This window comes from Quercus robur, chromosome 6 (genome assembly GCF_932294415.1).
Source record: "Quercus robur chromosome 6, dhQueRobu3.1, whole genome shotgun sequence".
Classification (NCBI taxonomy): domain Eukaryota; kingdom Viridiplantae; phylum Streptophyta; class Magnoliopsida; order Fagales; family Fagaceae; genus Quercus; species Quercus robur.
The window spans coordinates 21,810,904-21,871,768 of NC_065539.1; the positions used below are offsets into that span (position 1 = coordinate 21,810,904).

A 60,865-nucleotide genomic window follows, 5' to 3' on the forward strand; every position below is an offset into this window, starting at 1 on the left:
TCAGTCAAAATCCGAAGTAGGGACTGGTTGCATCAGATTCTTGGTGCAATAGCAGTAAGGTTTTCCGTCATCAGCGCCATCTGCTCTATCGCGAGTATGGCCAACATGGAGGCTCATCAACTTCCTACTCCCTGCACCTTTTCTTCAAAGGTGCTAGCCCCATGTTAGGTTCTTTTGCTGCCCGAGTTATGGGCATGTAAAAGTATTGAGGAATGATTTCCTTAGACAACACTTTGGAACTGCTGTATCCCTCTTCTTCTGCTTTTTCTTCACTCCCTTGTATCTTTTCTTTTTGCTTATGTAGTTAGTTTTTAGTATAAGCTTATTCAAGCTCTTTCATTGTACGTTGTATTATTTCTTTGTCTTAATAAAAGATGAATTTGTTCATTCTAAATACTTTTCTTTTCTGCAGCAATTACTTTGTGAATGGGTGTGCTACATGTGTATTTTCCTTTAATGATACTTAGGACAGGAAACCTTGTAACAAAAAGCTATTAATTTGAACCTATCGAAACTATCAAATATAATAATATCAATCAATAGTAGATTAAACTTATGAGACTAACTGAGATAACAGCTGAGTGTACCGTAACGCGAGTGAGGTAGTTTCCCGAGAATGAGAAACCCAAAATAAACCATCCGAGAGGGTTGCCGAGTAGTGTGGAATTTTGGCCGTGTTTTTGATAACACCTGGCCTCTGATCCGAGGACCAAGGTATGATTGTACCGGGTTGTGTCCAAAACTTGTAATTTTCTTTGCAGTAGTTGGTTTCCCCATAGGTTTGAGTCCGTCCAAAACTGGTATTTTTTCTTTTAAGTAGTTGGTTTCCCCATAAGCTTGAGTCCGAGGACCATACAAGGCCTTGGTTCTGTCCAAAACTTGTATCTTTTCTTTTAAGTAGTTGGTTTCCCCATAGGTTTGAGTCCGAGGACCATACAAGGCCTTGGTTCTGTCCAAAACTTATATCTTTTCTTTTAAGTAGTTGGTCTCCCCATAGGCTTGAGTCCGAGGACCATACAAGGCCTTGGTTCTGTCCAAAACTTGTATCTTTTCTTTTAAGTAGTTGGTCTCCTCATAGGCTTGAGTCCGAGGACCATACAAGGCCTTGGTTCTGTCCAAAACTTGTATCTTTTCTTTTAAGTAGTTGGTTTCCCTATAGGCTTGAGTCCGAGGACCATACAAGGCCTTGGTTCTGTCCAAAACTTGTATCTTTTCTTTTAAGTAGTTGGTTTCCCCATAGGCTTGAGTCTGAGGACCATACAAGGCCTTGGTTCTGTCCAAAACTTGTATCTTTTCTTTTAAGTAGTTGGTTTCCCCATAGGCTTGAGTCCGAGGACCATACAAGGCCTTGGTTCTGTCTAAAACTTGTATATTTTCTTTTAAGTAGTTGGTTTCCCCCTAGGCTTGAGTCCGAGGACCATACAAGGCCTTGGTTCTGTCCAAAACTTGTATCTTTTCTTTTATTGGCCCCTCGACCAAGGTAGGGAGAGTTAGCTTGATGTTGGAAGCCCCTAGGGCTGCCCATGCCATTGGCACTGCGAGGCGTAGCCCCTAGCGGGAATTTATGTCGGAACAACAACAGCGTGTTGCTGGAAATGAAGGAACCTTCGCAGACCCTTGCTTGACAGAGGCTTAACCCCACCGCCACCAGTGCCAACGCGCAAGCCTTCCCACAGACGGCGCCAATTGTAGGGACACGATTATTAACGACCCAAGAGTGACATTGGGCTCGTATGTAAAGGGCCCGAACAATATAATTTGTAGAGTGCAGGCTTGAAAGGCTGGACCTTGGTCACCGGACAGCGGTCTGGTCAAGATTTTTATGGAAGCTCATACGAAGGTAGGTTTGGCTTGAATAACTAAGCCTTACATCGATGTAGCTTGGAGGGTTTAAGTCCTCGGACTTCGTCTGAGGAGCATCATATCCTTCCCATTCTCCCTTTTTGTAGGATTTTTATCCTCCTTTTTCGGGATCCCCTCCCCCTTGGTTTTCTTTCCCTTTTATACTAGTGTTTACTTCCCATTTAGTGTCCACGTGTAGGTTTTTCTTTTTGGAGTATAGACTCGTCCTATCAATCCATACATCCGAGTGGCTGGGGGTGGTTGGGAAAGGTTAAATAGCATGGCCTGGAGTATGGGCCTGTCAGATGCAGGGCTCCATATTGCGGTGTTGGCAGCTTTCTCCCTTGTCCTGCCCCTGTACTGAGTTTGTCCTTTTCTTCAGGCGTTTTGTGAGGTGTTGAGCGTGAGATCGTCCTCGGCCACATCCTTGGGCCTTTTTGGGGCTTTCATCATACGTCCTCGGCAATAGGGCTCCTCGGCCTGGGCTTTAGGCCCTGAATGTAAAGTGGGCTGGGACCTCAAATTTCCCGGCCCCACATTATTAATAAAGAAACAGATTTTATCAATGCAGAAAAATATATTTGATTATTATGAAATTCAAACATGAAAAGAAAACACAATTTCACTAGGTGTTTTATGAGAAAACAGTGAATAATTTTTTAAATAGTGAACATAAAATAATTTATGCAAAAAAGAGAGCGAACAATTTCTTAAATAATGCAATAATTTTATGCAAAATCGTAGAAATTGTTTATACAGAAAACAGTGAACAATTTTTATAAGAAAACAATGAACAATTTTAATTAATGTAGAAATTAAATTCATATTTCAAAATTAAAATCTCTATATTTTACAATGCTTCTATTTAAATAAATAAAAATATAAAAAAAGCTACTTGTTTTTATCTTTATGTTTATTTGTTGATTATCCCCAAACATAAAAAAACAAAACAAAAAAAAAAACAAAAAATTTACACGGTACTCGAGTTTGGTAAACTCGAGTATTGTAGAATTTTTTTTTTTTTTTTTTTTTTTTTTTTTTTTGCATTTTATTTATAAAAGGTACTCGAGCTTGGTATACTCGAGTATTGTGTTGCATGGTACTCGAGTTTACCAAGCTCGAGTACCACATAATTTTTTTTAATCGTACAAATCCAACTCAGCAGTGCCACGATGGTAGAACTGATGAGGAACTCGAGTTTCTGAAACTCGAGTTTTGGAAAAAGTGGTAGTTTGCCATTTATTTCCGAAACAGTGTTTTTTTGCTAAAAATTTCCAAAAAATGTGGTATTTGGCCATTTTGGCCAAAATATTCCTTTGTTTTACTATTTTAGTGTCAGAGTGGCAAAGAACTACTAATAGAACAATATAAGTTTTTTTTACAAAAAAAGAAAAGAAAAAAAGAACTATATAAATGGTATTTTGGGTGGAATCAAGGGGGGCAGGTGCCCCCCTCGCCCCCCATTGGCTAAGCCCCTGACTTAGGGTAAGATCACTGGTAAAGGTCTCAACCAAAACTACACCTTAGTTGTAAAAATTTTTTGGAGTTGTTTTACAACGAGAGAGAGAGAGAGAGAGAGAGAGAGAGAGAGAGAGAGAGAGAGAGAGAGAGAGAGAGAGAGAGAGAGAGAGAGAGAGAGAGAGAGAGAGAGAGAGAGAGAGAGAATGTGTACATGCAGTCACTCTCACTTATGTCTTTTCTTTTGACTGCAAATTAAAGCACGTACTTGAGCTGAGGCACAATTTTGAGCACTTTGCTTTATAAACTCGCCAAAATGCATGTCCATAAATAATAATATTCAAGAAGGTAAATGTTAACAAGTACTGTACGGTGTTTCTTAAGGTTAAATAACGTGGATCTCACTTAACAAAAAATTAGATAAATGAAAGGAATTGTACAAAACTGAACCTAAAACCTATAAAATTAACAAAAGCTGACAAAATATTGACACAAAGTTTGGTGTTAACCCAACCCATTTAAGAATACTCACCACCATATACATATATGTGAAATGTCTTTGTCTAATAAGTAATGTGTTGTTCATTTTTGTCAAAGTATAGTATATTATGATTGGATCTTTTTATAGATTTATGAATTTTTATGTAAAGACACTTAATAAGAAATTAGAGTGTGATTGGAAGGCTACTATGAATGATGAACAAACTTGGAGTGCATTTAAAATATAAGACTATTGTATACTTATGACCCTTAAGGTTTAAAATATGGCGGTTATTGAGTAATCAAGATTCTCTTTTTTATAGATTCTTCAAAGCAAAAGTTTTCCCTCATGGGACAATTTTTGATGTTAAAGAGAATAGAGGGTCCTTTGCGTGGAAGAGTATACTCAAAGGAAGAGACATCTGTTGGGGAGACAAACACCTTGGGGAGTTTCCTTGAGTAATTAATATAACATAACCCAAAAGGCCTAAGCCCAATGGGTATGTGCTCAATTATGTTATATTGACTACTCATTCTTCTTATCTTTATTCAATGTGGGATTTCACTCACACATGTAACCCAACAATCTCCCCCTCATGTGTGAGTCTGCCTCTTTATGGGCTTCAAGACCTCTTTGTGGGCCATGAACAAGTCCTACTCACTCCCCCTTGCCTATTGGGCTTTTCACTTCATCAACGTGTCATCCATGGGTCTCTCGTACGCCATCCATGGGAACCACGTGTCAACCCCGCATGCACATCCATGGGAACCCCGTACGTCCATGTCCATGGGAATCTCACATCACACCATTATTTAGCACTACACACGTGTAACCCAACAATCTCCCCCTCACGTGTGAGTCTGCCTCTTTATGGGCTTCAAGACCTCTTTGTGGGCCATGAACAAGTCTTACTCATTCCCCCTTACCTAATGAGCTTCTCACTTCATCAGCACGTCATCCATGGGAACCACGTGTCAACCCCACACACACATCCATGGGAACTCCATACGTCCATGTCCATGGGAACCTCACACCACACCATTATTTAGCACCACACACGTGTAACCCAACAATCTCCCCCTCACGTGTGAGTTTGCCTCTTTATGGGCTTCAAGACCTCTTTGTGGGCCATGAACAAGTCCTAGTCACTCCTCCTTGCCTAATGGGCTTTTCACTTCATTAGCGCGTCATCCATGGGTCTCTCGTATGCCATCCATGGGAACCCCGTCCGTCCATGTCCATGGGAACCTCACACCACACCATTATTTAGCACCACACACATGTAACCCAACAATCTCCCCCTCACGTGTGAGTCTGTCTCTTTATGGGCTTCAAGACCTCTTTGTGGGCCATGAACAAGTCCTAGTCACTCCCCCTTGCCTAATGGGCTTTTCACTTCATTAGCGCATCATCCATGGGTCTCTCATACGCCATCCATGGGAACCCTGAATGTCCATGTCCATGGGAACCTCGCACCATACCATTATTTAGCACCATTAGCAATATTCTTTTGTTGGGTTTTTTTTTTTTTTTTTTCCTTCTCCAGGATCTTTGTGTGTAGACCATTTAGGCTTTCTCTGTCCCCGCTAGGTAGAGATCATGAATACCTCACCGTAGGGATCATGAACACTTCACCACCTTCGCCGCACACCACCAAGGGCTCTGATACCACTTGTTAGGGTGACAAACACCTTGGGGAGCTTCCTTGAGTAATTAATATAACATATAGAGATACACTTTAACCCAAAAGGCATAAGCCCAATGGGTATGTGCTTAATTATGTTGTATCAACCACTCATTCTTCTCATCTTTATTCAATGTGAGACTTCACTCACATGTGTAATCCAACAATCTCCCTCTCACATGTGAGTTTGCCTCTTTATGAGCTTCAAGACCTCTTTGTGGGCCATGAACAAGTCTTACGCACTCCCCCTTGCCTAATGAGCTTTTCACTTCATTAGCGCGTCATCCATGGGTCTCTCGTACGCCATCCATGGGAACCATGTGTCAACCCCGCACGCACATCCATGGGAACCCCGTACGTCCATGTCCATGGGAACCTCACACCACACCATTATTTAGCACCACACATGTGTAACCTAACAACATCATCAAGAAATGTTTGAGAAGGAGGATTGGGGATGGATCATGTGTTTAAATTGTCAAGACAACTGGCTACCAGAATCTCAATCAGGAAGAGTACTCTCCCTTGTTGGGGATATTCCTCCTTCCGCTACGGTTTCTACCCTCATTGACCATGACCTGCATGGTTGGGGAGCCAGTGAAATTGTTAGAAATTTTCTGCCCTCTGAATCGGCCATCATCAAAGCTATTCTACTGAATTTTTTCTATGAGCGTAGATTCTATTTCTTGGTCGGAGACACCTGATGAAATTTATTAAGTTAAATCTGGATTCAAACTTATTTTGGAGGAGGACGGCGAAGACGTAGCTGGTGTGGCTACTGCAGAAGTGATGAAGGGTGTTTGGAGCAGAATTTGGAAGCTCAAGGTGCCAAACCATGTTAGAAATTTTCTCTGGCGTGCAGGGAATGATTCTCTACCAACTAAAGCAAATCCATTGAAGAAAAAACTCTTGGATGATTTGTCCCCACTGCAAACTCAGCCCCTAGGATGGCCTTCATGCCCTATGGTCCTGCTCTGAGTTATTAGTTGTGTGGCAAGCTCATTTTGCAGACTTATGGGCTGCTACTTTAGGTTGCATTACCTTCCTGGACGTTATCCAATGTGCCCAACATGATTTGTCATGCTTTGATTTATTTGCTATGACAATTTTTATAATATGGTTGCGAAGGAATAAAATGAGAGTAGGTGAAGATTCCTACCCGTTGACTCGAGTTAGCTCCATGGCCTATGATTAACTTCAGGAATTTCAACAACTCCGTCCCACTCATAGCAGGATTCCTTGAACAGCTCGGACAGTATGTTGGCACCCTCCTCCACCTAGGTTAGTCAAGGTACATTTTGATGGTACCTTTTTCTCTAGAGAAAACATTGTTGGTCTCAGCATAATAATCTGGAATGATCAAGGATTAGTTATGACAGCTTTATCACAGAAAATTCCATTACTTGCTTCTATAGAGATAGTGGAAGTGTTAGTGGTACGTCGAGCTCTCCTTTTTGCTTAGGAGTTGGGTTTTGGGAGTTTGGTGATGGAAGGTGATTCTGAAATCATTATTAATGCTATCTTGGGCGACAATATGAACTTGTCTGACTATGATCATCTATTGTAGGACATTAAGGGCCTGTTTGGGTAACCTTTTTTCATCACTCAATTTCCGTCACTCAATTTCCATCACTCATCACTCATCACTCATAACTCATAACTCATCACTCGTCACTCATCACTCATTTTTTCACTCATTTGGCAACATCACTTTTATTTTCATCACTCAATTTTTTCACACTATTCATGGGTCCCACACCTGTCAGCCAGTACAGTAGTTTTTTTTTTTTTTATTAATACCCAACTCACCGAAGCTTAAAAAAAAAAAAAAAAAAAAAAAAAAAAAAACCGAACAGCCAACCCAGGAAAAGAAAAAGAAAAAGAAAAAGAAAAAAAAAGAAAAAGAACAACGCCAACCCAGAAAAAAAAAAAAAAAAAAAAAAAAAAAAAAAAAAAAACCTGAACGGCCAACCCAGGAAAAGAAAAAAAAAAAAAAAAAAACAGCCAACGGCAACCTAGAAAAAAAAAAAAAAAAAAGGTCAAAAGGTGGTCAAAAGTTGCGGCTGTGGGTCCCTCATATGTGTTTATTTACGGAAATGCCATTGAGTTATGAGTTATGGAAACTGAAAACAGCCTTTTGTTGTTTTCAGTTTCCATAACTCATAACTCAAAAATCAGAGAATTGAGTGATGGAAACAGAGTTATCGTTTGGCCAAACAACCTTTTTACTATGGGTCCCACCATTTTTGAGTTATGAGTTATGGAAACAGAGAATTGAGTTATCAAAAAACTCAATCCAAACAGCCCCTAAGCTTCTTAGCTCTTCTTTCAAAGATGTTTCTTTTTTCCATGTTAGAAGATAAGGTATCGTGTAGCTTATAGGTTAGCTAGAAGGGCTATTTGTAGTCATTTTCTTGTTTGGATGGAAGTTATTTCTCCAGATGATTTTGATGTTTACAACTATAATTTATGTTTGATTAATGAATAATGCCCCCACTTTCTAGGGGCTTCTTCTCAAAAAAGAAAAAAGAAAAAAAGAAATTGTATTCATTTTAACCTTTTATATTTCTTTTATCTTCATTTTCATATTGGTAATGTTGTCAATTTCTATTAATAATTTGGTGACGTGACATTATATAGGTGGTGTCTTAATCAGCGCCACTTTTTATGGCAGCACATAATAGTTTGAATACCCAACAAAAAATGGGCAGGAGAGTCAATATGATTTTCATTTGTACACCAAATTGGTACACAAATCTTCAATACTTCTATTTATATAAGTGATGATAGTTGGGTTAGTACAAATTTTAATAGATAAATATTTTTAAAATAAAATATGAAAATTTATATATATGTTAACAGTTAATTTAATACAAATGTTACTCATTAAAAAAATTCATATTCCATTAGCGTATCATATTATCAATACTTTTCATTACGTTGATCTGTTTTGTTTAGAGGTTGAAAGGAAAGTTGGGCCTATTGGGCTTTCGGCTTTCCCCTTAGTGGGCTATAGACCTCGAGGTCCAAGAGTTGTTGGGCCAGACCAGTTAGTACTCAAGGGCCACATATGCAATTTCTATCACCTCGCCAATTTCATCACGCACCAAGAAAAGAAAACTCTGCCTCCATTTTTTCTAGTACCTTCTTCTTCAGCCTCTCTCTCTCTCTGCGAAAAAGAACCACTTCATAGTTCATAACCGTCACAGCCCAATCTCTCTCTCTCTCTCTACGCTTCTCTGCTTCAACAATGTCGACGGTTATGCAGAAAATCAAAGACATCGAAGATGAGGTATTCATTTATTTCCTATAGCTCACGCACTTTCTAGTTTTTACATTTTGTGAAGTGAAACCCTAGCAGCGCCTTGTTTTGGTTCTGTTTGGTTACGGAGAAATCAGAGGAAATATAGGCAAAAAAGGAAAACGAAAAATTGAGTTCATTTATTTATTTGATGGCTGTTCGTAGTTTAGATTTCAACTTTACATTTAAGCAGTTTTGTTAAATTTTTATGTCAGTGGTTAGAATCCGTTTGGTTGCTGAGAAAACGGAGGAAAATGAAGGAAATCATAATTATGAGTCTCTGTTTTAACCTATGTTTTTCATATTATTCAAAAATATGGAAAAAGGGATTAGAAGAGAAAATTAAGTTCCATATTTTACTTGCTGATATGTCCAAAATAATTAGCAATAATAAGAATCAATCTTCTTCTTCTTTTTTGGTTGCTTGGGTCTAGTTTATAATTTTCCTGTACTTAATGTTCTCAGAAATGCAATTGGAGAGTCATGTTATGCCATTTTCTTTCCATAAGTATCGAATTATGTTGAATATATAAGTGAATGAAAAAATGGTGGCCCTAACCTATTTTATGGAAACTCAATGTCCTTCAAACTTCGCTAATGTCTCTCCCAAGTTCCATCAAATACACCAAAAATAAGCAAAGTGAAAGGACTCTAAATTATACCACATTAATCTCCATGTCTTGAGCTAACGACTAAACAACCAATTCATTGCTGAATTTGAAACAATGAAAAATACGGAGACTGTAAAATCCCTTGCAATGGATGAATAAACACAATAATTTCTCAGTTTTATTTTTGAGTGCATTTGGAACATGGAGATTAGGGGAGAGGAGAGGGGAAGGTGGCTGGAATGGACTAATTTGAGTATATTTTGGCCATCTTCCCTTTTTCTTGTACTCCTCCATCTAAACACAAGTCTGTAATAATAATTTAGCTCTTAGTAAGATTCTAGACTCTTGGGTGAATAGAGAGTTGATCTTTATGTTGTTTAGGGTATACTTGTGACATTTTTTTTATTGGTAATTAAACACGCACTTGATGAGTCTTGAACCCGCAACCTCACAAGATCCTTTGCTTTTACAATGAGTGAAGGTCGCATTTGAGCTTGAGCTCATCGGCATACATGTGTGATTTTTTTGATTAACTAATATATGAACATGGTTTTTGTGTTCATTGCAGATGGCAAAAACTCAAAAGAACAAGGCTACTGCTCATCACCTGGGATTGCTCAAGGTAGATATTTTTGGACCCCATAATAATTTTTCATCAGAAGACTCTGAAGATTCATGTTTTCATTATCACTTCTTTCTTATATTAAAATTTTATGTGTCATAAACGTGGAAAATGGAATGAACAATCATCTTTCCTCATTGTCCCATCACTGATACTATTTTTATTGTACACTAATTATGACATGCCACCTCAATAGTTGTGAAAATTCTTGTATTACTTGACTTATTGAAATTGAATAGGGTCAACATTTTATAAGCACTTTAAAATGTTTTGCACTGGATAAGCTCTATACTGGCTTGGAAATTGTGCTATGTGAAATTAGAAGTCTAGGCTAAATATTATCATGTGCCTAATGTATGTAGTCCGAAGGAAATTGTGTTTGCTTTGTTTGATTTGAAAACAGATTCTAATCCAGAACTATAGTGATTATTTTTATTATTTTTACTTAAAATCATTTGCTAATGGACATATTTTAATACATCATGTGAAATGATTTTGTGATAATTAGAATATAGATCTCCTTGGTATGTGTGTAAAAACTCATATTTGGTCTAAGACTTTCTCTTGAAGGTTGTTTGATTGGATAGGTTTGTTACTTTGTTTACATCATGTAGACAGTTCTGGTTAAAAAAAAAAGTTGAAGCAGATAGTGAAAACATTATCTCTACACTATTATCGTTTGAAATGTTTTCAAAATCTATTAGGTATGAACTGATCATTTGACGCATACACCTTTTTTGTTCCGCCTTTTAAATTGATCAACTCTGAGCTTTTGATGTTTTATTATCGTTTTGTTTCTTTCTATACATTTTTTTAAGCTTCAATTGAAGTTTTTATTCACTTTGGTTTGTATCACTTCTTTTTTGGTGGGTACACTTGGATAAGTGAATTATCTACTACAATGTAAAGCACTTCATAGTTGTTGTTACCTTGAGGAAAATAATAAAAAACAAAACTACCATGTTGAATATATTCATTTAAGGCAGTATGTTGCAACTGCATAGTGCACTTGTCATAATCTGATTTCTCCTTTGTCTTGCTTCTTGTTACACTAGCTCTGTAACCATGCTGATTTATCATTATGGCATCTCATTGCGTCAAATAAAGGGTTGGAATGTGCTTAAATTCCATTCATACATACACATAAAACTCAAATGGTGCGGTCCTTCCCCTACAGAATGGGGTGGAGGGCATTGTATTGGGTTCAAAACCCATAGGATGCACATGTAACTTACTAATCTCTATGCACGCATGTGTGTGTGTATGAAGTTGGGTCACCATGTATTAATTTAATAATTTTATCATGTAAAAGGCACTGATACGATAATGTCCCTTGTTCCTCTTACTTTCCATGTAGTGCTTTACATGCACATTTTTGGATATAAACACATGGGTCCTTTGCTACACGAGTAGACTAGACTACTCTCAAGCATTCATCTGTGACATGTCTCAATCAGAGTTAAATTTCATGCAGTTTTTACCAATATTTTAATTTTCTTGCATCCGAGATTCCCCAGTATTAGTTTAGCCAGAAATTATGGTCATCATTTGTTGTTAAAGTTTATCGTATGCGGATTTGCATGCTGATTCCATGGTTCTTTCACATTTTATAGTTAAGTTTCTAGAATCCTTTTTTTCGTTGTTATATTCTTTGACAGAACTGATCTATATGTTAGTGATTATGCATTACTAGGCTAAGCTTGCAAAACTACGGAGGGAACTCCTTGCGCCTCCCTCAAAGGGAGGTGGTGGTGGTGCTGGTGAAGGATTTGATGTTACTAAAAGTGGAGATGCAAGAGTTGGTCTAGTGGGTTTCCCTTCAGTAGGGAAATCTACACTGTTAAATAAATTGACAGGGACCTTTTCAGAGGTAAGTGGTTTTTTCCCCAACTCATAGTGTTTCATCCTTTTGGCCGTTCTGCAGTATGGAACAGATCGCTTTGTGTTATAATTTTTTTAGGTGTACATTATAATGGCTCCTAAACAATTATGTTCATACTTAAGCAATGGGATGGGAATTTTGGCTGGTCGCAAAATCTCTGGCTAACCTTATCCAAAAAAAGAAAAGAAGAATTCTCCAGTTAACTTCGCGTAAGGGTTCATATGATGGGTACTTGGTTTAAAAGCCAGAAATCTCGTTTATTTTGGAAGTTGACTACCACAGTACCACTGATACAAGGATTAAACTGTAGATTGAATATTTTACTTGACAGTTGATTACATAGGTGTTTTGAGTGTAACTCCTGCTGTTGTTCTTTGAATTATTTTTCAAATGAAAAAGATGAAAAAGCTGCTTTTGGTAATTGTTGGATACTTTTTTCTTGATATATAATTAACTTCATTGGAAAAAAAAAGAATACAAATCCAAGCACACCGACAGTGTGCAAAAGAAACAAAAAAACACATAAAAAACTAGGACTCAAGAAAAGAACATCTATCGATCAAATCCAAACAAATAATTAAAAGTGAAAACGCCCGTTGCATTGGTCCATTCAAATAAGGTCCGGAAAAAGTAGAGCTCAAGGTCCTGGATCGATCCTTCATGCCCTTCAAAGGTCTGAGCATTTCTCTCTCACCAAGTACCCCACATAAGGCAGTGGGGGATCATGTTCCAAATCACTACATTTCTCTGCCTGCTAAACTTGCCCGGCCAACTATCTAGCAGGCTAGCAGCTCCGCAAAACCTCTTGGTATAACCCAATAAACCCCAAAAAGTGAAAACACCATATTCCACACTGCTGTAGCAACCAAGCAATGTAAGAGTAAATGATTATTAGACTCCCCAGCCCTTTTGCACATGCAACACCAATCTAGGACTTCAATTTTTCGCCTTCATAGATTTTCAATGGTTATAATTTTTCCCCACGCCACTGTCCACAGAAAGAAACTAACTTTTGTTGCACATTTGGTTTTCACACAGTTTTCCATGGAAAGGAAATATGTGAGCTGGAGTGTAAAGCCTTGTAATAGGAGTGAACATCAAACATCTCTCGGGATGAAAGTCTCCAGTAAAACTTGTCCATTCTGTCACCTCCATCTCCTTGGACATCTTTTTTTTATGTATTTTTTAATGAACTTTATGCTACGACTTAATGAATGATATTCCAGTTCTGACGTAAAAAATAAAGATAAAAATTTTTCCCAACAAATGTATGTGAGCTTAGAATGAGGTTGAAGTTTTTAAAGAATGGACAATAGAGTGGATGCACAATCACCTCATGTAACAAGAAAAATGTGGCTGTTTGGAAATGCATAACTACAAATATCATTGTGTATGAAGTATTTACTTTGCAAGCAAGCAACTTATAGGCTCTAACAATCTGTCTAGGTGGATGTCTTAGCACATTTATTTTATTTTCCTTTCACTGTGGAATCTGTTATTGTTGTCATTGGTACCTTTGGCTTCTGTTTTGAAATGCAGCAAGCAAAATATGGCTGTTTGGAATTGTATAAATATGAATATCATTGTGTATGAAGTAAATCTTGTGCAAGCAAGCAGCTTGTTGACTCTAAACATCTGTCTTGGTGGATGTCCTAGCATGTTAATTATGTGTACATTCTTTTCACTGTGGAATATGTTTATTGTTATTTTTTGTTTCCTTCTGCTTCTGTTCGCAAAGGGGGAAGAGGGGTAATGATGAAAACTGTGTAATATGAAAGCTTCTTGTAGGTTATTTCCATAGTTCTTCTTAAGGTCATGTTTTTTTTTATGGTTTACAGGTTGCTTCCTATGAATTTACTACCTTAACTTGCATCCCAGGTGTGATTGTGTATAGAGGAGCTAAAATTCAGGTAAGCATGGATGTTTCTGTTTTTTCAGTGCAATCTTATCTGTTGGCTTTGTTTAATTATTGCTCTATGCTCTGAATGGTTTTATCTCATTTAAAAAGCAGCCACCTCTGTGTGTGCAGTGTTGCACATTATTGAGGGGAGATTGGGCTTCTTTCTTCCCCCACCCTTACACCTCCTTTTGTTTTTCTCTTAAATAGTTGTAAAAAATTTAATTCTTAAAGTTGTGATAGATTAGATTTCTCTCAAATTGTGATTCCAATTTGTCCTTCCTAGTTTATCGTGAGATCATTCAGAAGGTTTACAGAAATTTAATTTTTACTAGATACTACAAGATCCCTTTGATGAGTGAAGTCTTACTGGATTTTTTTTTTCCTTCACACACTTGCACTTCCAATGTTTATTTGTGAGACAGTCTCTCTCTCCTATTAATTATTAATTTATTTTTATTTTGATTGGCAGTTGTTGGATCTCCCTGGAATTATTGAGGGTGCTAAGGATGGAAAGGGTAGAGGAAGACAGGTAAGACATCTTCCCCTAACTTGGTTGTCTGTTTTGGGGCATATTGATCTATGAAAGATGTAGTTAGCATATGTCTTTCCTCAAAGGGAAGAAATGGGAAATCAAATGCCTTTAAAATTGGAAGTTTCTATTTCAGTTTTTGAGGCTAGAAGCCCTATGCGTGTTGTAATTTGATAAATGAAAAGTGTTATAGTTGTCCTGGACAGCAGGAAACTTGGGTATGGCTATAGGATATGTGTTGGACATGCTTGCTATTGGTCTTGACGTGAACTTGACCAATGTGTCCTACAATGTAAATAAGGAATGAGCTTGCACTGCATGAAAAGTCTGTCAGGATATTTTCCCTATCTGTTGTCATATATTTGCATGTTCCTGATCCCAGGGTCAGTCCGGAAACTGATATTGACAGTTATATGTCATGATGATATTTAAAGTTTGGTCTTTAATTTAAGTTAGTAGTATACCCGTCAGGGTGCAGCCTAGTGGTTGGAGGCTTGGATGAGTTGTAGACCTAGACATCTTGGGTTTGATCCCCACTAGGAGTTTCCCTAGATTACCTAATACATGGCTTTGGCGAGTGGGGTTGTGTATTCGTAGTTTACTTTCTAGGAGTGTGTCCAAAGGGCCCTGCCTTTGTGTTACAACCTTGATCAGAGAGGTTTGGGAGACACTTGGTGAGGTTCCACATCATAAAATAAAAAATAAAAATTCAAGTTATTAGTGCATTTAACACCAATTCTTGAAAGAACAGAAGTTGGAGCTGTTTGATGACTTAACTTCATCATTGCATCCCAAAATTTGCGGGTAACAGAAATCTGATAGATAGACACATGCCAATCTCCAGACCTTCCATGCACGGCAACTGCTATTAAGAAACACGGCTTAGTTTTTCTTCTTTCTTTTTGATTGTGGGTTGAAAGCCCTGTGGAATAGGGTAATACTTATATGGTTATACCTATATAGAGGAATGGGTTCAAGAATGCCCGTATCATCTATGAACTTGATGCCTAACTTTTTCTTTGAATTTTTGACATCTGGTACGAAATATTGCAGATATTGTTTCTACAAGGATACTGCGTGTTCTATTACTGATCAAACAAAAATAAGGATGCTAAGTCTTGGTTGTTTATATTCAACTTGAACGAATATTTCAGAGATAGCTAGTATATCTTTAGTATACTTGTGTTTCTGCAAAGTTTTTTTTTTTTTTTTTTTTTGCCCCCTATCTCTGTATTAGTATTGGGGCTTTGATGCTGTAAAATGGTGGTTTTATTATATAAGTCATATTATTTAAGGCTTAATTAGGTGCACAATTTATTTGGCATGGTGTTAAATGCTTCGAATGCATATATATTCTTCATATGCCCATGAAATTAGATCTTCTATTGAACTGTCATTGCAAATGCAGGTTATTAGCACTGCTAGAACATGCAATTGCATTTTAATTGTTCTCGATGCAATAAAGCCAATAACTCACAAACGTCTGATAGAGAAAGAGCTTGAGGGATTTGGCATAAGGTAATATGTGTGTGGTTATAATTTCTGTCTTTGTACAGTTACTCTATTTGTTATTCTAGCAAATGTGTGGTCTAGTTTCTACCTTCACGTGGTCTAACAAATGGATTATTATCACTCTATAACATGAACTTATGGAATAAGTTATTGAGACTGAGGTGTTATCATGCCTTAAAGTATTCTTCTGCCTTCAAAGCTTGTTACTCAGGCACAAAGTGACAGTGAACTTGATACATGCCTTTCAGTCCAGAAAACAATATTTCTGTGGGTGTATGATGTAGGAGAGGAGTCGATCTGAGAAATGCTGCCCTCAACTCTAATACATGGTGGGCTAGACATTACCACATATTGTTGTTTGTAATTTTGTAAAGGTGGAAGGGATACTTAGTGCTAGTTGATTGAAACAGGATATTATCATTATGATGATTTGGAGTGTATAGGTACACTACTTGATGAAATTTATTCAATTGTCTAGTGGCAATATACTTCAGTGTATTAATTTTTATCTGTGTATCATCTTGGATGCTGTTCTCTTTATTGATTTATGAACTCTGCTGCTTCCTACATTTCACTTTGTATGGCACAGTGCTTCTGAGTTGCATTTCCATTACTTATTTGCTTCATGGAAATTGCTTACATATTTTCTCTTCCTCATTCTTTTTTTTGGTTCTTTGGATATTTTTTTTAATATATTTTTAATACAGGTTAAACAAGGAACCACCTAACCTGACTTTCAGAAAGAAAGACAAGGGTGGAATTAACTTTACCTCAACAGTTGCCAACACACATCTGGACCTTGAAACTGTGAAGGCAATATGTAGCGAATACAGAATTCATAATGCTGATATTACTCTTAGGTTTGATGCAACTGCAGATGACCTTATAGATGTCATTGAAGGCAGTAGAATATATATGCCTTGCATCTATGTTGTTAACAAGATTGATCAGATTACTCTGGAAGAGCTGGAGATTTTGGATAAACTTCCTCACTACTGTCCAATCAGGTATGGTTTTCTCCGTGTTGAAAGTTTCTCATTATTTAAATCCTTCTCTTGCCTTTTACTTCCCCCTTCCTGATTTCATTTTGAGTGTTCCATAGATATTTAATTGAGGCTTTTTTTTTTTTTTTTTTTTTTTTTTGGTGGGTTTAGTGTCATAATTTTTCACTCATTCTAATTTGAGACTTGCACGTTTTCTTACAAAATTTGCGCATTTTAAAACTTCTAATACAGCTAGGAGTGTCCTAAGGCTAGCTCCAAAAAATAAACATCAAAATAATTGAAATCATATGTTCATGTGTGGATTTGTTCATTTTTTGTAGCTAGCCTTATGACACTTCTGATCGTCTTAGTAGAGTTTTAAATGCACAATATTTGTGGAAAAATGTGTAAACCTCAAATTAAAATGAGTGAAAAATTATGACACTAAATCAAAAAAAAAAAAAAAAAAAAAAAAAAGAAAAAAAAAGAGCCTCATAAATTTATGCAATTGCTAACCACCAAAATAGTTAAAAGTGTAATGAAACCTAGCACCAAAAAAAAAAAAAAAAAACTTTGATAGTATTGAAGTCATTGTGTGGGTACTTTTACTTACAGACCTAAGAAAGTAAATTGCATTTAACATAATTTTTTGCAAAGTTTATAAATAGAAATAAAAAAGAATACTATCAAAAAAAAAAAAAAAATTCAAAATAGATATAGGACTACTAATCTACTATTGTTCGTCTTTCACTCTATCTTCTGATATATTTGATTAAAGTTCATCTGTTCATAATAAGATAAGGAAGACATAGCATCCATACACACACCAAAAAAAAACCTTTCCCATTACAGATCAACCATGAATCTCTTGGCTTATGGATAAATGTATTTGATGATTGATGGTGCTAGACCATATGATCTAAAGATCTAACTATTTCGCAAGCCCATAAAGTCTTAAAGATTTTATGGCGCAAGACCTCCATAGTTTTTGAAGTCCAACCTATTGATTGAAGACCGTGAAGTGTAGATTCGAAGCCCCATCGAAGAACTATGGAGGGGACAAAGGTCATCATTAATAGGTATATGATGAACTTAACTGAGTAACCCACCTTCAGCAAAAACCAATAATAGTTAGCAACCTGTTGGTTTTTTTTTTTTTTTTTTTTTTTAAACAAATAATGTGTTCTGGACCTTTTGGTTTGTTCGGTGTAGAGACCAAGAGAGAAAAATTGATGCATTCTCTAGAATCTCTTTCACTACATGAGTGGAGGAAGTACTTCTCAAACAGACGTTGTCTCAGTAAAGAAGGATCTCAAACTCTCAACCTCACTGTCCAGCTTTCTCCAACAATTCATCTTTTCCTTCGCAATCCTTCTGGACTTCCTCAACTCGTGGTGTTTGTTTGAGGAGCCTTTATTTCACCCATCGTAAATGACAATTTATGCACACTTCTGTCTCTGCAAATCCAAAAAGAAATGATAATAAAATATTTTATTTACTATTTTATAAGAAAAATAAAAGAAAGCCAACGAACAAATTATAACTTTAAATCGCGACAGAGGCACATAACCTATAACACAGGAAAGGGGAAAAAGTTAATAAAAGGCATTGAATAGGTGAGGTAGTAACTGTTTGCAATTTTTGTAGTTTTCCGAACAAAATGGTAGTGGGTAGTTTCTGAAGTAGTAAAAGACGTGAAGAGTGGAGTTATTCAGTGCAGTTTTTGGGTATGAAATATTTTATATACCCTTGTCTCAAATTTTAGAAGTGAAATACGGTAAAATATATTGAAGGGTTATCTGTGTCATTTCATAAAAAAATTACTAACTTTAGGGGTATTTTAGGGAGTTCAAAAGGCAATAACTAACTTTCTGAATCCTCTTAATATATAGAGATGAGTTTGCTGAAATGTACTTTTTGATAGGTAGATACAAATCATTCACCCAAACGGGATTGAACCCATTTGACTTCAGATTCCACCCCTTGGACATGGTTTTGTTGAGAATTGGCTTCCTTATCTCTTATTTCAATTCTCTTTTTCTCTCCAAACAACTGGAAATTGCATCCATAATTCCATATAAAAAAAATATGAGCTGAGGAACTGTTTTTTGTACTAAGAGTGAAGACATTATACATCATATATCATTTCCCACTTTGTTTACTAGGTTTCGATTCATGCAAGATTTCTCCAAAATTTCCATATTTAACAGCAGAATATAAAAATTTATATTGGGAAAAATTAGTAGGTAGCAGACTTGCAGTGTACTCAATAAAGCATAGGCGGTATCCAAATTTACTGCCTTTTTCCTAGTAGAAAAATGTTTTGCAGTTCATGTTGTGTGAAAACATCAATAAATTGTATGTCTTGGGTTTGAACTACCTTATGGTTTTCAAGTAAACATGTAGTCATGAGTCCTTTTTGACTTGTCCTCAGATGTCATTCTCTGTTTCTGATTTTCCTCGGTGGCATCAGTCTGTTTTATACCCACTTAGTCCCCCCCCCCCCCCCCCCCCCCCCAACAGAAAAAAATTTGCCAATGCCTGCTTATCTTGGTTCATAAGTTACATTTATGAACTCATTTATTTAGTGGTCAGTTGTTATTATTACAGTTGATCCCAAAGCTTTGTTGTTGTTTTTATTATTGTTATTATTATCATTATTTGGGTTTTTTGCCATCACTATCTGCAGTGCGCACCTGGAATGGAATCTTGATGGCCTGCTGGAGAAGATATGGGAATATCTTAATTTGACTCGCATATACACAAAACCTAAAGGGATGAATCCTGACTATGAAGATCCTGTAATCCTGTCATCTAAACATAAAACAGTTGAGGACTTCTGTGAACGAATCCACAAGGATATGGTTAAACAATTTAAGTAGTAAGTACCCCTACAGATTTTCATGCTTTCACTGGTTTTCTTATCCTAAAAAAGGGTCTTAACTTCTTTTGAAATGTAAAATGTGAGAGCATAAGAAAGCCGATTTAGGAACTTCTCTGCACCCTTCATAATTAGGTGCTCTTCCTTTTCAAAAAATGGATATAGCTTTAGACTGAATAAGACAATATCCTACTGCTTGTATTTTAGTATTACTATTGCCATTGAAACAAGTGATACGGGTGGGATGGCGAGCCAACTTATTTTCTGCAGTCACTCCCAAGTTGCTACATAAAACTAATTAGAATTTCTTTAATTTTTGATCAGTCATTTTTGTAAAAAAATTCTGTTTTTCATTGTAATCATCTACCCGAAACTTTCTTCATTCTGTTTTTTTTTTCTTTTATTTTTCTTGAGTATCGTCTTTTTGTTTAATGTTTTTTTCTTCATCATCTTGACTGTGCAATGATAGCTTACTTTGGCTTTGTGTACAGTGCTTTGGTATGGGGGTCAAGCGCGAAACACAAGCCCCAAAGGGTTGGCAAGGTTTATTCAATAACCTTCTTTGTGCTCAGTTTCAGATGTTACATTTTTCTTTAATTGTGAAATTTTTTTCCCCTTGATCCATTTAATTTTCATGCGCTGACTGAATACATGTATGGTTCTTCCATGCCAGGAGCATGAGCTTGAGGATGAGGATGTTGTTCAGATAATCAAGAAGGTTTAACTGTAGAGACTAGAGACACTGTAGTCCTGGAACAGCTTCTCAATGTCTGTTAGGAAGCTACCTTTGAAAGAAATTTTCAGCAGTAAGGCTCTTGTTATGAGATTTATCTTCAATCGTGCCTAGTTTGCTAGACCTAAGGATTCTATGTCTTCTGCCTTTTCATTCAAATTAGGTAGAACAAGGGGGAGCTTGATTTGTAATTAAGCTTTTTTTGTGGTGGTCAAGCTTTGTTTGTAGGGGTTTTGCCTACTGCTTGGTTGTATGGGACCGAACATGGAATCTATTAAAGAAACGGACTACATAGAACAGATGGAAGTTATAACTTAAAATGACTTCACTAAATCTTGGTGCATTTGAGACTTTACATGTGCTTTTAATTTTGAGATTATTTGGAGGTTTTAAATTCACTATTAACTCGTGTCCAAGAATTCCATATCTTGATCTTCAACACAAAATGTCCTTTGAGAGCAACGGTTGAACCGTATGCTAATTAATTCTGGTTCACATGAATTTGCTATGTAGTATTGCAGGTTGATTTCAAGTGTGTGATTATAGATTATTTTCATTGGTTTATAGCTGGACCAGAATCAGGAAGATCTCAAGCCTGTGCTGCATGATCCCACCGCATTATCCAAAGAGGTCTTTCAGAGTTCCTGGGTCTTTATTTCCACCCTAAAGTAACTCCTGATATATTTCTGCCCAAGATGTTATTCAATTTTGCCAGAGTTAGCCACCTTGCCAAAATGTTAATACGACCAAAAAATTGACCTCACTAAATATGTAAGTTTTATATATATTAAATTGGTCAAAATGAAATGCAGTTGGCAGTGGTATATACGTATGAATTCTATAATAAAAATGCAAAGGAGCGAATGTATTTTCTATTTCGTCATTAGTAGGAAATAGAACCGTTCCCATCTGAATAAAAAACAAAGGGTGAGGAAGAGAACAGAGAAACCATAACATACAAGCAAAAGAAATTAGAAATTTAGAGCCCCAAAAACAATATCGTTACACTTAAGTTCGAAAACATATAACACGTGTCCTCAAGTCTAAGCTTTAACGCAACAGTTGAAGTAGCTGAGAAAGCTCCTCCTTGTCTGCAAGGAAAAAAATAAAACAAATAATTTTGTTATCATTCAGCAATTATAAACACGGGAAAAAGAACTTAAAAAAAAAAAATTGAAAATGAAAAGGTGGCATTAAAAAAACACTCCAACAAGGGAGAATATTCTTATACTTAAAAATATTTGGACTTTGATTCTGATCACAGTTAACAAGCTTTTTCGTGTTTTCACATCAACTAAAATACATTACATGCTGTTATAAATCATTTATAGAAATTGAAGAAATGAAAACCAAAATTATTTTCCTACCATCTTGCTGGGTATCCTCCTCCAATGTCCTAGAATATGACCAATTTTCTGGTTGGATTTCACAGAGTTCTGCAATACAATTCCTTTTTTGAGAGGGCATTCAATCACCGGCCGGTTATTATTTTCAGTTGGTATTTAATTACATAAACAAACGTGTTGATTACGAGATGATCGAGCATGTATCAACTATCAAAGCCCCACAAAAATTGTTTATTTGTGTTTTTTCCTCACACGCAGAAGAAACATCTTTTCTGCATTATTAGAAGAAAATGGAACCAATAGAAATACAATGATTAACCAATATTTTATGGCTGAGAGCATCAGTTGCATGTGCACCACTTGACTTGCGTGTACCCTAGGTAAGTGTTAGATCATTCTCCGTTTTTTAATAGTATTTGCATCATGTTTCCACTTTGTGCACGCATCAAATGTCATGCCAACCTTTGATGGGTCCATTAAATTGTTTTAATGGATGTCAACAAAAGAAAATCATATGCTGTTGTACATTTTCAAGAGACATGGGTATAGTGCATCCAAAATCACAAAAATACTACTCCCTCCGTCCCAATTTGTTTGTCTTGTCGTATTTGAAAAGACATACTTTTTAAGAGAATATCATTTATTATCTTGTCTGCCTTATAAAAATATATAAATTTACAAAACTACCCATATAAATTTATCAGCTTTTTTTTTTTTAAAGAATTATTCTTAATAAGGCAACTAAAAAGGTGCCCAATTAGATTTATTTTTTAAAATATTTGTTAGTTTTCTTTTCAAATAGTTTTGAAAATAAAGTAGGGGTATAATAGGAATATTAGTAAATTAATGAATTTTATTTTTAGAAACAGGGCAATATTTTAGAACATTCTAAAATAAAATAGAGGACAAACAAACTGGAACGGAAAGAGTATTATATACATTCATTCTAGTTTCTTTGTTCCATTTATAAAGCCCATTAAAGAAAGAAAAGGAATGCACTAAAAAAATTGAATAGCAATTCTTGATATCAATTATATTTCACATTTAAAATTAAACTAAGAAATGAAGCCTGAGTATTGTCTTTTGAAAGTGTTAAAAAAATGCAAAAATCTTAGCAGCGAAGTCATGTCTAATTTTTTTAGGATTAAAACTTACACATGTCAATCAATAAAAGGAGTAAACATGGGGAAGATTACATTCTAGTCTAGAGTCAAGCCTACTTTAGGCACTATTACCCTCAAGAAAATAATGGTAAAAATTGTATTCAATTGCCAACTATAACTCCTTTTGGCACTATTATCTGTACAAAAATAATGTAAAAAAAAAAAAAATCATATTCAGTGGGCAACCATTCCTATTGGAAATTGGACTAAACTATGGATCCGAGGACTGACTATGGGTCCGAGCATAGCACATGCTATGATGTTTTGATAAAACCGTACGATTTCTCGATCTAAAGAAAGCAGATTTTCCGTGAAGAAGATTTGGCTTTAATAGAGTAGGAGAAGAACCAAATTCGATATTCTTATACATGTTGAAAAATCAGAAACAAATCAAGACAAAGTGGATTAACCCTTCTTTTTGTGACAAACTGTCACCTGACTCATGTAACAGGGTATTCGCTCTACTTTTTCTTCAATTGAAAGAAGTGTAATGCTAGATACAAAACATTTTTCACTACTAAGATGCTCTGTGTTATGATTGAACTAATATCACTTTCATTTTGGTATACACCTTTTATTATTTATCATTAATAACAACGATCATGTCAAGTGGAAAAAAAAAATTATGTCCCTAGACGTATTGGTTGAAGCAATAACAACATAATTCATAGGACATTCAGCTAATAAATTTTTCTGCATTCATGTGTGTGCTTTGAAATATCTAATTCCCTACAGCAAATTAACTGTATCAAAGCTCATAAAATGGGCTAAAAGAAAGTTCTACCCTACACACTAGGCACTAGCAGCTTTGGCCCACTGTATTTAATACCAACTTAGAAATTTTTTCCAACATCCTACCACATGTACGCCACCATCATAGTTATTGAATAGTAGTATTATGTTCCTCTCCTTTATAACCACCAACTACTACATGTCTGGTAGTACTAGCAACATTATTAAACAATGTCACAAAAAATAGTGCATTATGTACCAAAGCAGAAAGCTAGACAAGAATCTTACAGTTGGAGAGTGCTGGCCCTGATGGTAGTGGTGGTGTTGGTCATCACTGTTTGTGGTGCTTGCATCGGTGTTGGCGGCGGTGGTGGTGGTAGAAGCAATGAGCTCTTCTTCATTTCCAAGACTCGCTCTAGATACATCCCTCTTGTTTTGCTTCCTATTTTCCCTTATTTTTGAGAAATCGAGAGAGTAATCTGGCACCTGTCCTTTCTGGTCCCAGTCCCCAAATTGTGGCACTGATAGCCAAGGAGCATTTTTCTGCATAAAAACATGGAAGTTTTTCATACACGCATCAAAAAATTTCATTGCTACATTAACTATAAGCATCAATGCTGCTTTTCCGTGGACTACAACCTTTGATTAATCACACATTTCAAAAAATTCAAAAGAACTCCTGAGAAGCTAATCAAGTGATGTCTTATAATCAATTATAAGGCCAATATTGACATACTAAACACCTAATGTGGGACTCTACATACTTCTGCATATCAATGACAGCATTAAACTCACCTAATCAAATCCACATAATCGATATATTACAACAATGATCCTACTTCAAGTTCATGACAAATACTTAAAAACCCCTTTTGCATGATGTTCAAAAGTAGACAAAATAGAGAAGTAAATTACATTCACCTTCATTATGACTCCTACTTCTTTCTTCTCCAAAATTGTCAGTTTGGAATATCTAAAATAAAAATCACGCCTTGGATATGGTCTTCCAAATGCATAGATGTAATTGATGGTGACAAGAGTTGATATTTAAAATCCAAAGACTGAAAAAATAAAAATTATAAAGGTGGCAGCTTTGATTATTTCTCATGTTTGAATGAGAACAAAAAAGGGAAAAAGAGGTAAACTGATATGATTACTTGTCTGAATGTATCATGAGGTTGAAAAAATCAACAAAAAAACAAAAGAAAGAATTGACTTTTCAGAAGAAAAATGGCCATTAGAATGAGAATTTATAGATCTAATTTGCTTCTAATTTCAGCAATATTCCTCTAAAATAATAAAATAGATTAAAACCTAGTTAAAAATCATAAAGCTCAACTGAATAACACCATAACAATAAGTATAAAGTTCCTGTACGCGTATACATTTCAGTATATATATCAGACTGAAAAAGAACTTCATGCTCCGTTTGGTGGCCAAGAAAACGCAGGAAAATAAAAACGAAGAACAATTTTATATTTGAGTACTTTAACCTTTAGTTTCTAGTGCATGTGAACTGATCAGTAAACATTAATCATTAATGTCCACTTATCGGAGTCCAACAAGAACATAAACACAAAACAAAAAAAGAAAGCTTTCCTTAAACTCTTATTAATATCCTTTCCAAACCCAAAAGAGCATGAAGCATATACTTCTTGAATCCATAACGTTCTTAGCAAACAAACAAGTACACATCTCAGCAACACAAAAATAATAAATAAATAAATACAAACACAAAACACAGAGAAAGAAGGAAAAAAAAAAAAAGAAACCCACCTCCTTACGATCCTCCATGAGATTGATATGTATGAATTTAGACAATCAAAGAAGAAGAAGAAGAAGAAGAAGAAGAAAGAAGTTTTTGTTGATTTTTTTTTTTTGGTTTTTTGTGAGGCTGGCAGAGGAGGAATTGTATGAAACGCACAGCACAGAGATATGACAAACAACACGGTTGGTATTGGTCCGTTAATGTAATACTCCAATAAAGCACAATTTTCTAGTGGAATTGTAAGTTGTAACTATATATATACGTTGCAATTTACAATATGGGACTTTTGGTTTTGACATAATTACGCAACTGCCACGTCTCAGACACGGTTTAGTACTTTTGTTTACTGTTTACGTGTATTGAGTCTTTAGACCTTATCTTTTTGTTCGGTGCCGCCATAGGATTTTTTCTAACTTTTTTTCTTGCTGACTGGATTTTTTTTTTTTTTTTCAAAATTTTTGTTCAAAGTTTTCGGTAATTGATTTTGCTAGCTGTCCTTTTATATAAAAGCAAGAGAATCTTTCATGACTGCACAGTTGGGGCAGTGATTAAAGTTAAACCCACCCAAGTCCAACACATGATCGCATACACTGCGGAGTCATCTTTTTCTTGTTTTTGCTGAATGGTCATCTTTGCATTATTGTATAACATCAATGGTTGCTCCATGCATTCGTTAAGAAAGAGTATAACCGGGTTTCCTTGCATTGATACGAGGAGAAAAGGTCAATAAATAAATACTATTTTAATTAAATATTATGTGACTCACAAAGTATATAATTTTTTTATAATAATTGATTGCAATAAGAAACTCAACATTAACTAATAAACTTTGATATTTTTATCATCTGAACTTTCTCGTTATTAGTTTATTTATCTCTCAGTTCTTTTCTCAAACTTGGTCTGTTTTGATTGGTTTAGAGATGGTTGTTTTTTTTCCTCTGCCTTGTATTGATTATTTCTCCATTGGTTTAATCAGAGTCTTATTTATTTATATTTTTGATAAGATCAACGTCTTAATTAGAAGAATAAAAAAAATGTATCGATTATTTCTATATATATATATATTGAAAGTTTTAACTTATTGATTCCACTCTTAAAGATATATAGTTATTTATCGTCAATCTAAGATATCAATCAGTTTTTGATATAGATAGATTAAATCTCAGATCTCTTATTTAACCATCAATTTACTAGTTAAATTAACTCGAACCCACTTCTCCATCGGTCCAATGAAATCTTATTTAGAAGAATAAAAAAATATAAAGGATGTAGGGATGAATTCATATGATATTATATAATCACAACTTATAGCATTTATTACCATGACAATTTATAAATATATAATCACAACTTATTGAAATCTACCAATAGCTAGCATTTATTACCACGTTAATTAATAAAGAATTATGCTAGGGATACAACTTTTGACACAATTTTGTGCCACAACTTACCATATAGCGAGTTGTGATTGGTAGTGTGGGGCCCGACCCAAAAATGATGGGCTATTCCAAACTCAGGCCCGTCCGAGGAGCGTCCTGTCCAAAGAAAAGCCTCATATGAAGCGCTATTCAACCCCAATAGCGCCAAGGAAACCTGTCCGAGGAGTAACTCCTCCTCGGACATCACGAAGCCCAGACGAGGAACTTGCCCCAGCCATTTCGGCTCATCTTCCCAACATATAAAATGAATTAAATCCAAAATATCTGATGGAAGGCTACCACCACATTAATTGCGCCCCAACCACCCTCTTGGCCGCATTAATGAGGAAAAGACTCCTGAACAGTACCACCTTAGCCTCTGCAACTCACAAAGAGTCTGATGAGGGCGTCTGATGGGACAGATGCTCAAGTGGATGCTTGGATGATTAACAGGTGTAAGGCTGAGATGAAAAGAAGAAGAATATATAATGTAGTGGAGTCCCTCAAAGAAGGGGACGGGAGAACTGTATCAGGAACAAAAAGAAATAAAATCAGACTTGAGAAAGATCCATTCTGGTGTTTTTCTATTTTCTTTTTGCAAACCATACTGTCCATGCATTAGACCGAACAAGTTCACTGAGGCCAAGTTCTTTGACCCATCCTCTACAAATAATTATTGTGGGTTGCGCTTTGGGCCAGGGCCTAATCAACATAAGTTGAGCCAGGAAAATCGTGCAACTACAATTGGCGCTGTCTGTGGGAAGAGCTAGGGCATCAGCTAGTGCAACGGTCGAGTATGAAAGAACTAGATCCACACCAAGCTAACTCCCAACGGACATGACCCGCCGAGTCCCAGAGGCAAAATAACCCAACCAACCCAGGCGGCAGGGGGAATCGTGAGGGAAGTGTGCATACTATCCGGACGAGCCAGAGTCACACTCAGACAGGAAGTCATGTGTCTCAGAGGCGAAATAGTCACCAGGCCATGCAGCGAGAGATAGATGACTTAAAAAGGAAGTTACGACGTGTACAGCGAAGACGATCTCCCTCTGACTCAGGCAAGTCTTCTAATGCGGAGGACATGAGTTACAGACGAAGGTCAAGGACCCCCCCAAGTGAGACCTTTTCTTACGAAAAGGAACCACGCCCAGTACGGAAGTATGAGAGCCCATCCAGCAAAGGTTCGGGGAGCGACGCCATGAAGAAGGCGCTGGATCAGGTCTCAAGGTCACCCTTCACGAGTAGAATCGAAGGGGCTAAGCTGCCAAGACGCTTCAACCAACCGGTATTCGTCATCTATACCGGCAGAACCGACCCGGTAGAGCACGTGAGTCAGTTCAACCAAAAAATGGCGATCTATTCGCAAAACGAAGCCCTAATGTGCAAGATCTTCCCATCCAGCTTGGGATCGATGGCAATGAGGTGGTTCAACAGCCTGAAGACAAACTCCGTAGGCTCCTACAAGCAGCTCACTCAAGCTTTTTGCTCCTGTTTTATTACAAACACCAGAGTCCCTCGACCTCTCAGTTCGCTACTGTCCTTATCCATGCACGAAGGAGAGACCTTGAAAGCGTACTCGGATAGGTATTGGGAGGTGTATAACGATTTGGATGACAACCATGATAATGTTGCTATCAGCACGTTCAAAAGCGGCCTCCCTACCTGGCATGGCTTAAGGAAATCCCTCACCGGAAAACCAGTTACTGACGTCCAACAGCTAATGGATAGGATCGACAAGTACAAGAGAGTGGAGGAGGATCAGCTGCAAGGGAAGGGAAAGGAGAAGGTTATCCCCCTTAAAGCAAATGATTTCAGAACGGAACGTCACAATCCTGGTCAGCCGAGGAGAGATTTTCCGCGACAGGCTGGGCAGAGCAACCCGCAAACAGTGAATGCTGTATTCAGAGAGCCGGTACAACAAGTACTGGAGAAAGTAAGGGATGAACCCTATTTCAGATGGCCGGGAAAGATGGCTGGAGACCCTGCCAGACGTAATCAGAACTTGTATTGCCACTACCATCAGGACCACGGGCATACTACTGAGGACTGCAGGAATCTGTGGAATCACCTGGATCAATTGGTCCGAGAAGGAAAGCTACGTCACCTGCTGCACCCATCGAGCGGCCATCTCGGCCAAGCAACGCAAGAACCTCGAAGGGACGTGTCTTTAAGACCCCCCACCGGGACGATACATGTCATCCTCGCTGCACCGGGAAGAACTGGGCCACCCATCCCTAGGGTATTAGCCGTGGATCGCCTTCCCTCCGAAGGCAGGCAAAGGGACCCCAAAAAGTTAAAAAAGGGAAGCTCTTTGATACTGGGGTTCTCGGATGAGGATAAGAGAGGAACAATTCAACCTCACGATTACGCCTTGGTGGTCACCTTGCGGATTGGGGGTTTCGATGTGAAAAGGGTATTAGTAGACTCCGGAAGTGCGGTGGAGATAATGTACCCCGACCTATACAAGGGGCTGAATTTGAAGCCGGAGGATTTGACAGCTTATGACTCCCCCCTCCTCAGCTTCGAGGGGAAGCTTGTTACGCCAAAGGGGCAAATCCGACTGCCCGTACAGACTGGGGCGGAAGTGGTGGAGGTGAATTTCATCGTGGTCGACGCTTATTCACCCTACACCGCGATAGTCGCAAGGCCATGGATCCACAGCCTAGAGGCCGTGACCTCCACACTTCACCAGAAAGTGAAATACCCATCCAGAGGACGAGTGGAAGAGATTCGAGGAGATCAGGCCGTGGCCAGGAAGTGTGTGGTGGCCGCCATTTTACATCGGCCCTTGGTCGAGTCCTCGGCCCCAAAGAGCTTATAGCAACCAGCCTCCTCGGCAAAGCAAGACGAGGGGCTAGCCGAGGAGATAAGGTGTGAAGGTTTAGATAAGGTTGCTGTCAGCAATGACCCGGAGAAGTTCTTTCAGGTCGGCTCTGAATTGCCCTCTCAAGAAAAGGAAGAACTGGTCAAATTTCTCAGAGAAAATGTCGACGTATTCGCTTGGGACGCCTACGATGCCCCTGGAGTTGATCCCAGCCTCATCTGCCACCACCTGAACGTCAACCCCTCTTCCACTCCGAGGAAGCAACCACCCCGACGCCCTTCAAAGGAACACGCTAGTGCCGTAAGAGATGAGGTGGCCAAGTTGAAAAGAGCAGGGGCTATCAAAGAGGTCTTTTATCCTGAATGGTTGGCGAACACAGTGGTGGTAAGGAAGAAGACGGGGAAGTGGAGGGTTTGCATGGACTTCACGGACCTGAACAAGGCGTGCCCCAAGGACCCATTCCCTCTACCTAAAATCGATCGATTGGTGGATGCCACCGTGGGGCACCCTCGAATGAGCTTCCTGGACGCCTTCCAGGGCTATCATCAGATACCCCTTGCGCTAGAGGACCAAGAGAAAACGGCCTTCATGATGCCCATCGGAAATTATCATTATAAGGTGATGCCATTCGGGCTAAAGAACGCGGGCTCAACCTACCAAAGGATGATGACCCGGATGTTCGAGCCACAACTGGGCAAGATCATTGAGGTGTATATAGACGATATGGTTGTGAAGAGTAAAAGGGAGTCCGAGCACGTAAAAGACCTTGGAACAGTCTTCGCTATCTTAAGGGAACACCGGTTGCGGCTGAACACCTCCAAATGTTCATTCGGGGTCGGGTCTGGGAAATTCCTAGGGTACATGGTCACCCATAGGGGAATAGAAGTAAGTCCCGACCAAATCAAAGCCATTAACAGTCTACAGACTCCTCGGAACCCGAAGGAGGTGCAGAAGCTCACTGGCATGATTGCGGCGTTAAACCGGTTCATATCGCGATCGGCAGATCGATGTCGGCCTTTTTACCTCCTGATAAACAAGTGGAAAGAGTTTAAATGGTCGGAGGATTGCGTTCAGGCTTTCCAACAGCTTAAAGACTACCTGTCCCGACCACCCATCATGTCCAGTCCGGAGGCAGACGAGGTGCTGTTTGCCTACATCGCCGTAGCTCCCCACGCCGTAAGCCTGGTACTGATACGGGATGATAATGGGGTGCAGCGACCGGTGTACTATATGAGCAAATCACTACATGAGGCCGAGGTGCGATACCTACCCTTAGAAAAGGCAATTCTGGCGATAGTGCATGCAACCCGGAAGCTTCCTCATTACTTTCAGGCGCATACGGTCATCGTTCTGACTCAGCTTCCCCTTCGAGCCGTGCTTCGAAGCGCGGACTACATAGGAAGGATCGCCATGTGGAGTGCTCTTTTGGGGGCTTTTGATATTAAATATATGCCCAGACCCTCCATCAAAGGACAGGTCCTCGCAGACTTGGTAGCGGAGTTTGCTGAGCCCTCTATAGAAACAATGACCGAGAAGAAAAACCTGGGCGGAAAACTGATCGGCGCAGTTTCAGCCGGGGAGACCATGCATTGGAAGGTCTACGTGGATGGCGCGGCCAACCAGAGAGGATCAGGAGTTGGGATAGTGTTAATATCGCCGGACGGCGCTGTCGTTGAAAAATCATTAAGACTCGGATTCTCGGCTACGAACAATGAAGCCGAATACGAAGCCTTACTTCAGGGAATGGCAATGGTTCAAAGATTGGGTGGAAGAGTAATAGAAGCCTTCTCGGACTCCAGATTAGTGGTCGGACAAGTGATGGGAGAGCTAGAAGCTCGAGATACTAGGATGCAAGAGTATCTGGGACAAGTCAAACGGCTACAGGCGAGCTTTGAATCCTTCAGTCTGACGCACGTCTCCAGGAGCGTAAACACTCATGCAGACTCGCTGGCCACTCTAGCCACGTCCTCGGCACGTAATTTGCCACGAATGATCCTAGTCGAAGATCTAGTCAAGGCCAGTCCCATCAGCGGAAACCCGACCCAGGTCCATTAGATTAGACAGAGCCCCAGTTGGATGGACCCCATAAGGAATTTCCTCCAAGACGATATCTTACCGGAAGAAAAACTAGAAGCCGAGAAGATACGTAGAAATGCTCCTCGTTTTTGGCTATCAGAGGATCGCAAACTTTATCGGCACTCCTACTCTGGACCTTACTTACTCTGCGTACATCCAGAGGAGTCCGGGTCTCTTCTTGAGGAGTTGCATGAGGGAGTATGTGGGAGTCACACCGGAGGAAGATCGCTGGCGCACAGGGCACTCACCCAAGGATACTGGTGGCCGAACATGCAGAGACAGGCCCAGGAATACGCTAAGAAGTGCGATCAGTGCCAAAGATTCGCCCCAAATATCCACCAACCCGGAGGGGTTCTCAACCCACTCTCCAGTCCATGGCCATTCGCGCAATGGGGTCTTGATATTGTCGGGCCTTTCCCCAAGGCTGTGGGGAACAAGCGATACATAATAGTCGGAACTGATTACTTCACTAAATGGGTGGAGGCTGAACCTTTGGCCAACATCAGGGACGTGGACGCCCAGAAATTCATCTGGAAGAACATTATCACTCGCTTCGGAACTCCGAGAACACTCATTTCCGACAATGGTTTTCAGTTTGACAGCAAGAATTTTAGGGAGTATTGCTGTGAGTTTGGGATCATTAATCGATATTCCACCCCCGCATACCCCCAAGGAAATGGGCAAGTCGAGGCCGTAAACAAGGTCATAGTGAACGGATTGAAGAAAAGACTGGATGAATCAAAGGGGAGATGGGTGGAAGAACTACCGCACGTCTTGTGGACCTATCGGACAACGCCGCGGCGTTCGACCGGTGAAACCCCCTTCTCAATGACTTATGGGGCTGAGGCTGTGCTTCCGATCGAGAACAATTTCCCCACGTTGAGGTCTAGCTCGTTTACCCAAAGCTATAACGATGAGTTGCTAGGAAGAAGTCTGGACCTAGCCGAGGAAAGAAGGGAAAAGGCCACGATTCACATGGCCTATTATCACCAAAAGCTAAGACAAAGGTATGATGCTAACGTCAAATTGCGGCCTCTGGGTCCAGGTGATCTCGTGATGAGGAAGATTCTTGGCAGCGCAAAGAACCCCTCTTGGGGTAAGTTGGGGCCCAATTGGGAGGGACCATACCGTGTCACATCCGTGGCCGGAATAGGCGCCTACTACCTAGAAGATTTGGATGAAAAAGCTGTACCTCGACCATGGAATGTAAATAACCTTAGGAGGTATTATTATTAATAAGAATGACTTAGCATACGTTTTCTTTTATGACTATTTGCCGCTTGCCAGTCTACATTACAATTATTTATAAGTTTTAAACAGAACCTAAGTCCTGCATGGCTCCTCGGACCACAGACTTGGGGGAAATTAGTATTTAAGCCAACTATTTATAAGTTTTAAATAGAACCTAAGTCCTGCATGGCTCCTCGGACCACAGACTTTTGGGGAAATTATTACTCATGACAGTTCATAGTTTTAAACAGAACCTAAGTCCTGCATGGCTCCTCGGACCACAGACTTTGGGGAAATTATTACTCATGACGATTCATAGTTTTAAGCAGAACCTAAGTCCTGCCTGGCTCCTCGGACCACAGACTTTTGGGGAAATTATTACTTGTGATAGATTGGGAGATTATTACTTAAAGAAAATCATTTTAATGCATGTGCGCAGTTTATTACCATCGCAATCATCAAACGCGCAGCGCCAAGAACCCATTTCCGTTTTGACTAATAACCTGTGTCTACATTGTTGCAAATGCTTGAAATAAAAAAGAGCAATACTAGCGCACAGCCGTAGTAAGCAAAACGAACATTTTATATTAATATTCCGAGTACATTAGAAAGAGAGGTCCTTACAAAAAAGGGAAAAGTAGGATAACTCTCATTTTAAAAAAAAAATATAAAATAAAATAAAATAAAACAAAAAATAAAAACTATTTACAGAGATTGAAAGCCTAAAAGGCTAGGCTTGAGCAGGAGGATCTTCTTTCTGCTCGGGCTGAGGAGGAGGAACCTCGATGGTAGAGTCTGCGGCAGGATCCTTCGCCATATCAGGCACAAGGACGGCATCAGGCACCGCCAGGTCCTGCTCTGGAGCCACTTGGGCGTCTTCGGGATTCGTACGGATCTCCCGAGGATAGAAGATGCTCTCGGGCAGTCTTAGTGCCGAATCCGCAGGAACTCCTGCAGCGTCGAGAGCATGAGCCCATGAAATGTCGCAGTACTCTCTGCATACCTCAGGAATCTCCTCAGACAGCCTGGCCTCCGTCTCTTCGGCCCCGAGCTGGCGAGCAGCATTCTTCTCAGCCTCTGTGGCCTCTCGGATCAGCTGGGCCTCCTCCTTTACCAGCCTCAGCTCATCCTCTACCTTTTGCAGGGCAGTCCTGAGATCCTGCACTACCTGCCTCTCGGTGGTGAGGTTAAGTTGCGTTGTGTACAGCTCTTTGCGCTGGTCCTCCGCCTGGGTCTCAGCACTCTTTAAACCAGCCTCTGCACTTTTGCGCCGGTTCTCCGACACCTTAAAGTCGTCCGTGAGTTTAAGGTACTCGTGCTTGAGGGACCCCAAGGCTTTCTCCATCTCTGCCCGAGCCTGGGTCTCAGCCTCAACCCGACTTCGGCTATCGCGGCAAAACTCATCAGCCACGAACACCTGTTGGGTAATCTGCGAACGAAACAAGAGTGTTACAGAAATCTAACAAGATAGGAAAATCAATAGAACAGTAAAAGGATTACTTACCAACGCGAGATCCCTTTTTAGGGATAGGAAGAGCTCGGGCTGAAAGAATCGCCTATAGGCCTCCATGTCCCGAGGAAGGAGTAAGGGTTGCTCTAAGGCATCCGCCACGTACCCTGCCCGGCCTCGGTTATACTCTCGGACCGAAGCATTGTAGGAGATGGCAACCCCATCCAGCTCCAGCTTGGGGTTCCATACACGAGGGGAGGCGCGAACGTCAGCAAGGTTCTCCTCATCCCGGCTCTCCGAGGAGTTACCCCTTCTGCTCCTTGGCGCTCGCGTGGTCTTTTGCTGCTTGGTCGGCTGGGCAATCACCTCACCTTCCTCAGTAGTGTCAATCGGCCTCTTCTTCTTCAGGTCCGGATTAACCTTAAGACCAGGGTCCGAGACGCCCTGGGGGACCACAGGGGGAAGGGATTTGACCTTTGATGGACTTGGTCCCTTCGATGGCTGAACCTTTGATGACTGACCTTTCCCTCGGGAGGGCATCAGCTCCTTTAGAGTCTTTCCTTTTCCTGCCATGGGCTCTACCTCTTCGTCTGAAGTATCGTCCGAGCAGATAACGATTGAGGGAATACCAACTGCGGAATGTTGGTCCTGCTCTGCTTCGGGATTAGAAAGCTCCACCAAGGGGTCTTGCTGAATTTCCTCCTCGAAGTAAAACTTATCTATCTCTTCCTCAAGGGAAAGACGAGATGATTCAGCCTCTTCTTCAACCAACACAGCAGCGCCAGGCTCGTTTATCGGAGGTAGCTGCTCTGCTAAGTAGGGATTTCTGACACCTGGCAACACAACTGGTGGCAAATCGTGGTCGGCTAGGAATCCGTCTTGGGACACGTCAATTCTAGCCAGCCTCGGACTGCCAGCTCTTATAGCGTGACCGACTGCCTGAAAAGCGCTGCTCAGAGGTTGGTAACCCAGAACCAGATGGGCCGCACGCAACTGTCCGTCCTGAGCGACGTAAATCTCCGACCTGAGAAGATAGTTCAGCGCTGGCACGTTCACAAGGCTTATCCGAGGAGCAACGTGACTTTTGTCTGCAAACAAACCAAGAAAAGTGAGGTTAGACCATGAAATTTTCCAATTACAAAGAAAGCAAGAAAAATAACCCCTCAACACTAAATCCTTTCCCCAAAAAGGATCAATCCTAAAAGCGCCGCACCTGGGTTTCCTGCCCGAGTTGGACAATGAATACCGTCGAACCACTCCCCAGAAGCAATGAGGAAGTCATTCTTCACGGTCTTATTGGAAACTGGAAGACAAGAGATCAACCTAACGTCCTCATTCCGGGATTTAAGATAATACACATCATCCCCGAGGCGGTGACATTCGTACAGATAAGCCACATCGTGCCAAGTAAGGCCTAGATTCATCCGCTCGTTTAAGACATCTACACAGCCTAGTATCTTGAACATATTCGGGGCACACTGATACGGCGTCAACCTATGGTTGAACAGGTATTCCCTCGTGATCCTACGCATGGGAAGTGTCATCCCTCCCTCTATGAAAGCAATCATGGGGATAACAATTTCCCCCATAACTCTATCTGTCAATACTCCTTCTAGAGGACAGTACCGCAGCCTAACCCCAGGGGGAATGTGATATTTAGCCCTAAAGGCCTCCATAGCGGCTGGAGTTTTTACTAATTTTTCGAATCTACCCATCTGAACTGAAAGGGGGAAATGAAAGTAGAGACCACGAAGAAAAGTAAAGTCCGAGGAGGGAATTGAAACGGAGAGAAAAGCGAAATGTACTGGTACCTTCACAAAACGCTCAAGGGGACGCCTGGAAATCTCTCTTGGACGAAACGCTTCACAAAAACGGCTACGGCGGCGTAACGGACGCAAGTGTTCGTATATTTCTGGGATTCGATGGAGTTTTCTGGAGTCTTTTGAGGTTTGTAAAATGCAGATGAAAGAAGGAACTGAACCCCTTTGATGTCTTATATAGCCGGGAGGAGAGAGAAAAGATCATCCCTGCCTAAAAATACGGGAAAAAACGATGGCCGTTTGATCCACGCCAAGCCGTTGGATGAAGGGAACATAACGCCTCCAGAAGTTAATGGCCACGCCTCGTAAATTGTAGCGCGTCAAAAGTAACGGTCCGCACGCGCGCCCCACGATCTCCTTATTTCCCTCCACTCACAAACATCAAAACCCCGCTTTTCCCCTCGGAGGGAGGTAAAAACCGGAGTTTTGAGGGGCTATTGTGGGGCCCGGCCCAAAAATGATGGGCTATTCCAAACTCAGGCCCGTCCGAGGAGCGTCCTGTCCAAAGAAAAGCCTCATATGAAGCGCTATTCAACCCCAATAGCGCTAAGGAAACCTGTCCGAGGAGTAACTCCTCCTCGGACATCACGAAGCCCAGACGAGGAACTTGCCCCAGCCATTTCGGCTCATCTTCCCAACATATAAAATGAATTAAATCCAAAATATCTGACGGAAGGCTACCACCACATTAATTGCGCCCCAACCACCCTCTTGGCCGCATTAATGAGGAAAAGACTCTGAACAGTACCGCCTTGGCCTCTGCAACTCACAAAGGGTCTGATGAGGGCGTCTGATGGGACAGGTGCTCAAGTGGATGCTTGGATGATTAACAGGTGTAAGGCTGAGATGAAAAGAAGAAGAATATATAATGTAGTGGAGTCCCTCAAAGAAGGGGACGTGAGAACTGTATCAGGAACAAAAAGAAATAAAATCAGACTTGAGAAAGATCCATTCTGGTGTTTTTCTATTTTCTTTTTGCAAACCATACTGTCCATGCATTAGACCGAACAAGTTCACTGAGGCCAAGTTCTTTGACCTATCCTCTACAAATAATTATTGTGGGTTGCGCTTTGGGCCAGGGCCTAATCAACATAAGTTGGGCCAGGAAAATCGTGCAACTACAGGTAGCATAATTCATTAATAAATATGTTGCACAAACATTTTTAGTAGGGATACCTCTAAAATGGTACATTGCATCACTTTTATAGGGATTTATTTTTTATTTTCTTAAACACTAATCACAATAGAAATAATATGTGAGATCTAGTTAACTCAACTGGTAAAGTCTTTGATAGTTAAATAAGAGATATAGAGTTTTCTATCTTTTATCTCAAAAAAAAAAAAAAAAATTGAAGTTCAAACTTCAATCGCATAGGTTGAAACTCTATTTAAAAAAAAAAAACAATAGAAATAATAGAAACAATAGAAATAATAGAAAACCTGTGACACAAGATTTATTACCGTCTATAATATCAATTTAAGTTTGTTATTTTTCCTCTGGGGAGGGGAAGGGGTGGGAATTTAAAATTATTTGGACTTCTTAAAGCTTGTTGTTTTTCCCCAATCATGAGGGGAGTTTGAAAATTTAATAGACTTGAATATATAATGGCTGTAATTTAATTTACAGTCATGCTAACGAGTGCCCCAAGGGCATACTCGTTAACAATCAATTTTAGGAAAATTTTGAAATCACTTTTATGGGAAATGAAAAAAGCTGTCAAAACATTAATTGTTTTTTTTCCCCATAAAAATTTTCTTTAACTGGATTCTTAACCAGTGCCCTAAGGGTACTCGTTAGTATTTCCCTTTAATTTATTATCGGCATTATTGTGTCACTTAGGACAAGGTTAGTATGAGCTTTGTCTTTAACAACGGTTCTAACTTCTTACTCATTCCCTCTCTTTTACAGACTTTCATTTGCTAATGAATGTTTAAGACTTGAGAGTGCCGCCAACAACTTTGGTCGACTCATTCGATTCCTACATGGCAATAAAGTTTTTGGTGGATTAAAACATCCAAGTTTTCTAACTTTAGAAAGCCTAGTGATACAATTTTTATGAGATAACTTTTGTCACAACTTTTTCATGTTAATTGTAAGAAGTTGGAAAAAAGAAAAAAAAAAGCGATCAATTCATAGAAGTATTTGTTTATTACTCACAATTGATGGTTTTAATTAAAAGAACCGTTTCAACTTTCTTTATGCGTGAGTGGAGCATTACTAGGTATTTTTGGAGTATTCTCATATTAATAGTAAATCTCATCGTGAATTTAATTAATGAAATATAATAAGAGGAAGAGGAATGAGTATCAAAATAATTACTCCACATGAGATAAAAGTCTCTCATTTTACTGTTGAAAGGGGGGAAATACTCTAAAGTTAGAGTTTTAAGACAATTTTTTTTAAAGCTAAACACGATTTGCGACTCACTTGTTAGACTTTTTTTTTTTTTTTTTGGGTTAAAAAAAAATGGGGGCCTTTATGGCTATATTATACCCCCGGGTAGGGCGCCGTTCTGACATAAGCTCCGGCCGTTCTTACCAGACCGTGTGGGGGGTCAACCCCACCAAGGATGCCCACCAACAATTGGCTGTGGAGGTGATTCAAAACCAAGCCTGACAAGCAGGGCCACGAACTCCTTACCACTAAACCAACCAATGTGTTGGCGCTTGTTAGACTTTATTTCAATGTACCTTAATCATCTTATTTAGTTAGTTTATGTATAGTTTTTTTAAAATTTTATTATTATTAAGTATAATTATTATTTCTCTTCAAAATAAACTGTTCCAAATGAACTTTAGACGGGATCTATATAAAATTATAAACAATCAATGATCCTACTTCTTGAAGCTGAAATCTGTAGCAAAATACATTGAGAATGAGTCGGTTGATAAAAAAAATGTAGATCCTTTTTATTCCTTAAACAATGCTGGTCCAATAATTTATTATATTGGACTTGCTTCTGTAGTTCCAACTACCAAGAAAATATCGAATTGCTTTCGTGAGTTCAATATACTAGTGTATTTTTAATTGAAACGACGTAAACTATTATTGGGGCTAATCTTCGAATGCGAGATCTTCTAGGGAGGGTTTTTATTTTATTTTAATAATAATCAACCTATGCTTTTTTCAGGAGATAATTCACAAAATAATGTTCTTTTAATATTGCTTCGCATCCTAGTGCCATTCATGCATGCCACAAGAATGTCATCATGGCATGAATAACATCACAAATATTAATATTTAACTTTTTAAATTTCTAATGGTCCCTTCATTTATACGTTTTAATTTGATATAATGTATATATATATATATATATATAGATGAGTTCAAGTTATACTATTTGTAAACCTTAGATTTGTAATTAATTTAATTACATCAATTGTTAAGCCTAAACCTATGATTTGAATTTTGAGGGGAGGGAGTGGTGAATCATCACGTCAATTGTTAAGCCTAAACCTATGATTTGAATTTTTCTTCCTCATATTGAATGAATTTAAAATAAAATAAAAAACACATATACATAGGATTTGAATTATCCAAAGATCATATAGCTATAAATAGATTATTACTATTTTTAATTGCTAACGTTATCAACTGATCAGATTTGGATTCTCAAAAAAAAAAAAAAAAAAAAAAAACTGATCAGATTTGAATATATATATATATATATATATATGATCAGGTCCAACTGTTAATTCAATTATAAATTTACACTGAATCAATTTATTCAAGCATTTGACTTCTATAATCAAACAATAAACTTGGGATACGGAAACCAAAAAAAGAAAATGACATGAGTATTACAGACTCATGCACATCCAAAAAAGAAGAAGAGGGAATTGCAAATATAATTGTAAAGTCATTCAACCAAAAAAAAATCTATGTTAATTATTATTTGAGAAACTTTATTTAAAACCTCATTAAACAACACTTAGCCATTTTTTTTTTTTAAGGAGACAAGATATATATTCACAATTGATAAGACTATAAGAATATGACCGGCTTAAATAATAAATAACAAAAAGGAATATATCTATAAGGTTTTAAATAAAAGAAAAGAGTAGTATGAACTCAACCAAAAAAAAAAAAATATTGCAAATATATTTGTAAAGTCATTGGCAAAAAAAGGAATATATGTAAAAGGTTTTAAATAATAAATAAGGAGAGAGAAACAAAATTGCTATTAATTAAGTGAATGAGGTATAAGTCAATTAGTATTTAAAGCTATTTTTTTTTTAACCATTAGATCAATTATAAATCTATGGTCTACAAATGGTGTAACTCTTTAGAGTTACACATTTTCTAAACCTTTGGATTTAAGTAGATCCAACGGTTAAAAAAGACAATCATTAATGCTAATATTCTGATTAGGATCTCATTAATTATCTCTTATTTATTGCATTCTATACATATCTCTAAACCTAAAAAAACACACAAAAAAAAAGAAAAACATACATCTCTCTCTCTAATTTTTTTTTCCACCATTTCTCAAAAAAAAAAAAAGATTCCTCCACTGCACATCTCTCTGTCTCTCTATCTCTTTCTCCTCCACAGTTCTTCCACCTCCATGGTTAGGTCGCTGACAAGAAAAAAAAAAAAAAGCCGCTGGTTGCACAACTAGTTATAACAAGGGAAAATTTAATATTTAAGATAAAGGAAATGCGTTGGAAAAACTTTCTCAAGGAATAAAAAAATGTTCATCCTATGTAATTAGATTTTTTTTTTTTTTTTCATTTTTCTTTGTCAAACACCTCAATGGAAAATTCTTGATTTTGAAATATATGACATAGCTCAATATTGAACTATACTTATGAATGTCAAATTATATCTTTGTTTTTTAGGGTGAAGTGTGTGTATTGGTTTAATCATCAACGTAATTCGAACTCCATTTGTGGCATGCCTAGTGAATTTTTTATGGGTTTTTAATACAAAAATATATATACATCTCCGTACCAAGATTCATCACAAGTACTGGTGATGATATTGAACTAGTGTTACTATGTTGATACAAATCCGTTTACAATGCTGTAGCTATAAAGATCTGCAATGTTAGCATATACATTATCTAGTTAGCGAAAAAAATGAAGTACCATTTGAAAAGATCTGCAATGTTGGACCATATGAAGAAAATAAGCAATGTGGTGATGGAGATGTGACAAAGAAGGGTAACGAAATTGCACTTGACAGCTTCAAAAAGAAATCATATGAAGTGGGTAACGAAATTGTACTTGACAACTTCAAAAAGTCCAGCGGTTTTTTTTTTGTTTTTTTGCTGGCGACCTGGCCGTGAAGGTGGAAGAGCGGTGGAGGAGAAAGAGATAGAGAGACAGAGAGACGTGCAGTGGAGGAATTTTTTTTTGGAGAAACAATGGAAAAAAAATTAGAGAGAGATGTATAATTTTTTTTGTGTTTTTTTAGGTTTAGAGATAAGTATGAAATGCAATAAATAAGGGGTAATTAATGAGATCCTAATCAGAATATTAGCATTAATGAGTGTCTTTTTTGACCGCTGAATCTATTTAAATCCAATAGTTTAGAAAATGTGTAACTCTAAAATGTTACATCATGTGTAACTTGAACCTATCTCATATATATATATATAGAGAGAGAGTAGTGGTGGCTCTAGGAATTTTTCTCAGGGTGTTCCTTAAAAATCATAAATTACACAATCTAATAAAAAGAGAATTTCATATATTAACAACAACAACAATCAAAAAACACACAAATGTTGGGGTTTATACCCTAAAATCCAATTTATTGGCATGTCATAAATAATTAAATTGTTTAATTATATGAGACTATTTATAAACGAACTAATGAGATATTATTATAGTCCTTGAGATGCATTGTATGTGATTTATGTGATTTAGTCACAAAAGATATAACTCACAAGTTTCTTGTAAACTCAAAACGTAGTTTGTAATTGGTGATGAAATTGGGCGTTTCATTTGTGAAGACTTTAACACATCAACTAAGATGGTTTGTCTTGACATGGAAGTAGAGACTTCTAGTTAATGTGTTGATGTGTCTTAACAACAACAATAAAAAAAACACACAAATGTTGGGGTTTATACCCTAAAATCCAATTTATTGGCATGTCATAAATAATTAAATTGTTTAATTATATGAGACTATTTATAAACGAACTAATGGGACATTATCATAATCCTTGAGATGCATTGTATGTGATTTATGTGATTTAGTCACAAAAGATATAAATCACAAGTTCCTTGTAAACTCAAAACGTAGTTCGTAGTCGGTGATAAAATTGGGCGTTTCATCTGTGAAGACTATAACACATCAACTAAGATAGTTTGTCTTGACATGGAAGTGGAGACTTCTAGTTAATGTGTTGATGTGTCTTAAGTGTTAAGACATATTGAACTGGACCGCTGTGGAATTAATTATTCAATCAACAACTATCACTTGAATAATTAATCTCACAACTTCTAATTTCATAGACTCTCAATTCTGAGAGGATAGTGAACTCGATCATGAAATGTAGGTTACTTTGTTATATCAGGAGTGAGATCTAATATTCAAAGTCAAAACCTCAGTATGTTGGGTAACAACATGTAATGTTAAGGGAACACATATTTTCAAGGTGGAATCCATAATCTCTTTTTATAGAGACACGAAATATCCCTCTGAGATAAGTTTAATGAGAATTGGTTATTTAGGGAGCCCACTTTAGTAAGGAGTTACTAAAACTTATATTTATTGAAATCAGATTTCAATAAATATGAATAACTAGAAGATTAAACCAGTTACTCAAGGAAAAAAATAGTTGTTTACAAAGTGACAGCTAATTATGACTTTGTTCACTATGGATATTTCATGGAGGGGTCAAATGATATCTGTACGGCACCAAGATCCCAAGACCCATATAGGCCCTTGGGCCCAGGCCCAATGGGAGCAGCCCCATTGCCCTAAGCCCTTCTTGGATCTGCCTTAGCGTAAAAACTAATTTTGGGCCTTGAATTCTGATAAGTGCTCGGCATAAGCTTTCCCGAACAAGCGTATGAGCCGTGTCCGGGAAAATCATGATATGCTCGGTAAACTGCATTACCGAGCACTATCAACTAAGCTGGAACCAAGTTCCAAGGCCATAATTGTTGCACCCCACTCTCACCTAAATACCCACTTAAATCAGATAATATTGGACCTTCAATAGCACTAACGGAGGCTGAAATTGTAATCTCACCACTAACTTTAGCTATAAATAGCAGAAGTTTGGGAGGAAGAAGGGGTTCAGAGAAATAGAGAGAAAACAGTCAAGGGAGAAGAAGATACTGAGTGTTGCTTTGAGTCTCTCTGCCGAGAACGACCCAGAGTAGGAAATCCTTAAATCCACTACAAATAAATTGTGAGCCCAAGTGAGTTAGGGCCCAACAGTCTCATCCTTGGTTCCCACAATATCATTAGAGTCTTAGGATATAATTTATTAATAAGGCCTAGAGTGCAATTATATTTATATAGTGGTATTAAATATAATTATTGGTAACTTTGGATTTGTCAAGAGTTGACAGATAAGCCCAAGATCCATTGGAGCTAAAATCTTATTTGTTCTCTTTGATCCCATCTCAAGCCACAAATTAAAGCCCAATTGGGCAGGTCCAAAAGACCAGCCCAATTATATAATCAGTTATATATAAAGAGAGAAACATACAAAATTCTTAGATGATGAAAATGATGTGTATGTGAGTGTAAGCCACTCTCTTATTCTCCCTTGAACACATACGTGTAAACTAACTGAGAGACCACACTGCTTGGGCACCATGTGGAATTGAGATGTTGATTAAAGGTATTCTTAAGTCTTGGTTTTGAATTTCACTGCATCAAGGTACACTTTCTATTCTTTGTTCTAGAATTCAAGGTTACATATTATCTCTTATGAATGAAGTAGATTCATGTTTGTTGCTTTTGCTGTATGTTTTGTATGAGATGCAAAACCAGATTTTCCAACAATTGGTATCAGAGTGGTCTTCAATACCATGCTTGTATAACATGCGATTGAGTTTTAGAATTAAAGAAAAACCGTTTTCTTGGTGTTTTTATTTTTTTGCAGTAAATTTTTTTGCATAATTGTGTCTTTGAATCCATATGCTGTGTTTTATATATGAGATATATATGTTGGATTCAGTTTTTCTAAGTGGACCATGGTATATCTTTTAGTTACGGTGCTGACTTTGCTAGTTTTTGTATTAGTGAGGTACACCATCAATGTTCATAAAGGATTGATGGTCTGACTTCATTAGGATGAGATTGTATCCTTGATATGATAGTATATATTAATATATGCAAGATGTGACTTTGAGAAAGTTAACAATGTATACATTCAAGGATTCTCTTTTCGGTAATGATATTGATCAAACAATATGTTAATGCTAGAATTAAAGTATTTTGGTTAATGGTTAAAATCTTTTAATGAAATTTATTCCTAATGAGATTAGGATTATGTTATCAAGGTTTCTAGCAATATTATGGTTCTTGATTTTGATATTGAAAACCCTTATGTTTGATTTGTGAATCTTCATTCATAAAATCAAAAGGTGTTTTTGATGGAAAATAGCAAAAACTGTCAAAAATGGTTGCTAAAAAATTCTGAGAAAAATTTAGTTTTGCGAGTTTCGATCGATCGAAAATTCCTTTTGATCGATTGAATGTTCTTTTCAATTGATCGAAAAGGAATTGAGAACAGATCAATTTAGGCAGAAACTCCATGATGAAATTCTTCATTTTCTCGATCGATCGAGAATCCCTTTCGATCGATCGAATGTTATTTTTGATCAATCGAACAGGAATCAAGAATCGATTGAACGAGATAGTGGCTTTGTGATGAATTTCTTCATTTTTCAATCGATCGAGAAAAATGTTCGACCAATCGAAGGCATTGAATTTTGAATTTTGAATTTTTCACTTGCTTTTTGATTAAGTGTTAAAACTTTGATAAAATTCAAGGTTGTGTGTGATGAGATTACACATGTTTCTATGTAAAGTGATTAATTTTATAGTCCTTAAAAGTTAAGGACATTTATTAATCATTATCTAACTAAAAGACCTAACGAGATCAAAGATATTAGCTAAATAGAACTCTTAGTCCTAATTTGTTTAGGACCTCTCTTTTAAGAAACATTCTAATGAGATTGGAATTGTTTTATGGTTAAAAGTTCTTAATTTATTTTAATTATAGTTTTTTAATGAGATTAAAATTCTAATTAAAGTTATATAGTTTCTAATGAGATTAGAATATGTTAGCTAGTAAATTAAGGATGGAGTTATTTATAACAAATTTTTGATCCATTAAGGTTTAAGGAATCCTAAATAGAGTCTTCTACAAGTGCAAGGTTATTAGTTGTGATGGGATCACAATTATTTAAAGAAAAACCTAAATAATGAGTGGGAGTGCTGAAATAACCCTTTTGTTAAGTTTATTGTAATGTGAATAGATACCTTGTCTTGACCTCGAGCCTTACATTCCATGCAAAGGGTATTTACTTCATGGATTACATGATCAAATTTCCTTGTGATTGCGCGAATGTTCGTTACGCTACTGTGACGTGACTTAGTCAGATCACATCGAATTTAAACAATTAAACACATTTGACGTGTAGGGTTAAAATTGTGATTAGATTACAATGATTTCAAGACAATCCACTTGTTTTAAAATTTTTAGTGGGAGACAGATATAAGGGTTGGATCTCACGGCCTCCATTATTAGTTCATAGTAGTGTGGGTAAGCACCTCGTCTTGGCGTATATGTCTCGCGATCCCAAAGGAGGGTGTTTACTTCATAGTATTACAAGATTGAACTTACCCGTTTAAAGTAGTATGAACAAGCACCTCGTCTTGGCATATATGCCTCGTGACCCCAAAAGATGGTGTTTTGTTTCATGATACTACAAATTTAAACATTATAAAAGAGATGAAATGTGGCTACACATGATTCTAGATAATAGTGTACACTAGACTAAATGTAATTTTAACCTCCCAAATGAGATATGTCATTATTACTTAGAGGTTGAAGGAAAAGCGGCAAATTATTTTTGTTTGGTAAGAGTTACCATGATAGCATTAATAATGAGAATAGTTTTCGCCTGATCATAGTGGTTGGTATTCACTCTATACTGAGGAATATTAACTACGGGATTAGGTTGTCGTTGCACCTAGTATAGTATGGTTTTTAAGTTCCATATTATATGGTTATGGATACAAAATTATAATGTCCTTGTATTTATGTTCATAGTCTCAAAATAAAGTTGTCATAAATTTTTGTTCTCTAACTACTATTTTAATTGAATCGCATTAACTAAGAAATAATTTTGGACATGGTGCTTAAAAAAGCTGAAGTACATAAATATGTTTCGATTCAGCATTGTCATAATTTCTTATACACGATGCATTTATGGAAGATAGTTTATGATGTGATCATAGTCTCCATTGAAATGTTAAAATGTTACATTGGCTTCTATCCTAATTGTACTACAGCATGAGATGCAAGAGTTAGTACTAGACTTAGACTTTATATTAAGTCTAAATGAGATGTTTGGTATGAATCATATTGAGTGCTAAGAATGGCTTAAGGAGTTTCAATGCTATATCATTTTATGAAAATGTTTTATTTTTAAATGAATTGGAATTCTTGGATGTAGAGATTAAATGTTAATTTCATATGGATATGATTCACAAGTCCTTGTTAGAATCATTTGATCAATTCAAATTGTTTTGAAAATAAATTCTTTTTATATTATCTGAATTGATGAGTAAGTTCTAAGCAACGGAAGAGATCCTAAAAGCTAAGGTTATGATCAATATGATTTAATTCAAATTCTTAGCCTGAATCGAAAGGTAAGGGTGGTAAAAAGAGGAATTATAATATCAAATAGTTGGACAAATTAGTTGCCCTAGTAGTTGCTAAAAGGAAATTAGACTCAAAAGTATGACCAAAAGGAAAGTGTTTTCGTTTTGGTAAAGTTAAGCATTGTCCATGATTGTTTTCTAGATGGAAATTTATATGTTTTACTTTTTAAAGAAAAAGTTTCCATCCTTTGGTATTGTATGTTTTAACACTTATGTCTAGATCTTATTAATCTAAATGATATTCAAGATTGGTGAAAGATGGGCTTTTAGAACCATTATTTTGTTATATTCCCAATCTTTGAATTCTATTTAGATGATAATACGATCTAGGACTCATTTTCATAAAGGAGTGAAGTTCCAATGACTTCTTTAAGTCAATGCATACATAAAGGAGGAATAGGGTTCTTTTAAAGGTAAAATATTCTAGAAGAAAAATATCAGAATTTGTTGTAGGACAACTATAAAATACATTTGGAAATGAAATGGTTGTATTAGATACATCACAAGACATTATTCTGTAGATAACTATTACACCGATATAATATCATAGTGGGAGGATTATCAATTATCAAATAAATTCATACTTTTGGAATAAACTTTTGAAGTCATTCCACGAGGATATGAATTTGATCCTCGGTCCTATGTAAAGGCAATAGATGATATGAATATGGATTACTGGATCAAGGTTATGTGAATAGAGTTTGATAGATTAGAGTCTAGAGTTTGTAGAGGTGTGTAATGGCATTAAGCCAATTGTTTTCAAATAGGTTTACAAGAAAATGAGATTGATAGATTAGAAGGTGCAAACTTTCAAAGTCAAGACTAGTGGTGAAAAGATTTGTTTAGAAAGAAATGGTTCGATTATGAAAAGATTTTTTCACCAATAGTCAAGTTTGACTCTATCTAGATTCTCTTATTCATTATATTTCATTTGGATGAAATATGGCAATGGACAAATATGTTTTTCATCAAGTGTAGAGTAAAGATAAATTCAAAAGATAGAATTGACCTCATAATAAATCGAGCTTCAACTTTTTAGTCGGAGAGGCCATCTTCTTCAATAATCTCAAGTACATCAATAACAGTAAAGAACATCAAAATCAAGTTGAGAATAGTCTCATAATATGACCCCAACATGTATCATTAGAACATTTAAGATTTGTCTCTTGATTCAAACCTTACCCACTTCTACATACACCAATCTCTAATTCTTCTTTAATTTTGACAAATTGTGCATCTCGAAGAGCATCTTGTCTCTTACAAGAGCCTTCAACAACAGTTACTAAATTACTAACCACATAAAAAAATTCAGCAAAGTTAATGTGATTTTTAGCAATGGCAACAAGAGTCAATTGAAACTGATGAGCAAAACAATGGACATAAAATGCTAACTTATTCTTTTTCAAAATTAAAGTTTTGAGACCATTGATATCACCTTGCATATTATTAGCCCCATCATAACCTTGCCCACGTAGTTTTGATAAATTCAAATTATGTTCACAAAGTAAACATTCAGTAGCATATTTGAGTGACAAAGCGATGGTACTTGCTACGTGTGCAATACCAAAGAACTGCTCTATAATAATTCCTTTTTTATTCACATAACGAAGAACGAGGGTCATTTGCTCTTTCACTGAGATATCACGCTACTCATCAACTAATATTGAAAAAAACCCATTGTCAAGATCCTTGATGATGGCTTTAGATGTTTCACGTGCAATTGCATTCACAATGTCTTTTTGAATTTCATGGTGGGTAAGCTTGCAATTTTTCGAAACTTTTTGCAACACTTCATTGATAGATTCTTTGTGATCCCCCAAAAATTGTAGAAGCTCAAGGAAATTTCCTTTATCACTTGAACCTTGAGATTCATTGTGACCACGAAAAGCTAATCCCCGGCATAAAAGGAATTTTATGCAATCAACAATTGCATTTAATTGAACCCGATATTCAATTTTATCTTGATTTGATTGCTTAACCAAAACACTTTGAATGTGTTGCTTTTCCTTCATTAGATCTCCACTCTTCTTGACAGCTTGGTTATGGGCACTGTTAACTCCTCCAACATGGGAATTTAACTTCTCTTTCTGATTCCAAAGTTTGAATCCCTTCATTACAAAAGTCTTACCTCCTCCTTACTTACCAACATCTTGCCCAAATAGGTAGCAAAAAAAACAAAATACTGTATCCTTGTCTATACTATATTCCAACCAGTTTCTATTTACATACCATTCGGATCTAAATCGATGGGGCTTTCCAAAACAAACTGTTAGAGGGTAACCATGGTTTTTGAGAACAAGTTGACAAAGACCTTTTTGTAAATAAAATCTTCTTATTTCATCATGATTATTAGGATGATAAGATGATATCTTTTCTCGTAGCCCAGGATCTGAAGGAAGGTTTTCTAAGTTAAAGTCAACACAAATTTGCTTAGAAGATAAAGATGAATCTTGCATAGGAAATGAATCTTGCACAGGAGATGAATCTTGGGTACATGGTTTTCTTATAAGATATTTGTCTATAATTCTAGGAAAAGAATAAACAATAAACTATAAGTTCATTTGAAATATTAATAAAATTATTAATTATTGTTGTTTAGTTGTTTCATTAATTTGTTTGTATTTTATAAATTATAATTTGTTGTATTGTTATTTCATTAATTATAAAATTATTAATTGTTGTTTAGCCTAACATAATTTAATTTGTTTGTCTTTTATAATGTATTGGTTAATTAAATTATTAATTATTGTTGTTTATTTGCTTTATTATTTTTCTTTACTAACTATTAGTAGTCTAGCACATACCCCACTGTGCATTAGCACACACTCCACTGTGCAGTAGTACACACCTCATGTGCATTATCCACGGCTCAACCCACTGCCTAACATAATTTAATTTTTTGTCTTTTATAATGTGTTAGTGCAAACACAATAATAATGGAAATAACACAATGAGAAACTGAATAGTACTTTTGAATATTATTAATTCAATGAGAAAAATTACACAACATTATTTGGACTGAAGCACGACACTTGCTCTCTTTAAGGAAATTCAAGCCTTTGGTTGGCTAAAAAAAAAAAAAAAACTAAGACAATATTTGAGACAATTCATATTAGCTCATTAATCACCACAATTAAAAAGAACAAAAAAATATCTCTCATTTTCAATGTGGGATTAAACATTTTCATTAACTATTCATCTTCCATATTCACTCCCACATCTTTACATTTATGTTGTAACATTTATTCATTTTAATTATTTAATATTAAAATGCTCCAACATAATGTATTGGTCAGTTAGCCTTTACTATCTTTGCATGCCTTTACTGCCTCTACATGTCCACTTCCTTAATTCAAATATCCCACCCTACAGCCCTATGGCCCCCATCCACCCCCCACTCAACAGACAAGAGTCACAAGAGCCAATCAACATTACACAAAACATTAAAGATATAAAACATTCACAACACACAAAATTCAGAATACATAAAATGACAAACTCACAAACGGATAAAGTTGAAAGGTCAAATAAAGTTATAAAGTAAAGGCAATTACAATTCAAAGAGAGAGAGAGAGAGAGAGAGAGAGAGAGTCTCATTTTAGTTCAAAGAGAAAGAAAGAGAGAGCTCCGCTCTCACTCTCAGAGCATAGCAAACCCAAAGATGTAAGAGAGAAAAAGAGAGAGAAGTAAAGAATTGAAATACCTTGAGGAAGGCCTAAGGGGTGGCGCCGCGGTAGCACGTTGAGGCAAGGACTCGAGGCCAAGTGTCGCAAGCGAAGCAATCTCTAATCCGATCGGACCGATCTCCTATCTCGTCATCGCCGATACCCGATGTGCTCTGTTGCTCGAGTTTGAGACTCGATGCAATGACCGATGTGCTTTGTTGCTCGAGTTTGAGGCGGAGGTGCCATCACGCCGATGTGCTTGGTCCGTTGGTCATTGTCATTGATGAGGGTTTTTTTCTTTAGGTTAGGATTTCTGATTTCAGTTTTGCTTTGCCATTTGATCAATCGGCATATGCGTATTGGGTTTTGGTTGCCTTTTTTTTTTTTTTTTTTTTTTTGGAGAATTCGTTTGGGTTGGCCCAGTTGGGTATTTAGTTAATAAAACTTTAATTATTTTGATTTAAAAATCTGTTTTGGGTTAGTTTTGTTTAGGATTGATGTTGGGTTTTTTTTTCCTGGAGTGGACTTGCTATGTTACATTTTTTTTTTTTGGGGGACTTTTTCTTTTTGCTTGAAAGTAGAACAAATAATGGAGCAAAGTTTAATTTTAGTGGCATAAAAAAACTGAGGGTGTTCCCAAATTTTTTTTGAAGGGTAGACAAATAAAATATTTTAAATTATTATATATAATTTTTTTTTCAGGTCAGGGTGGTCCCAGGACCACCCTAGCTTGAACGTGGTGTCGCCCTTGATATATAGCTACAAAATAAAAAATAAGTACATTTGGTGTTTGGAGGGACATCTCCCATCCAAACTAATTAAGGTGTGTTACTACGTTCTCTTACCTATCTATATATAAGAGAATAAAGTTTTATGAAGAGAACTGGCAAAGGGCAATAACCTTTGTGTCTTATATGTTAGGGTCATATTTTGTTGTAATTGGCTAATCCTTTAACAAAATGCACTTGTAATTGAGTAGATCAAAGATGGGTTTGTACATGTTATTCAAGTTAAGTATTAAAGACATGAAGATTGGTTCAAGAAATAAGTGAAGAAATGCTGTTCATTAAGTCTCGACAGATAGTTCGACAGAAGCCTGCTACCGAGACTTAATGTGAAACTTGATAAATAGCTCAACAACAGCTCGATCTATCGAGAATTACGATTTCAGAATTTCCAAATCTGAAATTCGGTCCAACCTTGCATATTTGTTTGGGGTTTCTTTTCTTACAACTCTAGACATATATAAGGCTTATTTTAAAGACCGTCACACACGAATACAGAGACCAAGAGACTTATTTTCTTCGTGGGAAGCTATTGTGTTTGTATGCCATAGAGTTTTGTAACCAAGTGCTTCCAGATTTTCATTGTTAATGAAATGAAGAACTTTGCAGCCAACAAAATCTGTTCAAGTTGCTAGAGTTAGTCACGTACTTGGGATCCGTGCAAAGGGTTAGTCACAAATTGGAGGTTTGTGCATCAAGGGAAATAAGACTATTACAAGATCAAGTCCAATTGGGTATTGGAGCAAAGGTTCACCTGTAGGTTGATATTTTGGGATTGCCCAAGGGTAGTTGGTAAAATTTTTTATATTTGTAACTGATTGATTGTTGATTAGTGGATGCTTAGGAGTGGTGCCCTTAAAATCAACCGGTGGGATTTTTGCCTTGCGAGATTTTCCCCATTTTCCAACAAATTACTGTGTTCAATTTATTTTCCGCTGCATTTAGTTTATTTGGTGATTTGTTGGTGCCTCCACGATTTGTATGTAATTTGACATAATTAATCAACTTGGGTAATTGAATTAATTAAACGTGATCAAGTTTTCTTAACCTAACATTGTAGAATACGACCGAAAAATGAGAAATGTACTACTTCGTTTGTAAAGACATTGATGACTATCTCTTATTCACTTTCAAAAACCGTTTTGTAGATACCAATTTTATGAACAAATTGTATAGCTCTTCTAGCATCCATCATTTCTAAAATAGCAATTAAATGATTCATTTATATGTTTTCAAATTTTTTTTTTTTGAGAAACATATGTTTTCAATTAAATCAATTAAATTGAATAAAAATCTCTATTTACACTGAAAATTTTAAAAAATAAAAATAAAATGCTTTGATGCTTTAAAATCAGCAGAAAACTAAAATCAAGTTTGTTTTCATATTGGTACTTTACATTTTATTATGGTCCTGCATGTTTGATTTGTTTTTATATTAGCCACGTGTTCCATTTATGTTAGTAAATTTGACTGTTAAGTGACAGATAAGTGTCATCCATTAAAGCACTTCACCCATATAATATCATCTCATTATGTGGTGATCTATAAAATTATTTTTATATATTTATTTATTTAAACAAATCAATGACTTATTAACAAAATTATGTGGCTAAAAATATACACACGTGATCTCTTTAATCACCACATAATGAGATAAAAAAAAAAAAAAAAAACTTCAAACATGTTTTGTAGGTACTCAATTTGTAACGACCCCAAAATGATGTTGGGTTCGTACGTTAAGGGCCCAAACAATATAATTTGTAGAGCGTGGGCTTGAAAGGCTAGGCCTTGGTCACCTAACGGTGGTTAGTCATGGTACTCATACAGAAATAAATCATGTTCGCTCGAGAAGTCTTTCTCCTCGGCATAGCCTGGGAGGCTCTGGTTCTTGGCCTTTTTTCCCAGTCCCTTTTCCTGGATTGCTTACTTCTTTTTTTATATTAGCCTTTACTCTTCCTCCAACGCCCACGTGTAGGTTCAGTTTTCCAGGGCTGATACTTGTCCTATTAGCCCATACCCAAAGTGGTTGGGGGTGGTTGTAAAAGCTGAAAAGCATTGCTCTGTCTGGCGTAGAGTATTTAATTGCAGTAATGACAGCCTTTCCTTTGTCCTTTGTCGCCATATTGTCCAGGGGTCCTTTCTCCATCAACGTGGATGTGTTCGGTTTTTTCCAAAATTGTTTCTATACCGTTCTTGCCTTTTCTTTTAGGAGTGCCTTGGGGATGCCGAGGACAGGACCATCCTCGACTATGTCTCAAGGCTATTTGGACTTTCATTGTATGTCCTCGGTTATATCCCTCCTCGGCTCGGGTCTTGAGCCCTAATGTAAAGTGGGCCGGGGTCACAAATTTTCTGGTCCCACATGTTTAAAACCAAATTTTTCCTTAAGGTAATAACAATAACTGTGTGTTAGTATAAACGTACACCACGTTTATGCTAGGGATGTGATTTACTTTTATTGTTTATTCGCTTACCCATTGCTGTATATTTCGACGTGATAAGCTTGATATGATTTGTTCCTCGAAAAGAAAAAATAATAGTTTGATATGATTTACACAGTTTTTATTTATTTATTTATTTATTTTTTTATGAAAGGTACGTAGACTTGGAGATATCATAATGCAGGGCCCGGGGGTAGCTAGTTGCACAGCCAAGCCAATTCCTATCACCATCCAGGAAGCAATGGTTGAGGCAATGAGGCAGCCATCAAGGCTAGGAATTTGGGTTACAAGCAAATTTTGTTCCTTTGTGATAATCAAAGACCTGTCCAGGTTATCAACGGAAGGTGCACTCCCAACTGGCAGGAAAGATTTTTGATGGCAGATTGTGCTTATCTAGCCCAAAATGACACCAACTATCACGCACTGTTTGTTCCCAAGCTTGTTAATAGTTCTGTTAATAACCTAGCAAAGTTGGCTACTATAATGCCAATTCAAAGCTGCATGGTCAATCGGACCGTTTTGAAACCTGACTGTTTCTTTCTTGAATGGTATCCAAAAAAAAAAAAAAAAAAAAGCTGTAGACAGTTTTTAAGATGAATCAATTAAGTTGTTGACAACTTGACACTCGACATAAATATTATTGCTGTAGAGGGAATGTGAGTTAAATAGTTAATAGAGTCAAGTTGACAAAATTGAGATTCGAAAATGATATTTTTGATTAAGGACATCCTATAATAATACCCTATAAAAGTATGGAGGACATCTAGTCTTACTCTTCTTTTTTAAAATTGATAATCCTAGACTTCTAGACTAGTGGGGCATCTCATTTATTAGACAGAAAAAGGACTGAAACGCGGACAGGAGATGGTTCAATTGGTAAGGTTTGAACACTTCGTCTAACCTACTTAGATTCGAGTCTTGCCGTCAGCAGTCTTTCATTTTTGGGCATCCATAAGGATTAGCTGCATCTAAAAAGGATGAGTTTTAACCCGAAGGCTGGCATAGCTTAACTAACCCCTATTTTTGTTAAAAAAAAAAAAGGGACTGAAACATTGCATTGACTTTTTGCATTAGATGTTGCAACTTGCAAGGGGTTTGGCCCATCATTATTGTGGCATTGATTGCCTTTTTTTTTTTTTTTTTTTTTTTGAAAAAAAAAATCATTTTAAGGATTATAAGGTCTCATTTATATGTTAACGGTCTTGTAGTTAAATTGATACCTCCCATGCACAAAGTGTTTGGGAGTTTAAGGGAGAAAAGATTTGAGCTGCAGAGTTGGCAGCATGTTGTATTTATCTTTTAAAAAAAATGTCATATGAGCATACAAGAGTGGAGAACATGCAAACAACGTGGAACTAAGTATAATATGCGTAGTGATAGACTGGTGGGGTAGCTGAAGAAAGAAATGAGGTTTAGTGCTTATATAGTGGTGTAGGATTGATTGAGACTCCATGAACGTAGGATCTTCCCTTGTAAGGAAGATACGGAGTTAATGCTCCGAGATCTCAAGGTTTAATTTTCCATATTTGGAGGATATGAATATGTAGAAGGATCTTGGGCCGAGGTGTGCAAGTTCTTTCCATATGGACATTTAGGCATGGAGAACATGCAATCGATATGGAGATGCTCGTTAGTATCATGGGTTGACAGACAAGTCACATCAACTATCTCATATCACTCAAGGTATGATGGTTCCTTAGAGACCAACGATGATTGTGAGCCTGAAGACCCAAAACGGAGCCTGACTAGGGAAACAAGGTGACATACTTCATTGATAAATCAAAACCCCTCAGAGGTCGAAGACTATTCATAGGCTGAAGACCCAAAATGGAGCCTGAACAGGGAAACAAGGCGACACACTTCATGATGACTGAAGACCCCTTAGAGGCTGAAGATCATTCATAAGCCAAAAACCCAAAATGAAGCCTAACTAGGAAACAAGGCGACGCACTTTATTGATGACCAAAGACCCCTCAGAGGCCGAAAGATCCTTTATAGGCCGAAGATGCTTTTGGTGATTGAAAACTCTTTTGGTAAGCTCATGATGCTTTTGGTGATCGGTTCCGTGACCAAAGATGCTTTTGGTGACCCAAGATTCTCTTGGTGAGCTCATGATGCTTTTGGTGACCGAAAACACTTTTGGTGGCCGAAGACTCTTTTAGTAACCCCATGATGCTTTTGGTGATTGAAAACTCTTTTAGTGACCAAAAATGCTTTTAGTGACTGGAGACTTTAGGGTGCCAGAAAATTTTTTGGGATGATGAAAATATTTTCTATCAGTGTCCATAAAATATAAAAGAAATTAATTTAGGAAATAACTTAGAAGAACCTTTTTTTTTTTTTTTTTTTTTGAGAAAGAAGACTACTGCTATTATAAAAATCAGCCAGGTTCGGCAAAAAATACATCAACTAAGTGTGGTGGGACATCCTCCACCCACACCGACAAACCTCTGACATTTCTTGCATGTCTAGCTAGGTTATGGGCTATTCTATTACCACATCTACGTACATGGGAGAAGCTGATACTAGTGATTGGACTGAGTAAAGATTTTGCTGACTCCAACAGGTGGCCAAATGAAGAAAAGGAGGTTTCTTTGCTACGTAGAGAGTTAACCACTACCTCTGAATCTCCTTCCAAAACAAATTCAGTTATCCCCAGTTCTTGTGCAAAGATCAATGCCCTTGCCGCTGCCATGGCTTCCACGATATCCGATGAGAATGGCAAAGGAGCTTGTTCAGACAGCGAGGCAATCATACTTCCTTGACTATCATGCACGACCACACCCAGTCCAGCCTTACCCATCTCCGGGAAAGAGGCCCCATCAAAGTTCAGTTTAAAGCAATTCGGTGGAGGCGGGCACCACTGTGTGCGAGGCTGGGTTCGCTGCGTTGCTGAAGGTTGACTGAGGGACTGCTGGCTTTGTTGGAAGGTAGACAGTGCCTGAGTAGCTTGTTGGATGACCTATGAACGTGGAAAATCATTAGAGCTAACACGTAGCTGGTTACGTCGGTGCCAAATCGTCCACATCACCATGGTCATTAACTCCAGGTTTTTCTTTTTTCTCATGAAGCATGCTCATCAGGTCTTTGGTGCTTGAGATTGCATGTTGTCGCCGGTTTTCAAAACCTGGAATGGCCTCCCAAATCTCATCAAGCATAGCACATTCCCAAATAGCATGAAGTGTTGTCTCTGACTCCACACCACAGTGCTCGCATTTATCCTCCATTAAGATCTTCCTCCTCATTAGGTTGTGCTTTGCTGGTACAGCTTCCTTGCATACTCTCCACATGAAGTGCCGCACCTTGTTAGGGACATTAAGGCTCCAAATCTGCTTCCACAAGCCACTTTGCTGCTGCTGGTTGGTTGTAGGAACCTGCACAGAGTTAAGTGTAGTTAGAAATTTAGAACCCAAGTTTACAGTATACTTACCTGAGGGGGTAAAGGGCCAAATGATCTTATCCTCCACCGGAGTACGGCTTAAAGGAATGCTAAGAACTAGAGCAGCTTCTTCTGGAGACAAAAGTCCGTGTACTAAATGTAAGTCCCATGTTCTTGTGAGTGGGTTGATGAGGTCAGAGACTCTCCCCTCTTCAAAGCCTGGAACGATATCAGATAATACTCTTGGATGCTCCACTGATGGTAACTATGCATCGTTCCATATGCTAACTGCCTGTCCACAACCAATCCTCCATCTTGCACCCTTAAGAAGCACATCTCTGCCCTTTAAGATGCTATTCCAAGCGTGTGAACCGGTGCTAGATTCTTGTGCCTCCCAAAAATAGCATAAATTATTATAAAAGGAAATCATCTTTGGGTCAAAAATTTATCTAATTTATAGAGGATCACGGTGAAATTATTTTGTGAATTTGATCCGATATAATACGCCCTCTCACAATAGGGTGCACTCCACCAATGGGTTTTGACTTAGTCTTTTGTAAGATAGAGACATAATAATTGAGTGAACAAAGTAGTTTCTCACAATGATGATTGTCATGGGTTTGTTAATTTTTCAATCACATTTGTGACGTGGTAGACACAATGTTACGAGGTTATGCTACTTATTCATATCACGAGGCAAATGGAAAAGAAACCTTATTAAGTATCATTAGAGAAAACAAATGGAGGCTGGGTTTGGATCCAGCTTTTTGCGTTTGCGTTTACGTTTCTTCACTTTTTTTTTTTTTTTTTTTTTTTTTTTTTTTTTTTTTTTTTCTGCTGCTGCGCACTCATTTAGGGAACAACGGCTACTGTTCATGTGAACAGTAGCCGGTAATTGTTGACTTCTCAGTCTTTTTATTAGTTCTGTGGGTCCCGTGAACAGTGTATGGGACCCACAAATCTCACTTTTGAGTAATTTTTTCATTAAAATTGGGTCCCACAATACTATTCACACATTTAAAAATTATTTTGCTACAGTGTTTTCAGTTTTCAGTTTCAACAAAATAAGTTCTATCCAAACAGACCCGGAATGTCATTAGATATTCCTGAAATAGAACAATAAGTACTGTCATTTCACATAAATAGTAAATCACTAAATTTTACTATGCATTTAACTAGTGTTACTGTTGGTCATTTTAGTGTGAAATAAGACAGTAGCACATCGCTTGACTTCCAGAATATTGAGATTTACTCGAAACACAGCAATAATGACATCTTAAGGCTACAACTAGGCTTAACTGTAAATAAGAAAAATAAATACAAAGGCAGTGAAATAAGGCTCAAGTACTTTTGTTAGTTTGTTGTCAAATGAAAAGACTACAATTACCCTTCCAGCTCTTTCCACTTTTTATTTCATCAGTCCTAAACCTTAGCCTAGGATAGGCCCACTAGAGGCCCAAACTTGGCCACCACTACCCCCAAAGGAGCCCCGATTTTAAGGCCCAGGTCAGATTGGTCAGTCCCAAACAATCTACAACCCAACAGGGCCAGGCCCACTGTTTGTAAGGGTCAATCCATCTTTATTGAGCTATGACTCTTCCTCTGCTGAAAACTGAGTGAGAAGTGGGAACATATTTATGGATTCCTCTTATTATTAAAGAGTCCGGTTAATGTATGTTCATAAGTACACATTAATTATCTATTTTTAAAAATATTTTAAGAAAAATTAAAAAAAATTATCAAAAAATTTAATCACTTTTTCATTTTTTTCAAAAAAAAAAATAATTTACTAATATATGTCCTAAAAGTATACATCAATCAAGCTTAACGAGACCAAAAAAAAATTGAAACCCAATTACTATAATTGTACGCATGTATTTGTTTCTTAGTATTCTTACCCATTTCTATTCCATCAAGCTTCTCGGGCTAGTAACTTTCTCATATTTTCATTTTGTGTTGTCCAAGGAAAAAAAAAAAAAAAAAAAGATATAAATTGTCCTTCTTGTCATCTACAGAAACGTGGTTTGTACATGATCTTGCATTGAGTTACAAGTGGCAATGCATGATTGGCTGGTGTCACTAACTTAGGCTTGTGCAGCACAATCTACACCACAAAACTAGTACTCTTGTCTACGTGCGTTATCTCCACCTTTAAGTTTATTCGAATTCTTTTGGCCACAAAAATATTGAGGAGGAATAATGGACTTTTTGAAGAAACCTTGATAATGATTGTCCACGATTCTTCTCGCCTGAAATTTCATTTTCGAAAAAACTTGAATAAAAAATTATGAAAGTCATAGGGGATAATGTAAACAAATTATTAATTGATCTAGTTTTAAATTAATTAAGTAATATTGAGTTAAAGAAAATAAAAATTTATATCTAACAATAGGAATGTTGTATCAATAATCATATGAGGTTTAGGAATGCTCAAAATTAAAGTGGTACTTTAGATTAAATAATAAGTTTGAACTTGGTGAGAGAGTGTATTTAAAATGTGTGTTTTATGTTTAACAATTAGTTTGTTGCTAAAAAAAAAAAAAAAATCCTAGAAGAGGTACCCGCTGTTCTTCATAGTTATCTCTCAAAAGCTCTACAAGTCCTTTAAGTAAAATAAAATCAAGTCCTTTTTATTGAAGAAGAAAATGTACTTAGTATATCTAGGACCTCCATTTTTTTTTTGGGGGGTTTTTGGAGATCTCTTATTCTTTCTGGCAATGAATATAGGACAGTTCCACCTTGAAGTTAGGATGGTCACAGGGTCACCCTGATCTCGGGAAAAAAAATTATTATATATATATATATATTTAAAATTTTATGACTTTTTGTATCCTTAAAAAAAATTTATGACCACCTTAAATTTTTTTAAGTCCAACACAATTAATCTTGCGACCAAGTTTGGTAATAATCTTGGTTGTAGATTAATACTACAACTCCACTCAATATTTTTTTTTATTGGATTTGAATTTTGACAAATTCACAATTGGATTACATTTTTTTTTTCTTATATCCTTTATATTTGCAAAATTTTAAGAAAATCAAAGATCAATAGTTATGTTATCAATTAAATGTTTAAATTTTGAGTTTTTGTAATCTAAAATTATACATAAAAATAAGTTTAGGGATCAAATAGTAAATAACATCAGATTGACATGAAATTTGACATATGTTTTAAGAATATACAATTCAATGATTATATTTACAAAATTTGTAGTCATGTTAATTTGTTTAGTGAGAATTGTAGCCTTAGGCTACAATTAAGTTTGAAACTAAACTATGTCCTTAAACTTTGATTCCTTAACAATATATTAGGTCCTTATAAACAAAAGGAAAAAAACACAAGAAGAAATTCATTAAACTAAAATTGTGAAAAATATGAAGCTTGTAGCATTAAAAATGAAACTATCATACAATTTTCAAAAAAAAATGTAAGATTGTATGTATTTGCGTGTGTGTGTGTTTTTTTGTCAATGTATGGAATTTTATTA

The 60,865-nt window shown here is 37.1% G+C and overlaps 2 protein-coding genes across 3 annotated transcripts; one reads left to right on the forward strand and one right to left on the reverse strand.

Annotated features, from left to right (window-relative positions):
- Positions 1-8,564: 8,564 nt before the first annotated feature.
- Positions 8,565-20,752, forward strand: LOC126733248 (developmentally-regulated G-protein 3). The gene is made up of 10 exons (XM_050436471.1): positions 8,565-8,757; positions 9,946-9,999; positions 11,693-11,869; positions 13,720-13,791; positions 14,251-14,310; positions 15,719-15,828; positions 16,530-16,829; positions 19,495-19,686; positions 20,178-20,229; positions 20,360-20,752. The coding sequence occupies exons 1-10, from the start codon at positions 8,716-8,718 to the stop codon at positions 20,408-20,410; spliced, it is 1,110 nt and encodes a 369-aa protein (XP_050292428.1). The 5' UTR covers positions 8,565-8,715; the 3' UTR covers positions 20,411-20,752.
- Positions 20,753-21,275: 523 nt separating this feature from the next.
- LOC126733249 (uncharacterized) lies at positions 21,276-25,655 on the reverse strand. Of its 2 annotated transcripts, XM_050436472.1 has the most exons (4): positions 25,437-25,655; positions 23,949-24,203; positions 21,787-21,855; positions 21,276-21,510 (listed from the first exon to the last, which is right to left on the reverse strand). In XM_050436472.1, the coding sequence occupies exons 1-4, from the start codon at positions 25,452-25,454 to the stop codon at positions 21,463-21,465; spliced, it is 390 nt and encodes a 129-aa protein (XP_050292429.1). In that variant the 5' UTR covers positions 25,455-25,655; the 3' UTR covers positions 21,276-21,462. The 2 variants fall into 2 exon arrangements, with proteins under 2 accessions (XP_050292429.1, XP_050292430.1); XM_050436473.1 differs by lacking the exon at positions 21,787-21,855 and having other exon boundaries at positions 25,437-25,652.
- Between the last annotated feature and the right edge of the window lie 35,210 nt (positions 25,656-60,865).

Bases quoted from the DNA above. Each gene is read 5' to 3' on its own strand.
- LOC126733249 (XM_050436472.1), bottom strand. The intron at 21,856-23,948 runs GTAAGATTCTTG...ATTGTATTGCAG, and splicing joins AGGGCCAGCACTCTCCAACT to AACTCTGTGAAATCCAACCA. The intron at 21,511-21,786 runs GTAGGAAAATAA...TTTTCCTTGCAG, and splicing joins GGAGGATACCCAGCAAGATG to ACAAGGAGGAGCTTTCTCAG.
- LOC126733248 (XM_050436471.1), top strand. From the start codon at position 8,716: ATGTCGACGGTTATGCAGAAAATCAAAGACATCGAAGATGAG. The intron at 10,000-11,692 runs GTAGATATTTTT...ATGCATTACTAG, and splicing joins ATCACCTGGGATTGCTCAAG to GCTAAGCTTGCAAAACTACG. The intron at 13,792-14,250 runs GTAAGCATGGAT...TTTGATTGGCAG, and splicing joins ATAGAGGAGCTAAAATTCAG to TTGTTGGATCTCCCTGGAAT.